Source organism: Lycium barbarum, chromosome 3 (assembly GCF_019175385.1).
Source record: "Lycium barbarum isolate Lr01 chromosome 3, ASM1917538v2, whole genome shotgun sequence".
NCBI classification, from domain to species: Eukaryota; Viridiplantae; Streptophyta; class Magnoliopsida; order Solanales; family Solanaceae; genus Lycium; species Lycium barbarum.
In genome coordinates this window covers 9567529-9639617 of record NC_083339.1, presented here as the reverse complement: position 1 = coordinate 9639617, position 72089 = coordinate 9567529, and the positions used below count along the sequence as shown (strand labels likewise).

General features: G+C 36.1%; 3 protein-coding genes and 1 non-coding gene across 5 annotated transcripts; 1 reads left to right on the top strand and 3 right to left on the bottom strand.

Annotated features, from left to right (window-relative positions):
* Positions 1-21272: 21272 nt before the first annotated feature.
* On the bottom strand, positions 21273-43362 carry LOC132630214 (diaminopimelate epimerase, chloroplastic). Of its 2 annotated transcripts, none has more exons than XM_060345799.1 (9): positions 43049-43362; positions 40740-40907; positions 40110-40180; positions 24427-24484; positions 23981-24160; positions 23439-23523; positions 21918-21977; positions 21735-21808; positions 21273-21604 (listed from the first exon to the last, which is right to left on the bottom strand). In XM_060345799.1, exons 1-9 carry the CDS (start codon positions 43319-43321, stop codon positions 21485-21487), a joined length of 1089 nt encoding a protein of 362 aa, XP_060201782.1. In that variant the 5' UTR covers positions 43322-43362; the 3' UTR covers positions 21273-21484. The 2 variants fall into 2 exon arrangements, with proteins under 2 accessions (XP_060201782.1, XP_060201783.1); XM_060345800.1 differs by having other exon boundaries at positions 21273-21601; positions 43049-43360.
* A 1617-nt stretch (positions 43363-44979) lies between these two features.
* Positions 44980-46827, top strand: LOC132630212 (pentatricopeptide repeat-containing protein At5g42450, mitochondrial). The gene has a single exon (XM_060345796.1). The coding sequence runs from the start codon at positions 45192-45194 to the stop codon at positions 46731-46733; it is 1542 nt and encodes a 513-aa protein (XP_060201779.1). The 5' UTR covers positions 44980-45191; the 3' UTR covers positions 46734-46827.
* Positions 46828-60690: 13863 nt separating this feature from the next.
* Positions 60691-63530, bottom strand: LOC132630213 (large ribosomal subunit protein uL23). The gene is made up of 4 exons (XM_060345797.1): positions 63435-63530; positions 63303-63363; positions 61155-61518; positions 60691-60945 (listed from the first exon to the last, which is right to left on the bottom strand). Exons 2-4 carry the CDS (start codon positions 63313-63315, stop codon positions 60861-60863), a joined length of 462 nt encoding a protein of 153 aa, XP_060201780.1. The 5' UTR covers positions 63316-63363; positions 63435-63530; the 3' UTR covers positions 60691-60860.
* On the bottom strand, positions 61726-61844 carry LOC132634547 (small nucleolar RNA snoR83). The gene has a single exon (XR_009580265.1). It is a non-coding gene; the product is annotated as a small nucleolar RNA snoR83 (small nucleolar RNA).
* Positions 63531-72089: the final 8559 nt, after the last annotated feature.

Below are 72089 nucleotides of genomic sequence, written 5' to 3'. Positions count from 1 at the left end.
TTAGTACCCTAGTTGAGATAGAATAGTAGTCTTTCAGCTATTTATTTCTTTAACGTGAATGAATAAAGAAGTAGAATTTTTCTGGTTCTGTATTTTTTTTCTCTTCTCATTAAAAACAACAACTTTTTTATATTTTGAATCTCCTTAATAAAAATCATGTCCGTCACTAAACCGTAAATTAACAAAATATTAGAGAGAAGCGCCAAAAATTAGGAAATGGCCTATCGGCTCTGTCAACACTCAACAACGAGCTGACAATATAGTATAATAGAATTTGTATTCTTACCTAAAACGGACTTAGTTGTTAATCAAAGACAGAAAAAATGTGGTGTAGATCATTCCATACAGTTGACCTTTCCCCTATTGGCAAATAATTAGAGATGATCACTTTGTGGCAATACACATGGAGTCAAGAAACGTAGGAGTATGACTTATAATATGAGCAATGTTGATCTTCTCTTTTGCATGTCATAGTATTCCACATTCTAATAGTGCTAGTGTTCTCTAACAATTAACGTCTAATTCAACCCCAAAAGATCGCTCATGAAGTGAGGATTATCCAAAATCGTATAATGAGACCAATTTCACATACATCTCACAACCAATGTGGGACATAACTTAACACCTCCGGCACGTCCAAATTGTCAATTGTAGTGTGGAAAATATGATATGAAATTCCAACATGGGATAAATCAAGAATTAGGATTGGTATAACTCGATCCTATATCATGATAAGAATCTCAACCCCAAAAACTAACTCATGAAATGAGCATTGCCCAGAATACTTATAATTATAAGTAAGAACAATTCCACATCCCACAACCGATATGTGGGACAACATAACACATAACAAATGTTGTTTTAGTTATATGGTCCTTATAATACAGGAGATCTTTATGAAGTCATTTTCTTCAATGGGAGATCATTTCTTTCTAAATTTGGGTCCTCTAGAGAAAAGGAAAAAAAGTGAAGAAGCATAAAACTTAATGGATCAAACTGTCCATCTAAAAGTTAGTAACAGATTTATGAAAAGTTAGTTAAGTCCTTAACTATAATTAGGAAGGATGTTAGTTAGTTAATGATAGTTAGACTCTTAATCATTTTGTACTTGTATATATATGAGATAACACATATCTCATTAACTAATGACATAAGATTGAATCATAGAAATTCTCTCTCTACAATGCTTGTGTGTTCTTCTTCTTCTTCTTGTTCAAAATAATCTCATAGTTCTCTTGTTCTTAGTGTAATTCTTCATTCACGTGTGGTAGATTAAATAAATAACATGGTATTAGAGCATACACTGTGATTACACAGTGAATTCGATCGAATTGAGTCAAAGTTACGTTCATATTCCTCTCAAACCAGTACAATCGGGTGAAAAATCTGGAAAAAAAACTTGAAGGTACAGCAATGGCAATTGATGATGCAATGAATAACAATGTCAAAAATACTCAAATCAACAACAATAATACTCAAGGTGATCAGGGAAATGGATCCACTCAAAATGCAACTGGAAACCTAGGTATTGAGATTGATTATAATCATCCTTTATTTTTGGCACCTACTAATCAGAGTGGAATTCACATTATCTCTTTTTAATTAACTGGCATTGAGAATTACTCTATCTGGTATAATTCAATGAGAATTACCTTGTTAGGGAGAAACAAAATTGGTCTAATAGATGGCACATATAGCAAGGATAAGTTTCCAGAAAGTCTGTGGAATAGATGGGAAAGAGTTAATGCCATAGTTCTATCTTGGATTATGGCAGCTGTAGAAAAATGAATGTTAGGAGGAATGATGTATGCAACAAATGCACAATTAGTCAGGGAAGAGTTATATGAAAGATTCAATAAAATTGATGGATCTAGAACTTTTAATGTGCACAAGGAAATTGCAACTCTCACACAAGGCACATCTTTTGTTTCTGCTTTATTCTAAACTGAAGAATTCGTGAGAAGAGTTTGAAGCCTTGATTCCTATACCTAGCTGTAACTGTGACAAATCTAAAGAGTTTGTGATCCACTTACAAAATTTGAAGTTGTTCCAATTCCTAATGGGGCTTAATGAAAGTTATAACCAGGTCAGACGTCAGATTCTATTTATATGTCCTATGCCTAATTTGAACCAAGCTTATTCTATGGTAGCTAGTGATGAGGGTCAGAAGTCTATAGCTGCTGCTTTAGGGTCGCTAGGTCTGAATCCTACCTCAATGGAAAATGTTGATGTAGCTATGTACTCTAGAAACAACTCTGGAAATCAGAAGTTTAAGAGACCTTTTGGACAGCCTCAAAGTCAACCTCAGAATCTGTATTGTGAGTTGCGTAAAATGAGGAATCATGCCACTGAGAAGTGCTTCAAAATAGTGGGGTATCCTGCTGACTATAAACCCAAGAGAAGGCAGTACAACAATCTCACAAGCAACTATGAAGGTGGTTCTAACTTTAACTCTAGAAGACCTGCTGGTTATAATGTTGTGACTGAGACTGATGGACAAGTAAGTCAGCTAAATTCAAGTCAGGGGATGCAAAGTGGTAGTAGCTCATCTCAACATCCAGGAGGAGCAGGAAGTAGCCAAGAGTATGAAGAGTAGCAGATAGGACCATATGGCTTTTCTAAAGGACAATATGAACACATTGTGAGCCTACTCAAAAGCAAAGGTGAAGGTGACACTGCTTTCTCAGCAGTAGCAGGTATGCATACTGCTTTATATACTTCTAAGAACTATGCATTAGCACTAATTGGTGATAAAAGTCTTAGAGACTGGATAATTGACACTGGTGCTACTAATCATATGATAGCTGATAAAAAGTTGCTAGACCATGATACAGTGACACAAACTAATGAACCTAAAAAGGTAGACCTCCCAAATGGAGATGTGTCACTAGTAACTGATACAGGTGCTAGTACCATATCTGAAAGAAGCACCATCAATAATGTGTTCCATATACCTCAGTTTCAGTATAATTTGATGTCTGTATCTCAGATTACAAGAGAGTTAATGTGCTCAGTTAATTTCTTTTCTCATTTTTGTGTGTTACAAGATCTCTTCACTGGGAAGGTGAGGGAGATTGGTAAGCTAGAAAATGGACTCTATATCCTAGTAAATCAGTCCTTCATACAAAACAAGAAGGTTGCTCTCTTTGCTGGAAACACCAGAAATGGAAATAAGTGGATAACCAATGCTGTTGATATAGATTTGTGGCATAAGAGGTTGGGACATATGTCAGCAGTTTCTTTAAATAAAATGCCGAATGTTAGCATAAACACCATTGCAAAGCATATTGATTCTTGCACTACTTGTCCTTGTACAAAACAAGTTAGACAAAAATTTCCTAACAGTTGTATCAAGACTATTACTGCTTTTGATCTTATACATATGGATGTATGGGGTCCTTATAAAACAGCTATATTTGATGGCCACAAATATTTCTTAACAGCAGTAGATGACTTTACTAAAATGACTTGGGTGTTTTTGCTAAGACTGAAGTCTGATGTATGTGTGATCTTACAGAATTTCCTGAATTATGTTAGTACACAGTATGGCACAACTATCAAGTGTGTTAGAACTGATAATGGAACTGAGTTCCTGAACACTACTTGTAGTAAAATGCTTCCAAATAGAGGTATAATTCATCAAACTAGTTGTGTATACACTCCTCAACAAAATGGAGTGGCTGAGAGGAAACATAGACATATTTTAGAGGTTACAAGGGCTATCATATTTCAAGGACAATTCAATTATGGGGAATTTGTGTGCAAACTATTGTGTACCTGATAAACAGGATGCCAAGCAGTATATTAACAAACAAATCTCCCTATGAAAGACTATACAACAAACTACCAATGCTCAGCCATCTAAGAGTGATAGGCTGTTTGTGTTTTGCTAAAAATCTGCAGGTATATGACAAACTTATGTCTAGATCTAAAGTTGTTGCGCTTATGGGCTACTCTGCAACTCAAAAAGGTTACATTTTATATGACCTTCATGCTAAGACACTATTTGTGAGTAGAGATGTACAGTTTTAGGAATGAGTGTTTCCATTTGAGTCTATGACTTCCAACACCCCTAGGTTGATGCCTAACACAACCTCAAATGCATATTTGTTTGACATTGAGTATTCCTCTTATATGATACCTACTCAACCTGAAACAATCAGACTTGTTGATGGAGATATGAATAGTGCACCTGTTGGTACTAATATAGAGCATGGCATAACTCATAGTGAAATTCATAATCAATCCTCTAGTATGGAATCACCAGATGTAACTCCCACATCATTACCACCACTTGCCACTTCCAGTGTTCCCTTACAACCTTCCACAACTACATCACTTCGTGAAAGGAGGTCCTCTAGGACCAAAGTTACACCTAGTTGGATGAAGGATTTTGTGTCTCTAAATATCCATCAAGATGTTTCTTATCCCCTAACTCACAGTATCTCATATAAGAAACTTAGTCCTGCATATCAAGCTTATGTTGCTAAGATGTCAACTAGTACTGAACCTAGAAACTATGCAGAAGCAATGAAAGATCCAAAGTGGATAGATGCTATGAAATGTGAGATAGATGCTTTGGAAAGCAATAACACTTGGAAAATAATTAAACTGCCTCAAGGTAAAATCCCTATAGGCTGTAAATGAATTTATAAGATAACGTACAAAGCAAATGGAGAGATTGAAAGATATAAATCTAGGCTTGTGGCCAAGGGCTACAGCCAAAAAGAAGGCATTGATTATCAAGAAACTTTTTCTTCAGTAGTAAAAATGAAAACAGTCAGAATGGTACTATCTCTTGTTTCTATGAATCAATGGCATGTCCACCAAATGGATGTCTATAATGCCTTTCTACAAGGTGATCTTTATGATGAAATTTACATGGAATTGCCCCAAGGATTCAAGAGCTAGGGGAGATGAAAGTATGTAGACTCATTAAATCCTTGTATGGGCTTAAACAAGCTCCAAGACAATGGAATGCAAAGCTTACTGAGGCCCTAACAAAGGCACAGTTCAAGCAAAGTCAATTTGATCACTCCTTGTTCATTAAGAAAGAAAGTAGAGGAATTACAATAGTATTAGTATATGTTGATGATATGCTAATCACATGTAGCAATTTGCAACTAATCAAAGAAACAAAAGAATCACTTCAGAAAGCTTTCAAGATTAAAGATCTTGGTGAGTTGAAATACTTCCTTGGCATTGAATTTGCCAGATCTAGCAGAGGCATATTGATGCACCAAAGAAAGTATGTACTAGAGTTACTTTATGAAACTGGCTTAACTGCAGCTAAACCAGCCAGTACTCCAAGTGACATAAATGTCAAACTTACCACTAGGGAGTATGATGAGTACATTAGGAAACAAGCTAAGGCTGAGAGCCTACAACAAGGAGAAAAAGAGAAATACTTGGAGTATTTAGCTCAAGATAAATCGACAGATCAAGGTCTATATCAGAGGATCATTGGTAAATTATTATACCTTACCATGACTAGACTAGACATAGCATTTAGTGTCTAAACACTAAGTCAGTTCTTGCAAGAACCTAAGCAGTCACATATGGATGCAACCATGAGAATTATAAGATATTTAAAGAAACAGCCTGGACAAGGCATACTTCTATCAAGTAACAAGAACACAGAATTGACTGCATTCAATGATGCAGACTGGGCATCATGCCCTTTAACCAAGAGATCAGTAACAGGCTATGTTGTAAAGTTAGGAGACTTTGTGCTCACTTGGAAATCAAAAAATAAACTACTGTATCCAAGAGCTCAGCAGAGTCTGAATATAGAAGCATTGCAGCCACAACTTCTGAGATTATTTGGCTATTGGGTATATTGAAGGAACTTGATATTCATTTTACAAAATCTGTTGAGATTCATACTGACAGTAAAGTTGCTATACAAATTGCAGTCAATCCTATATATCATGAAAGAACCAAACATATTGAAATTGATAGCCACTTTATAAGGGAAAAAATAGTTCAAGGTATGTATTTGTGTCAACCAAATACATACCTACATTAGAACAACCTGCTGACATATTGACCAAAGGGTTAACAAGAGTGCAACATCAATATCTAAGCTCCAAACTAGGTATGATAAACATTTTTGAAGCATCTCCTACCTAGTTTGAGGGAGAGTGAAGAAGCATAAAACTTAATGGACCAAACTGTCCATCTAAAAGTTAGTAACAGATTTATAAAAAGTTAGTTAAGTCCTTAACTATAATTAGGAAGGCTGTTAGTTAGTTAATGATAGTTAGACTCTTAATCATTTTGTACTTGTATCTATATGAGATAACACATATCTCATTAACTAATGAAATAAGAATGAATCATAGAAATTCTCTCTCTACAATGCTTGTGTGTTCTTCTTCTTCTTGTTCAAGATAATCTCATAGTTCTCTTGTTCTTAGTGTAATTCTTCATTCACGTGTGGTAGATTAAATAAATAACAAAAAGAATATGTGTCCTGTAAAATTCAATGCTCCGTTTGATCCATGCCATATGTCTAATGAATACTAGATAGCTTGGATTCATTCAGAGATTCATAGTTACCAACAGGGATTAAATATAAAAAGAAAAAGAGCAAGAATATGATGGGGATTAGCTGTATTCTGTGACTTAATTAACCGGAAGACACTTGCCAAGGTTACTTAATTATGTTAAACGTCAATTTAATTAGTTTGAAAAGTGCGATGAATTCAGAGTAAAATTGGACCGAGTACGTAGTATTCAAGTTAAACACGTAATTAAAATTGAAAAAACTAAAATTTTCAGGTTGTTTGATTTACCATCTGAATATTTAACGTCGCAACTATATGGAACTAAACGCACCTTTGAATCTTAATCAGGATAAATTTAACTATTAAAAGAGCTAGCAGTGACTAAGCTAATGACAAATACATTGGCTTGATAAAATTAGTAATATGCAACTTTTTTCTACAATCGATTGGGCAACTGTCAAGACATTATTGTTTTTCTTTAGTACTTCTTTCTTTCATTTTTAGGTATAACGTCTTTAATTTAGTACTTTTTTTTAGAGTTCTCATAAACTAATCCATGTGATATCAACTTGTCCATGTGTTAGATTTTGAAATGTTTTGCTGGATTTAGAGCAGATTCATTTCAATTTCCACCGTCTCTGGGTTCCTTAAAGGATACATTTATGTCATGTCTCATACACCTAACAGAAAATAAATTTATCCAAAAAGAAAAGAAAGCGACAATCTAAAATGACTTAGGGTGTGTTCGGTACGGAGAAAAACATTTTCCGGAAAATGTTTTTCAATTTTCTCATGTTCGTTTGGTCAAAAATTTTGAAAAACATTTCCCTTAGGAAAACAAGTTCCTTAAAAATGTGAAAATGACTTCTCTAATCAAAGTAGGGAAAACAATTCCACAAGTGGCATTTCACCAATCACCCAACCCCCCAACTACCAAACCCCAACCACTCCCGCAATTCATGCACCGCCCCAACCCCAACTCCTTACCCCCCCCCCCCCCAAAAAAAATAAAAAAATCTTCTGGGTTTTCTACACCACCACATCCCTCCTCACCCCACACCCCACCGCCCCGCCCCCACCCCCTGCAAAAAAAAACTTTAAATTTGTTTTCTGGGTTTTCTACACCACCATATCCCTCCCCCCCCCACCCCCCACCCCTCCCGACACTCCACCACCCCCTCCAAAAAAATTAATTTTTTTTTTAAGTTTTCCTTTTTGATTCTCTACACCCACCCCCTCCAGAATTTTCTACTTCATATTTAATTTTACCTTTATAAAAAAAAATTGAAAGTTTTCGGGGTGAAAAATTAAAATTTATGGAGGAGGTGGTGGGGTGTCGGGTGGGGGGTCGTGGGGGGTGGGGGGTGTAAAAATCCAAAAAAAAGTAACTTTAAAACTTTTTTTAAGAATTTTTTTTTGGGGTGTGTGTGTGTGTGGTGGGGGGGGGGGGGGAATGTGGTAAAAATCCAGGAAAAAAAAATTAAAAACTTTGAAGAAAACAAAATTTGGGGGGGAGGGGGTGGGTGTGAGTAGGTGTGGGGGTTGGGGTGGAGTTGGTGAGGCTTGGGTGGGTATTTTCCGGAAAATGTTTTCTACCAACCAAACGAACATGAAAAAATAAGTAAGAAATTCACTTATTTTCCACTACCCAAACGAACATGAGAAAATAAGTAGAAATTCACTTATTTTCCAAGAACACATTTTCCTCCATACCGAACACACCCTTATTTCAATGAAATTTTAACTAAAAGCGACAATCTAAAATGACTTATTTCAATGACATTTTAACTACGTATGATTTTTTTATTTTTTTATTTTTGCTTAAATTTGGCTAGGGATGAAGGAAACTCAACTCAAGATAAGAAATGAATCTTGGATCTAATTTAATTCAAAAAGTTAGCTTAAAAGGTGAGTATTGTCCAAGATCACATAAAGAGACAAATGACCTAAGCCGCAATGGATGTGAGACTCGATACCTCTCACACGTCTACGACTGGACATATGGAGCGTGGATAATATAAGATAGGGTAACATCGGGTAAATTATGAATTAACTAACTTTAATACCATGATAAGAAATGATCCTTGGGACTACCTCCACTACAAAGCTAGATCAAAAAGAAAGCGGGACGTGGCGGTTGACGGCAACGTTAGCAAGTCCAAAGACGTCGGCGGTACCCTCGGGAAGAGTTATCTTTTTTGTTTAATAGCCTACCCACCCTGAAAACGGCTCAGCCCCACATAGGCCGCGACATATGCTAGCCATGGTGATCTTGGTTGTGGTGGGTCAGTATTAGCGGTGTGCGCTTTCATGTTGGAGGTGGACATACAACGCCTCCATGCGAAGAGACAAATAATCCAAGCCCAACCAATATGGAACTCAACAACTCGACATGATTATTGTATTTGAACTTGGAACGTTGTGATTCAAATAACAGACATTTTTACCACTAAATTATCATCACGGAGAGATCACACATATAAATTGTTAAATATGTCAAATAATATAGAACTGTCACGGTTGGAAACATAATTAAATAAATAAAATTTTAATTTGTTCTATATATAGATTTAATAGTTTAAACTTTTAAATGAGATGATTACGTACTTCAATATATGTAATTTTTCTTGATTTCATTGATTTCATTTCATGGAGAATATAATCTTTATAACTCGTAGAATCGTAGTAAACTGTGTAGTTCAACGATATCTTGTGCAGCTTGAAGGAAAATTAAATAAAATGGGATTGTCTTACATGGTGAAATTAAATGAAAGACACTTGTAGTATTGAATAAACTAGCTGCAGGGTAGAGGCCAATTGGGGTTTTGACTTTAAGACTTTTATTATTAGTATACATTCAGAATTCAGATTAAGGATGAGATTGAAGACAACAACAGCAATTAGCAAATGACTTGTTCCCAGTGAGATGACAATTTATTTTTATTTTTCAAATGAGCTGACGCCTGACGATATACGAATTCCTAGTAAATGTTACCTAAAATGAATTGTGGTTTTAAGTCAAAAGATAGGAAACATGTGGTCTAACTCATTCTAAATAGTACTCCACTATTTAGAACTAAGCCTGTCAAGTGGGCTGGGCCAGCCCGAACCCGGCCTGATAAACCTGGCCCACCACCGGCCCGGCCCAGACCCACTAAGAGGTGTAAGGGGCTGAGCTAGGTGAGATTTATTAGGGGGCTGGGCCGGACAAGGTGGACAGCCCACCAGCCCGGTCCACCAGTAGCCCGGGTGATGGCCCACCGGGGCACCGGCCCGGCCCACTTCAAATTAAAAAAAAAAAAGGAGATAAGTACTACATTTATTACTAATAATAAGTATTTTAAAAACATTGTATCCCAACAAATTAGGAGTCTCTTTTTACGGAGCACTTTAGTTTTTTTTTAAATTGTATTTTAAAGCTAGACAATCTTGTTTTCTCAACAAATATACCTTTGATACATTTTCAGTATATAGTATATATTAGATTGTGATAGTTTTATATAAAAGTAAAATTTCATTATCATGTCATATATACTGTGAATACGTAGATTATATCAAATATAATAATCCCTCCGTTTCAATTTACGTGAACCTATTTCTTTATTAGTCCATGATAAAAAGAATGACCCCTTTCTATATTTGGATACAATTTACCTTTATGCAATAATTTATAGCCACACAAAATATATGTGACTCATTGAACACTACAAGTTTGAAAGTCTATTCTTTTTTCTTAAACTTCGTGTCCAGTCAAATAGACATATCAACATCTACATAAATAATTTAAAATAAAACTTAAAACTTAAATTGATAACATAGCAAATTCAAAACATACAAACTTGAACGGCGAAATATTGCAAATCAAAAGTTCAAAACATACAAATTAAACAGCTAACATCGATGGACAAATTTAAAGAAGAGATAAACTTCAAAGTTCAATTTCATGCCTTTTCACAAGTGTCTACGCAACACACCGGTACCCCCCTCCACCCCTCACCCCCCCCCCCCCCCCAATAGGCTAATACCCGACGCTCAGGACTTGTGGAGATATATGTCACCACAATGTTGACATTTAACATGTTCCTCATTTACTCGCTCAAAATGCATCCACACCGCACTTGAAGTTGATCTTCGAACTCGAGGAGAAGGTGGAGGTGAAGTAATGTACACTAGTTGAATAGCAAATTTAGATAAAGAGAGAATTGTGGAAGAATTGTGTGAGAATGAAGAAGAATGGAGTGGTATTTATAATTTGAAAATATGACCAAAGTGCAGTTATTCATAAATTTAGGGGTTCAACTAAAATTAGCAACGACTAGTTTTTTAAATTTACAACGGCTAGCTTTTTGAATTTGACGACGACTAAACTTTTTTTAATTTAGCAATTTTATCATTAGTTGTAAATGTTAATTTTATTATTAGTAGTAAACGTAAATGTCTATTTTTGTATTAGAACTTTAAAAAAAAAAAAAAAAAAGGCCCGCCCACTAACTATAACCCGGCCCGGTTAGCCCGAGGTGTAGCCCCTATCCGAGTAGGGCTGGGCCGGACACCCTTTTCCCTCTCCAAGCTCGGCCCCTTAACTTACGGCCCGGCCCCGAACCAGCCCCTTGTGGCCCACGTTAAATGGCCTGGCCCGGCCACTTGACAGCCATATTTAGAACTAGTTGACCTTTCCTCTAGTGGCAATTGGCAAATTATTGGAGACAATCACTATGGCGATCTTAATACATAGAGTCAAAAACATTGACTTTAATTTATTATATCAACTCAATATTGATCATTTGCATGTACGTCCTAGTAGTTCGGAATTAAGCATGCTTAGGACAAACTAGTTAACAAGTAGAATGCGTACAGCACAACCGACGGGTGTGGATTGCGGTGAAATGGTTGAGATTTCTCAATCCAAGTTTTGAGTTCGAACTTTAAAAAAAAAAAAAAAAAAAAAAATGGTAGTCATTTTATCCCTCAATAAGCCTACTCGATGCAAATTTGCAGTAATCAGATCAGTTTTTTTTTTTTTTTTGCCTTGCCTTAAAGGATATCATACTACAAAACCATTAAAGCATTACCAAAATGTTCAAAAAGAACAAATAATTGCAACCACAGTAAACTGGTAGCGACAACAACTTTGCTGATAAAGGAAAGAAAAATTTCTTGCCTTAAAGGAGATCATACTCCATCCATTAAAGCATTACCAAAATCTTCACCACTCCCAAAAGTCTCATGGCATATTGATAGAAATCAAACAACTTAAAACAGAAGTTTTAAGTTTTTCTAGATTTGGACAGTTGAGCTCCAGGGCTAAGTACTGAAATTTCAAAACTTTCGAGTAACAGCAATTTCAAATCTCTTGACAACTAGAAAAACCCCCAACCGCCCTCCCCCCGCACAAAAAAAAAAAAAAGGTCAGGTGAAAAATTAAGTGCTAGTTTAAAAGAAATGGCAGGATAATGAAATACAGAGATTAAAAAGATGTATGCACTTCAAAATTTCCTAATTCGTCCATGTATAACCTCATGAAGACTAGTTAATAAAATAATCGTTATGCTTTTCCTTTTTTCTCTATTGTAATATGTTAGCTCTTTTCTTTTTTCTTTTTTTCATTTGCTTGGGTTATGATTTGTGTTGTGGAATTATTTGATACGTTACAAGTCCTTTGAAGATTCAAGGAGAAGTATTTTATGATTTAGGTAAATATAACACAGTTTAATTTTTTTTTTTTTAAAAAAAAAATCTATATCTAGCCATTAAATAAAAAACTACTTGAAAGTTCTGAACATCCTTGACGATAATTCTGGCTCCGCCACTGTGTTGAACTAACTCCGTCAACACATTCAAAGAGTTATGCTTCATCTCCACCTAGAGGCAGGCCATTATTAATTCTGCATGACTTTCTGGAGGAAGAAACACCACGAATTTCCCATCTTGTGGGAGGCCAACCAAAATGGGAACTACTGCAAGTTGGGTGTCATGATGCAGTTCGGGATATTGATCTAAAAATTGATCATAGAGACATTGTGATTGAACCATCTGCTATAGCCTTGACATCATAAGCATACAAGTACATGTCCAAGGTGAACCAATAGAATGTATTGTTAGTGAACACTGCAGGTACATTCATGGTAACCATTCTAGTTCAGTATCAACGAAGTTCCAATATTTTCCGTCTATATCATAAATTTCACCACCTTTGTTCCGAAGAAGATCAGGTTTCAACTTAGTTAATTAAATCGAGATAGCTAGTTATACGAAGCAAGAATTCAGAAAGTTTTTATAATTTCAGTTACAAGGGATAGTACCAGGAAACACCAAATTTAGGTTAAGCTAAAAAAATAGCTTCAAAAAAGTCGAACAATTCTGCCACTCTTGATCTGAAAATATATATATTTTATTTGAGTACTATTATTTGCTTTGCCAAACTGGAGCTAGAGAGAATTAACAAAGCCGAGATTGGTCAAATTAAAGCCCTTAAACGCATGTAATGATTTCAACTTCTTAACAAAGTAAAATTGGTAGTTCAATATTATTACTCCCTCCGTCCCATATTACTTGGCACATTATTAAAAATATATGTCCCAAAATTATTTGGTCATTTACAAAACCAAGATAAAATTAATTAAATCTTTCTCATCTTATCTTTAGTAGTAAGTGTTCTTGAGAATAGTCAATATTGATTAGAATGTATCTATTGGAGAGAGATGGGGGTAAGATAGTAAAATACCTCTTTTATTTATGACTAGTAAATCTAATCGCGCGAAGTCACGAAATATCTTATTAACTTGACAAACTAATTTACTATATTCGAAAATTGTAAGTAGTCTAAAATATTCTTTTTAGTCCTCCAAATCTAAATAGATTATATTTTAAGTTCTAATCCGTTTTTTATTAGCACTTTTCTTAAACTATATTTCTCTAACTTTTATCACCTAGCTAAGACTTGTTCCTTTAGGTAATTATATCAGGAAACACTTGATTCCATTTTGGCCCTTGTTCGTCCATGACAACTCCCATTTCTATATAATAGAATATTATACTATTATTAGATAAATATAATTTTTTTGACCATACAAATCGAGATGTATATATTTTAAACAACCGATGGTCTCCCTCGGTTTACATTGACGGAGTCCATCCTTTTTTTCTTCTGAACCATTACTTTTCGATATTGTTAAGTTCGCCGGTTTTTATTCGGTTTTGCCTTATCACCCATTCGTCGGTTTTGACCCTAAGTTTTTGACTTATTTTAAGTAGTGATACGAGATTTGATAATCTTGAATATAAAATAAATTATATGATATAACAGGTAAATATGATCTAATAGCATAAAACTTCTTATACTAACAGAAAATATAACTTCAAATTTGAACCCTAAAAAGGGGGAAAAAAATATCAAGGGAAAAAGTGATACCCTCTCTTTCCATGGCTGCATGGCTGCAAAAAAACCACCAATGAAGCTGCAAAAATATGGAGAAGATGGTGTTGTTTTTTGGAGTAAGATCATAAGAATGTATGTAAGTCAAGATATGAAAACAAAAGAAAGTTTGAAATATGTTAGTGATACATATAGTTTAGTGCGAGGTGCTAAGGGCTGCTATAAAACTCATTAATGGTGGTTTAAACGCTGGTAAGACCCCTTTGCAGGATACTTGGGGACAACTTCTGAGAAGGGAGAATAGGGAGAAAGAAACGAACCCAAGATATTTTGCAAAAAGTAACAAAATTGTTAAATAAACATGGAATATAAAAGAGTAAAAGAGAGATAAGTCAGAGAGTCAGGGTAAAACAGCAACTAGAATACCCATTTAATTTGAAGAGACGACCATTGAGTTTCTGAATTTTATTTTGTCATGAAATTAACTCATATGTTACAACCCTTCAAGACCTCCTATAGAATAACTGATACAATACGTTGCATCTTTTAGTTGATTCAAATTAATGACCAAATAACGTAATTAATGAGGCAAATCTTTTATTATTCTGCAATTGTTTTGGGGTGAAAAATTGGAGAAAAGCCAAAAAAAAAACACAAAAAAGATAAATGTGAATGTTGGCCATAGAGAGGTACCACATCATCTAACTTTATATATATATATATATATATATATATATATATATATATATATATATATATCGATAGATAGATATAGATATAGATTTCTTAAGAGGCGTACAAAAGAGAAAGTGGTCAAGTAATATGGAATGGAGGGAGTATATTCATTAGGTTAGAAAAAGGACCCTTGATTTTCAAAAAAAAAAAAAAAAAAAAAGGCCCCTTGAGCCGAGGATTTATTGGAAACAGCCTCCCTACCTACCTAAGTAGAGTAAGTTTTGCGTACATATTATCCTCTCAATACCCCACTTGTGAGATTACAGTGGGTATGTTGTTATTGTAAGTTAGATAAATGACACAAATAGATAGAAAAATAATTAATTAGCACGCATGGCCTATAATTTTTTCTTTTTTGGTAAATATATGGCCTATATATAAACTAAAGAATAAATTCGCGCGAACTAAATGAATTCTTCTTTGGAAAGATTAGAGCCCCTGAAAATGAGGATAGCATCTACAAATTATTTATCATTAGTGAAGTGGGAGCTACAATATTCAATATTAACGTTTTTTTACGTAATTTATAAAATAGTAAATCAAGAAATACATTTGTCAACAATATTAAAATTTTTTGTGATATTTTAGAAAGGTGAGAAATATAATATAAGTGATAATTATCTACATCTCCAAACACGTGACAACTTAAATAATCACTGAATGATTGAATTTTCGCTTGTCCACAAAATTTATTAGTTTAATGGACATATATTTGGAATAACAAATTGAAGCGGAACCAATTACTTGTTCCTCTATCTTAATTACAACTTAAGGGAAAATACATAACCCCCCCCCCCCCCCCAACATATAGTCAGATTAATTATGACGCACCCAACTGTTGCCACGTCACTGACACTTTTCCTTTTTTTTTCATTTGATTTTTCGTTTATTAATTATATTTACACTAATTAACCTCTAATTAACCATTAATTTTGTCTTCATCATCACTAAACTATTCTTCTTCATCACTAAACCCTTCTTCTTCTTCTTCATTTCAAGAAATCCATTAACCCATGTTCTTCCTCCATTAGCACACACACATTCAACCCATTTTCTTCCTCCATTAACACACACACACACATTCAACCCATTTTCTTCCTCCATTAACAACACACATTCATCCCATTTTCTTCCTCCATTAACACACACACATTCAACCTATTTTCTTCCTCCATTAACACACACAAATTCAACCCATTTTCTTCCTCCATTAACACACACATTCAATTTAATCATCAATCATAAAGAGCTTATTTTCAAGAAACATTCAACCCATTTTCTTCAAACCATTTTCTTCCTCCATTAAAACCCATTTTCTTCAACCCATTTTCTTCCTCCATTAACACACACACACACACATTCAACCCATTTTCTTCCTCCATTAACACACACATTCATTTGAAGGCAAATCAAACACCAAAATATCTCCTCCACTGAAATGGCATTATGTTTTAATAGGTCAGACCCATTTTCATATTGGTGTTGTTGCTGCTGCTGCGGCGGTGTGGCGGCGGCGGCGTTGGTTGAGGAGAAAGAAGAAGAAGAAAGAGAAAAAGGAGAAAGAAGAAGAAAGAGAAAAATAAATTGCATTTAACAATTGAAATGTGGAAGAAAGGGAGGGTGGGGGTGGGTGAGAGGATGTAAATTTTTAAAAATTAATTTTTATTGAAATATAAAAAAAAAATTTACTGCTTTCACTCGCCATAATTTTTTTTTTGCCACGTCAGTCGAAAATGGTACTAAAATACTGAAAAATTAAGACTGGGGGGTAATAGGTCGCCCGCAAAGGTTTGGTGCGTCATAATTAATCTGGCTATACGTTGTGAGGGGGGGGGGGGGGGGGGGGGTTATGTATTTTCCCACAACTTAACAAAATTTCCACGAAATAGTATATACAATCCTCCTCGTTGATCTCTATGATTGTATACAAAATAAATACAAAAGAGACAAAAATTGCAACATTACAACATCGGCTAAAGTAGATTTATTTGTAACTATAAAAAGGAACGAAAAGAATCTATACATTTCTTTATTTTTCTTTACGCAATAAATGTTTCACTATATAATTTTTCATGTTTCTACTTGTTCAAAATCATAATTTAATGTCGCTATCAATAAATAAAACCAGCAAATTACATAAAATAAAATAAAATTACAAATATATAATTGCAGTACATGTCACGACACATATATAAGGTGAAAAATAATTAAAGTGAATCTGAATTAATCACAAATATTATATATTCATATCATATTACCAAAAAACGTCATCGAAGAATGTTATGAGATGGTTCTTCCATATTTAGCTAAAGATCTTGAATTTGAGCCTCGAGAATTAACGAAGAAATTCCTCATAGAAGGCCATGTTGGATAATCCCAGTGATCCCATGAGTTAATTTTGTTACCAACCTCTTTATTATACAAGTTTTCTACCTAGTGCATAAAAGTTATTTGTAGTAAAATTACTGACAAAAAATAGGAATAAGAAAGTACTCAACCATTAAAAAATATATAAGATGTAGAAACATGAGACACATTAAATCCTCATTAGTTATCCAAGTAAATTAGAATAAGAATAAGAATCCGAACAGAATATAAGAAATAAACTGATTAATTAAAGGATAAATTGTTGGGAATATAATAAGAACCAAGCCATCGTTATAAATTAATTATATATTATAATTTTATCATCATAAAATGTAATACAGTACTAAATGTTAGGGGAAAAGAAAGAAACAATATTGAATAAAATAACATACAAATAACACGAAGAGCTAGAAAGGATAGTGGAATCATATTTTTGGGACCTGAATCACACAGGGAAAAACAAAAATACTTACAAATAGAACTGTAGTTAGATCCAAATATTACAAGAAATGACAATAAAAGAAAATGAAAAAGCAAAATCGCATTTTAATTGATATCATCAAATTAACTTCTAAAGGTCTATAATAAAAGCATGCTTATTCAATGTATAATATGCTAGAACACGTATGAGAATCAACTCCAAAAATATTATATATGGTATTCATTGAAAAGATATATACAAACATTAGATGAAGTAGATGATGAGCCTGAATATGATCAATGATGCCAAATGTTGCCACTGCACTCTTTCACCTATTCATGTGAAGATACGAATTATGGAGAAAGACATGTTTTATGAAGTTAGATTAATTTTTTTTAAGATTAACCAAATTTTAAGAAGACAAATTTGCTATGTCAGGACTTTTTTAACAAAACACATGGATGGGTAATTTAATCATCATTATCAGACCTCAAAAGAAAAATAAAAACCTCTCACAAAATATGCAAAAGTTCAATATTATGCTAGTGAGAAATTTAAATAACACTAATGAAATGCATTATTACCCGTTCAAGAACATCTGGAGGAAGAAAAATAAGGGCCAAGAGGAGGACATTCTTAGTTGGTTGGCTGTTGAAGAAGCCGCATATTTCTACGTTGTAATATTGTTTTATTGCATAATTAATCACTAAATTAATGACATTGACTTTTCAGCTTTCTAAACTGAAAAGACATGGTAAATAAGAGAATTAATGTGATTAAAAATTTACTTCTAGGTTTTATAATATAGAATATAAGTAGAAAAAATTAAGAAAAATGCCAAAGAAATGAGAAAAAAGATAAATGTGATCCTTGGCCAAAGAGAGGTGTCACATCACTCTTCTCTTGCCTAGCTTTATATTATATATAGATATAGATGTTACTGTAATAATTAAGAGCAAGTGAAGAAGGTACTATTATATTTCTACTCCATTTGTTCTTTTTGTTAATTAAAGTGATCATTATTCTTCTAGTTGGCCACCTTCCAAGCATTCGTGCTCATGCACACATGATACAAAGGCATTAATTTTATTTTTTTCCAATATAGATTTGCTTAAGAACTCGTTTAAGCAGCTGCATATCCAATAATCATTAGAACTATATTGGAGTTTATGATTGAATAATTATGTGCCTTAATCATGTATATACAGTTAGGACTTAGGCCCCAGATAAAGGGAGGAATGTCTTTAAATTAAGTACATACCCCACTTCCAGTATAATTTAAATGTAAAGTGCACCCGCACTGCTAAATCAATTTTTAATTTTAAACTATTTTTTCAAGGGTCTTTCAACTTCGCAATAGTTATTTGGTTTACTGAGATTTTTTTCTTTTTTCCAATGATCTTGGTCTTAAAATCTGTCTTCGTTGAAAGTCGTATATATTTTCACCCTACTTTTAAAGCCCCATGCATGTCATTGCCACTATAAATAGAAAGCATAAGCATGAAAAGTTCCCTCTCTTTTTTTGTTTGATCTGTCAACTTTACATATTCCAATGGAAAATTGAAAGGATTAGCTAAACAATGACGCTCATAGCTCATTAGCTACTAGTAAATTAATTCCTTTTTATTCCTCAAGTATGTAGTATGAAACTATGTCCCATGCGATCAAGCTACAATTTTGTGGTTTAATGGCGAAGTGTATTTGTTAAAAATTTGGTACATGTCATGCTTTGACTGTAACTCAACTTTAACAGAACTACTAAAAACTTAAAAGATTGTCACACTCCAAATGACGTCTAGAGTTTGAGTTCAGAAAATCGGGGTCCAAATAAACTGTCTCCGTTATGATTTTAAATAGTCGAGATGCATGTAAGTTAACTTAAACGGCACCATATTTTCTAAATTAGGAAGCTGTTTCCGTTGATCCGACAAGACGATATCAGAATCTTGAATATGCTTTTGTTTTCTTTATTCGTTTAAAGGAGAAAAAATCTTGAATCTACTATAAATGATTCATAAAGTATACTGATATATTTAACCTCCAAAAGAGGACCGATGCATGTGATCCAGTGTGGTCTTAGCTTACTTTTTAGCATGAGCGGGAAGCAGTCAAAAAATTCTATTGTTTTTAATGCGAAAAATAAGTACTTTATCATATTCAATATGGTTTGCTCTTATTAACCAATTCAAAGTTGAAACCTAAATTGGTTGATGCACAATCGGTAAGTTTTACTGAGACCTATAATGACTTATTTCAAAAAGGACTGAGCTAAAAACTCCAAATGAAAAGATTAATCGCGACTCTGAAGTGAACCATCATTTGAATTAAAGTTCTTCACCAATTATTTATTTGAGTATCACAATTTTAAGAGAGCTTTCGTAAGTTACTAGAATGTTTACTCTTCTTGAATTTGAAATATACGTTTAGTATGTTCGCTTTTACGTTCTTTTGCATTTGATTTTAAGTTAAAACTTATAATTACAGACGGTGCAAAGAAATTTCCAGTGCAAGTATAATAGGTCAATTGCCATATTGTTAAAATTACCAATCGACACTTACTATTAACCAGTTATCTGTAATTGGTTTTTAAGTGATCTAATAATGTATGATTCTTTCCCAGTCCTGGGTTATGATTCTTTCCCAGTCAAGAACCCAGGACTTAGTTCAAGCAGCAAAGATTGAGGAACTTATGACTTAGATCACAGGGTGTTCAAACGGCAAAGATTCAGGAATTTATGACTTAGATCACAGGGTGTTCTACACCGTACAAACTAAGCCTGGTATTTAAGTGGAGAATGTAGAAGAGCAAACTCATTTTCCTTAGTTTTAAAAGCTGCAATTGGTCCTAAAAGTTGAGCCAAAAGGATTTCTCGATCCAAAAAAAAAAAAAAAAAAAAGGTACACTGTTATATATAAAAGTAAAACTCTTGGACCTAAAGCTGAAACGTTAGATGTGCATATTATCTAAAATGAAAAACGATGCTATATCAGCTAGAAAAAATTTCGTTCTCTGCTTTTAAGTGACAGGAAATGGAATGTCCCGATATCACAAACGGGAAATACTTCAGAAATATAGAGGCAATAACTAATACGTATCTAGTTGCCTCTGAGATCAATGACATGTTGATATGTCAGTTTTCTGATTAAAATGCACATTCTAAAAAAAAATATGGATGACACAGCTTTGAAACGAGTATTGCTTCTTTCAAGTCTGTATTTTCATTTTTCAGAAGAACATTTGCCTTTGAGCTTCATTTGAAACTCTCACTTTTACCTCAAAAATGAAATACCACCACAACCAAAATTTAAAGCTCTTATTTAGTCCCTGAACATATGCTGATAAGGTTCTGGATTTAGCTAGTTAAGTATATGTGAAGGATTATTGACACTTTTCGCAAGTCAGACATGGGGTTAAACAAGTTACATTTTACTTTTACGAATAGAATAAAAAAACTGTACTAGGAAGAGAATGTGTAATGTGGCTGAAATTTCAACAAAAAAGCTAAAGGGATATATCTTTCCATCAAATGTAATCTATGTGCCCTGTGGAACACAAGGCAATTACACAAATATAAAAAAAAAACCTATAATTTCAACTAATTGCTTTAGACATTAGCATTTTGCTTGTTGTCACAAACTAGGTTTGACAATGGCCCGATTTGATCTTAAACACATGTACAGGTCTCTGTCTAACGTAATTTGTCTAAAGCTCAACACAGCCCATTAATTTTATGAGTGCCATGAGAAAAACGACCTCCTCCATTCATAGATGATAATTATACAACGTCTAGGAGCCAATGTGAAACTAATGCACTTTCTCCACCTCCTTGAAATGGCTAAACAGGTAAAAGTAAAAGTTCGCAGCTTTGAGAAATCACAGCAAAAGAATATGCTGAGAAGAATAAGTTCAATTTGAGGCAACAATGAAAGTAATCTGGTTTATCCAAGATCCATTCTTCTGCTTTTCTTTCATTTTCCAACAAAACTTGGCGAACATTTGGAGCAAATTTATGAATTCTAAAAGATTCAAATAGCTTACAGAAAGGATGAAGTACAAATAAACTTACATCTAGGGGCTTAAAGAGGAACTGACCCATAGAAAACTACCTCTGCTGGCCCCGTCATGTATATATGGTTGTCTTTCTCACTCCACTCAATGTCCAGTGGCCCACCAGGCAAATCAACTGTACAGCGCTGCTTTAGGAACGGGGAAGAGCAATGAATCAAAGGAGCAGTCAGTAACAAATAAATGGAAAGACAGTCACACATACATGACATGATTTTCGTATTTTCCAGCATTAAAACCCGAAAGTAATCAACTCCTTACCCTTGCAGCAAGACCCTCGAGCACTGCTGCAACGACTACGGCACAAGCTCCTGTCCCACAGGCTAGTGTCTCACCTATACTCAAAAGGATAAATTCAACGTTATATTTAGCAAGTAACTCGGCCAATCTAATACATCAAATTATTAGTAGGGTAGAGGTTTCTTTTTTGTTCTAAAAACAAACCTGCGCCACGTTCCCAGACGCGCATTTTAAGGTGCGTTGGGGAGAAGACTTGTACAAATTCTGCAAATCAAACAACTAATTTCAATCTTAACCTAAATATTAAGGAAAGGAGCTGATCAAATGGTCACAAGAAAGAAGTGAAACAACATGAGCATAAGCATCCATATATTTATATTTCTTAATCCGAACCAATGGCAAGGAGTGCAAGAAACTACAGAAAGTGTGTGCATCCCCAATAAGCAAGCTACATTTTGAACATAAATGACAACCTTGAAGACCCTGCCCCCCAACCTATAATGATGTTGAAACTGCACCTAAAGCCCATTAGTTCCACTTTCTACAAATTGCTACTGGATAATGCATGCCAAATACCAAGCACTTGGTCACGTAACTTTAATAGGAAATGTTAATCCGGGTCAATAACCATGAACGGCTTGCCAAAAGTAGAGTACAGATAACCAAGCTGATTAACCAAAAAACAGAATCTCAAAATGCTCCCTCCCTCCACAGAGAGTCACAAAGGAAAAAACAGTTTCGAATTTTGGTGTGTAATCAACAATTCCAAGGTTCTGTTGCCCCGGAGTAATATCCAAATGGGTGGTTCTAAAACATGTCAAACGAAAAACTTTTCTATTCCTGGAGAAGTACAGCAGTTAGAATCCGCTTCGGTCACAAAAGTTATTGAACACAGCCAGCAATGAGGAACTGATGGAGATAAAGAAATCGGATAAAAGATGGCAATATATTATTGAATTAAAAGGCAAGCCCAATGAAATCATTAGACACTTGGAAAAGATTGGACTGTAATCAAAGCAGGTAGATAACTTATTCCGGCGGGCAGCAAGAGGAGTGCTGGGATGAAACTGGTTTGTACACACTTGTTTCAGAGCATGCAGGAGAAAGAAGGAAAAGAGTAACTGCTGGTATCAACCTGCGCTCTCTTCAATTCGCTCCTAATATTAGTCTCAGACTGGATTAAGCAAGAACTTGCTTAGACAGCTACAAGAAGATCTACCTTTCGTCCCCCTAAAAATGACTCTTATCAGTAAGCATCTTCATATTTTACACAAAGATCTACCCTTCGTCCCCCTAAAAATGACTCTTATCAGTCAGCATCTTCATATTTTGTTTTTTGAAATAACAGAAGCTAAAATATTTTGTGCTTACACCAGTCTTCACTTCTTTCAAAACCACATTATACAACGTAAACCAGTTCTGCTACTTTTAGTCCATTTCCAAATACTGAAATCGCATTTTCATTGTAAAAACCCAAAGAAAAGAACAATAATGTGAAACAAAAGGGATCTGTGAGACAAAAGCCCTGGATTTGGCAGATTTTCAAATGAAAATCATGCTAATGTAACATAGGCAGAGGATGAGATAGAGGCATCAAATATCTTGGTATTAGATTCAATTTTTTAAAAGAAAAGAAAAAAGAACATAACAAGGATGACCTTAAGATCATACTCATGCATCATTAGAGATAGTAAAATTTCGAAACACTGACAGATTTAAACTGACCTGTGTTAGTGCGAGCAGGAAACATAACATGATGCTCAAACTTTGGTCCAATTTCTGCTAAATTTAATTCATCTACTTGCAAATCCTGTTGCATAATAAGCAGAAAAGAGAAAGCAATCAAGACCCAGTAAATGGGAGAGACACACAAGCTCCCAGTGATATGTTTTGTTTCCTATTTTTGTACAAGCAGAAGCTTACTGTTAAGTAGTGAAATAATAAACAGATAACCACTAAATCCTTGTAATAGTAAACGGAATGACTAGCTTTTCATGAGGAAAAAGATGAAATTAATACCCTAAGAGATACTTTACTCCGGTTCTCTAAAGAACATAATAGTGATTGACTTGAATTCTTAAATAAAAGATAAGATGTTTAAGAGGCTGATTTACAGAGTGAACAGCTTGGTACAATGTTCAGCATAACAATCTTTGGTTATTATTTTCATACAATAGCATGCTGAACCGTTCTAATCAATTGTAGCACTATCTTCCTATGATTCCACTAGAAGTAGTATCAAATAGCACTAATCCAAAGAAAAGTACCTGGCTTTGTTCTGTACCAAAAGTGACACAATGAGGATTCCCCATGCTAACACACGTTACGTTCCATGCTCTTCCGTCTACATCTAGTCTTGATTTAACAGCAGATTGATCTCTATTAGGGGGAAGTTTAGTGGGCACATCTGATGCCTTCAGAATGGGTTCACCCATATCAACCCTAACCTGAAATTAGAAACAACAAATAAATTTGAACAGCAAAGCAAATCGGTGAGTGCTTTCCTATTAATTCAAAATGATCAGACATCAAACTTCAAAGGAAGAATATTTTCAGTGTTGAATGGATACAGCAAACAATATTCCTTCAATCAATCAATCAACAAAGTCAGTCCCAAACTAGTAGAGAGGCTATATGATCTCCAGTATCCATTCCGCTCTATTCATGCAATAGCTTTTTAATCTAGCAAATAGCTGAGAAAAATAGAATTTACCTTTCCATCATCTTGAATCTCGGGAACAATTAGTCCAGCCCCAGTGTGTATGGTGAAACTACAAGATTTAAAAGAAATGACACCAATCAAAATCCAGCATAAGAAACCATATTCGTCTGATGCAATCAAATGCTATTATTGAATTTAACAATATATCAAGACAGGTGAGCCGCAAAATTAATGTTGATAGTTAATTCAATTAATTAATCATATCTTTTACCAGAATCAGATTAAGCATACAGAATAATAAGGTGCAACCAATGATTCTTATCACTGTTTACTTTATCGAGAAACTTCTTTGGACCCCATGGTCATACTCTATGCAATTGCTAAAATTACAGCTTCCCAGAGATATATTTATATTCTGAATAGGGATAGATTAACATGAACCTTCCGAGCCAGTAGAATATGTTCATTTATATAGTCAATGAGACATTAACAAAATACCATCTAGTGTTTAGGAGCTTTCTGTACAGCTTTTCATGATACCACATTCAAAAGACAAGTCGAGCAAATACTATATAAGAAAAAACCTTAAACAATGTGTTTTATTCTATGTTGCTCGGGCTCGGGTGCGGGTGTCGGATACGGATCTAGAGGTCGGACTCGGAATGATCTAAATTTTAAGATTCGTGGGTACGGATCCGGGTGCGGGGATTCGGCAAAAAATAATTCAAAATTCTAATAATATAGCTACAAGAATATGCCTAGATTATGAGAGCTTTTTGTGGAGGCACTTACATATAGTTTGTACCGGACATGTGATTCAATCTTCCATTCTATTAGAGTGCTAGACTGCGTGCTCCGAGATGGACAATATTTCATCCTTTCTCCTACAATTTACACAACAAAGTAGCAAACTAAATATTGAAAACATATTAAAGTATAACAAAGATAATTAAAAGAATTTAACATAAAGCATAAGAAAACTTATCTTTTCAAGAGTTGCACAACTCTTGATCTTGCTCCACATCTTTGCCTCTTCAGTAATCAAGAGTTCCTTTTTGTTTTTTCAGCCATAGATGAAGAATTTTGAAAAGGATTGAAAAAAAAAAAAAGAACCAGTGAAGAGTTGCTCTTAGCATGTACCACCGAAAGATGCTTAGAAGAGGAAGAAGAAAAGTCTTCCGTCTTTGGAGGGAAAACAAAAATTTTGGGAAGTGTGGACAAGAAATGAGCATATACTAGTAGCCTTGTGGCTACCTCTGATGTTTGCCAACTTTGGACTAAAATGACGGTGTAGAGTACCTTTTTTGGACTACAGCATTAAGAGCCTGTTTGGATGGGCTTATGCGTATAAGCTGCAAACAGCTTATAAGCTAGAAAAAATAAGTTGGGGTAGTCTAACTTATTTTTTTTTGGCTTATAAGCTGTTTTCAGCTTATAAGCTGCTTTAGATAAGCTAAGTCAAATGGGCCCAATTATTTTTTTGAGTTTATTTTAAGCACAAAATGACTTTAAGCTAGCCAGCCAAACACTCAAAAAAGCTGAAAACAGCTTATAAGCCAATCCAAACGGGCTCTAAATGAGATTGGATATGTCATATGTGTTTAGTATATTATTTTATTACTTTAATTTATAGAGATTTGACATTTAAGTTCTTATGAATAATTACATTACAGGCCTTTAATATTCTTTAATTAAGTTTAGTTGATTAATGTGATTTATTTGAAAGTTATATAATCATAATTATTAATTATGTAATGTTAGGGGTCGTTTGGTAGCTATTTAGAGTTATGCAAGTATTAGTTATATATGAATTAGTTATGAAGAAATTTATGTTTTTATTTATGTAGGTATTAGTTATGCAGGGTTTATTTATTCACGTATTAGTTATTCCAACATTTACCATGCATAAAGTAATACATAGATTTCTTCATAACTTATATATGTATTAGTTATACGGGTTTCTAAACTGTAGATCAAACATCGTATTAATTTTATACATGAATAACTTACCTCCTAACTAGGTAAATTAATACGATGTTTGATCTACAGTTTAGAAACCCGTATAACTAATACATATATAAGTTGTGAAGAAATCTATGTATTACTTTATGCATGGTAAATGTTGGAATAACTAATACGTGAATAAATAAACCCTGCATAACTAATACCTACATAAATAAAAACATAAATTTCTTCATAACTAATTCATATATAACTAATACTTGCATAACTCTAAATAGCTACCAAACGACCCCTAACATTACATAATTAATAATTATGATTATATAACTTTCAAATAAATCACATTAATCAACTAAACTTAATTAAAGAATATTAAAGGCCTGTAATGTAATTATTCATAAGAACTTAAATGTCAAATCTCTATAAATTAAAGTAATAAAACAATATACTAAACACATATGACATATCCAATCTCATTTAGAGCCCGTTTGGATTGGCTTATAAGTTGCTTATAAGCTGTTTTCAGCTTTTTTGAGTATTTGGCTGGTCAGCTTAAAGTCATTTTGTGCTTAAAATAAACTCAAAAAAATAATTGGGCCCATTTGACTTAGCTTATCCAAAAAAAATAAGTTAGACTACCCCAACTTATTTTTTCTAGCTTATAAGCTGTTTGCAGCTTATACGCATAAGCCCATCCAAACAGGCTCTTAATGCTGTAGTCCAAAAAAGGTACTCTACACCGTCATTTTAGTCCAAAGTTGGCAAACATCAGAGGTAGCCACAAGGCTACTAGTATATGCTCATTTCTTGTCCACACTTCCCAAAATTTTTGTTTTCCCTCCAAAGACGGAAGACTTTTCTTCTTCCTCTTCTAAGCATCTTTCGGTGGTACAGGCTAAGAGCAACTCTTCACTGGTTCTTTTTTTTTTTTTCAATCCTTTTCAAAATTCTTCATCTATGGCTGAAAAAACAAAAAGGAACTCTTGATTACTGAAGAGGCAAAGATGTGGAGCAAGATCAAGAGTTGTGCAACTCTTGAAAAGATAAGTTTTCTTATGCTTTATGTTAAATTCTTTTAATTATCTTTGTTATACTTTAATATGTTTTCAATATTTAGTTTGCTACTTTGTTGTGTAAATTGTAGGAGAAAGGATGAAATATTGTCCATCTCGGAGCAGCAGTCTAGCACTCTAATAGAATGGAAGATTGAATCACATGTCCGGTACAAACTACATGTAAGTGCCTCCACAAAAAGCTCTCATAATCTAGGCATATTCTTGAAGCTATATTATTAGAATTTTGAATTATTTTTTGCCGAATCCCTGCACCCGTATCCGTACCCGGATCCGTACCCACGAATCTTAAAATTTAGATCATGCCGAGTCCGACCTCTAGATCCGTACCCGTATCTGACACCCGCACCCGAGTCCGAGCAACATAGTAAGAGATACAATCATATTGAGAAGCTGGAATCTAGCGGCACTATCTTGGAAACTTATAAGGGATGAGATCCTAAGTTTCTATGAAGCACTTTATTCAGTCTCTGGCCAATGGAGACCATCTTGTTCTATGGACAATTTACTAGCCAATTCCGAAAAGGAGGGACGGTGACTGCAAAGACCCTTCGATGAGGAAGAGATCTTGGGGGCAACTAAGGAGTGTAATGGGGACAAAGCTCCGGGTCCGGATGGTTTTAATATGGAATTCTACAAAAGATGTTGGAATTTTATCAAGATTGATTTGATCATGGCAATAAATTTCTTTCATTCTCACGAGAGATTTGAGAAAAGATTCAGTGCTTCATATATTGCTCTACTCCCAAGAAAGCTGTTGCAAAGGAACTAAAGGATTATAGGTCGATAAGTCTAATCGGCAGTTTCTACAAAGTGCTGTCCAAATTATTGGCTAACAGACTCAAATCTGTTAAGTGCAAGCTGATCTCCCCTTCTCAGATGGCTTTTGTAATTGGTAGACGGATTGTAGATGCCTCACTCATTGCAAATGAATGTAAACACTCCAGATTGAGGCAAAAAACAGGCTGGTATTTTGTGTAACCTAGATATCGAAAAAGCTTTTGACAATGTGCACTGGGAATTCTTGATCAACTTATTAAAGTGGATGGGCTTTGGGGAAAATGGGTCAGATTGATCCATTTCTGTGTTTCCACTGTCAAGCTGTTCATTATCATCAAATGGATCACCCAAAGGTTTCTTTACTTCACGAAAAGGTCTAAGGCAAGGAGACCCTTTCTCCCCTTTTCTTTTCACCTTGGTTATGGAAGGCCTAAGTAGAATGTTTGGAGCGGCAGAAGTCCAGGGGTGGATTAAAGGGTTCAACCCAAGTTTGAGGAACGAGGGAGAGAAGCATTCACCCACCTTTGTATGCAGACGATTCCCTTACTTTTTGTGATGCAGAAAGGGAACAAATCTTTTATCTGCGCATGGTTCTTTTGTTCTTTGAAGCAGTTTTGGGACTTCATATTAATTACTCCAATAGCGTTATTTACCCGGTTAATAATGTTATTTCAGGAACTTTGGGATGTACAGTAGGTTCTTTTCCTGCAAAATACATGGGACTCCATTCGGGGACAAAATCTAAATCCCTAGCAATTTGAGATGACATCTTGGAGAAGCGTGAAATGAATATCTCTTGCTGGATCTTTCTCTTGGGGGAAGGTTAGTGCTCATCAAGAGTGTACTAGATTCATTACCCACCTATACTATGTCGTCGTTCCCTTTGCCAATAGCAATGGTGCATAAAATAGACAAAATACGCAGAGACTTTCAGTGGCAGGGTAACAGAGAAAATGCGACCTTTAATTTGGTTAGATGGAGTGTATCTACAGACAGGAAGTCAGGAGATTTGGGTACTAAAGACTTAAATATTCAAAGTAAAAGTTTGCAGCTTAAGTGGCTTTGGAGGTTCAACAAGTGGAGAGATGTCACTGTGACAAAATATGGATTTCTCAATCCATGGATAACCAAACAACCATATCTCTCCAACACATGTGACATGTGGTATATGGAAGCATCTGAGAACTTACTGGGACATCTTTCAAACGCTTCCTTCAGTAGAAATCGGTAATGGTACAAAAGTAGGATTCTGGACAGACACTTGGCTGGGCTCTTCACCTTTAAAGGATCAATACCCTTTCCTATATACAGTGGCACAGAATTCTGAAACATTATTATCAGAATAGTGGTCTAACTCTGGCTGGGATATTAATTCAGACATAATATGAACAATTGGGAACTGGGAAGTGGACAACTTTTGCTCTTTGTTGTCTCAACTACACAGTTTGCCTCCCCTTTCTGTCCAGAGACGACTCTTTAAGCTGGAAGTGTGATGCTAAGGGATGTTTCTCTGTTATATCATGCTACAAGCAGTTAAGTCCTCCCCAAACTGAAAATTGGCCTTGGAAGTGTATTTGGAAAAAACAAAGCTCCTATGAAAGTGGAGCGTTGCACGGTTAGTGGCGAGAGGAGCTTGTCTCACACACGAAAACCTTCAGAGCAGATGTTTGCTTTGCAACAATGAAGCTGAAGATATCAACCATTTATTTCCTCATTGTAAATTCACATCTCAGATATGGAGTCTCTTTCTCAGTTTACAGGGAATTAAATGGGTAATGCCAAGAACAACAAAGGAACTATGCACTACAATGCTGACACTTGAAAGATCTTGGCAATGTGAAAAGGAAAACTTGGACTACCATCCCTGTGGTGATATGGCGGACTATATGGAAAAAAAGGAATGCGAGAGTTTTTGAGAGCAAACATGAATCTGTAACAGTTATGGGAAAACAGATGGGTAGGGGGGGAATATGGTTGGACTCTATAGGAAGTAGTGGAGTGATTATTGTGCTGTGGGATAAAAGAACATGGAAAGGGGAATATGTGGAGAGTGGGGATCAAATGCTCACTTGCAAATTCACTGGGATCAACCAGAATTTTTCCTGCCATCTTACTGCTGTTTATGCTGATTGCGCGAGAGTGGTAAGGAGGGAGTTATGGTGGGAGTTAGGAGCTATCAGAGGGTTATGTGAGGGTCCCTGGGTGGTTTGTGGAGATTATAATGTGACCAGATTCCCTTCTGAGAGAATAGATTGCAACAGAATTACCGGAGCTATGGCTGAGTTTTCAGATTGCATCAATGATCTGGAACTAATTGATCCTCCTTTATTTGGGGGATCTTTTACATGGAGGAGGGGTGTTAATCATAGATATGCTTCCAGGATTGACAGATTTCTTTTATCATCACTTTGGGATGAAAAGTTCTTGCAGATTAATCAAAGTCTACTTCCAAAAGTAGGATCTGATCACAATCCCATTATGCTTACTTGTCGAGATATGAACTTCAAGAAGACATATTTTAAGTTTGAAAATGGGCGGCTCAATGTGGAGGGTTTAGGAGTAAAGTGCAAGATTGGTGGAATTCTTTCAGTGTGAGAGGAAGACCAGATTTTGTGTTAGCCTCCAAGCTTAGTATGCTAAAAGACAAGCTTAAGGAGTGGAGCAAAGCTAACAAAAGTACTTGGAAGGAGAAGAAGGACCATATTTTGACTCAAATTAACAGCTTGGAAATCATCCAAGATCAAAGGCCTTTAATTGATGATGAGCTGGTGCATAAAGCAAATCTATCCTTGGAGTTTGAGGATGTAGCAACGAATGAAGAAATTGCTTGGAGACAAAGATCAAGAGTCCAATGGATTAAACATGGAGACAAAAACACTAAGTTTTTCACAGAGTGCCACTTCACATAAAAGATCCAACACAATTGAGACTCTGAAGATTGATGGAGAAGAAGCTACTGACCTTCAGGCCATTAAAAATTCCATCATGGAATTTTATCAGCAGCTGTACAAGGAATCCGAAGCTTGGAAGCCAGATTTTGTTTTACAAGGAAATCCTCATATTTCCTTCGAAGACCAACAGTTGATGGAGAGACAGTTCGAGGAGGAAGAAATCCTTGAAGGTATCAGACTATGTGCTGCCAATAAAGCTCCTGGACCTGATGGTTTTCCTATGGCTTTTTATCAAGGTTTTTGGGATATGCTGAAGGAGAACATAATTCTCACCCTTCAAAATTCCCATGCTCAACAGTTCTTTGAAAAAAGTTTCAATGCTACTTTTGTGGCTCTGGTCCCCAAGAAAGTAGGAGCCGTTGAACTTAGGGATTTCAGAACCATTAGTTTGATATCAGGTATGTATAAGATCATCTCAAAAGTGTTGGCTGAAAGGCTAAAAAGGGTGGTGAGCAGACTGGTTAACAAACATCAAATGGCATTCATAAGGGGAGACAAATTATGGATGCTGCTTTGATAGCTAGTGAATGAATTGATACCAGGATGTGAGGGGAGGTACCACGGGTCATGTGCAAATTGGACATTGAGAAAGCCTATGATCATCTCAATTGGAACTTCCTTATAAGTGTGCTTAGACAGATGGGCTTTGGCAATAGATGGCTGAAATGGATTGAATTCTGCATAAAAACTACCAGTTCTCTGTGCTTGTCAATGGAGAACCAGTTGGTTTTTTTCCAGCAGAAAGGGGACTCAGACAGGGTGATCCTATGTCCCCTTTCCTTTTCATCATTGCTATGGAGGGCCTTAACAGAATGTTGAGGATTGCTAATCACAACAGATGGTTGAGGGGATTCATAGTAGGGAACAGAGCTGGAGAGGTGTTGGAGATCTGACATCTTCTTTATGCAGATGACACAATTATTTTTTGTGATGCTACATGTCACAAAATCAGTTGTGACGTTAATTTTATTAGTTTTTCCAGAATATGTTTAGTCCTTCTAGGTTTAAATGGCATTTTACTTATTGTCACTTTAGTCCTAGTACTATTTCTAGTTTCTTTGCATAAAGGACACGTGTATTTAGAGAATTAGCTGGATTTTGGGTATTATATACCCGTTGTATAGAATTGAGCTCATCATCAATTGAAAAGAAATATCTGCTTCCTCTCTATTTTCTTTTCTCTCCTTCCCTTTTCTCTACTTCTCCATTGATGAGCTCATCGGAGCTCTTCATTTCGTCACAAATGAACAAGAGTGCTTCTCTCTTGTTCAAATGGAATCAGAACCGACGATACTCGGCCTCGATTCTGCTGCAATGTCCAATTACTATTACAATCATCCACCCCAAGTATCAGATATCTCAACCATATCTACTGCCCATTTGCACGATTCAACCGTTCCAAATTTCTATCCAGAGTCCTATAGGGTTGAGCTCACTACCGATTCATATGCTTATCACCAATCTCACTCTCATCAGCACTGTCCAGATTCCTTTGGAGTTGGCCTCATACCATCAGAAAACACGATTGGGTTTGACAACTTGCTCAACTTTACTGAGCAATTGGAGAAAACGGTAATTTCTCCTATCACTGTTGATTACACACATATTTGCCCTAATTTTGATGATGGAACACTATTAGAAAACAGTGTCGTAGAAGCTAACGAAAAATCCGCTAACGAATATGAAACGCTTGACCAAATTCTTCTAATGTATGGAATCCATGTGACTAATTTGCAATGGGATGATTGTGAAGAAGATGAGCCTATGGAGCTTGAAGGTGATGAACTTTCAGAAAACAATGTAGGCTATAAGTTCGATAAAAGTTTTTAAAGAAATTAACAACTCCTCTTTGAAGGAGAAGTTCAGAATGAAAGAGAGGACTCGGATGACGTTGGTTATACCAACATAGACAAATTAGAGAAATCAAGCCAGCCGCTCTTAGCAATGGTCAGTTCTGAGGAAATAGAGGACCAAAGAGAAATGGAGATCGAAGGTACAAAGGCTGGTACAACTGCTACTCCTTCTAACGGTAACATGTCGAGTGTAGATGCTTATGATTTAGCTTGTCTGCCGGAAGGGTATGTGAATTATTCTGATTGTCAATTTGTGCATTCTATTCATTTTCTTGCTTTGAAAATGGGGTTTGAATTGGCTGAGGTGTTTCGGAAGAATTCTCTGGCAAGTAGATATCCCAAATGTGGAGTGAATTGGCTTGTTTCCAAACTTTTCAATAAAAGTCGTGAAAGGGAACTAATCCACGTTAAAAATGTAGAGGTAACAACTGTGGAATTTTGGGAGAGCTGGTTGCTTTGTCATGTGGTTTTTAGACAGCTGTCTGAAAATGCATGTCGGCCTTACATTTTGTGGGTCAAAATTGCGGTTCTTTCGACACCTTTGCACTTTTAGCAAGTTCCATAGAGCCATCTGTATGTTTAGGTCCAAGCTATTTTCGCCCATCAAATCGTAAGGTGAAAATATTGGCATCAAGGAATAAAGACCATAAGATGAAGCCTCACAAAATGCATTTTGATTGTACAAGAAAGTTGATAAGAAATTCAGGACCAATTCCACAGTTGCAAATGGAAAGCTTGTTAGAAGGAGCATATCCATATTTTGGTTACCCAAAGAAAGCTATATTGCCAATTGGAAAGATGGAAAAAAATGAGCAGTTATCAACCGGTTCTGTTGTTTCTCTTCTCAATCGTTATGTATTAGTTCAAGAAAGAACAGTGTGTTGGGTTGTCCAAAAGGTTCTAAAAGGGATCTGTGCTCTTCTATTTGTTAAGGGGGAATGTAAAGCAATAAAAGCTTTTGAACTTATTAGAGCCAGAGCATTGTTAGCGGAGATAGTGGCAAATGATGTGTGGTCAAAGGCTGTGGAGAATGCGTTTGGAGCTTATACCCCATGTGGAACAAACACTCTAGTTATCTGTGTTTCTCATCTAGTCCTTTTGGCCTTGTGCTTAAACCGAGTATGGAAAATGACGAAAGATCTCTCAGTCCAAGGGTTCCGCTTGAGGTCAAATTACTATAACTACATGTTGGGTCTTTTAGCTGCTTATTGCACTGCTGTGACCTTGTTTAGATTGGTCATGAGAGTGTCAGCCTTGAACGTAGATGGACAACTTGGTCTTGCCCCATATGAGATAATCTCTTCGACTATCGAGATTCTTGCTTGGTTTTCTATGCTAGCAATGATTGTTCTCGAGACAAAGGTATATATCTGTGAGGCCAGGTGGTCTGTTCGGTTTGGAGTAATATACAGTTTGGTGGGGGACGTGGTGATGCTTAATCTTATCCTGACTGTGAGAGAGTACTCTAATGAATCAATACTATATTTATACATCAGTGAGGTTGCTGTCCAGGTATTGTCTGGATTGCTGTTGCTGTGGTCTGTTCGGTTTGGAGTAATATACAGTTTGGTGGGGGACGTGGTGATGCTTAATCTTATCCTGACTGTGAGAGAGTACTCTAATGAATCAATACTATATTTATACATCAGTGAGGTTGCTGTCCAGGTATTGTCTGGATTGCTGTTGCTGTTTTATATTCCTAATATGGAACCTTATCCCGACTACTCTCCAATTCGAAGTAAATGTTTCAACAACACTGTGTATGAAGAACTTCCTGAAGCAGAGCAGATTTGTCCTGAGAGGAATGCGAACATATTTTCCAAATTTACTTTTTCATGGATGAATCCTTTTTTGAAAATGATTGCATGGATGAATCCTCTTATGCAACTTGGTTATAAAAGACCATTAACATATAAGGATGTGTGGGAACTGGATATTTGGGATCGGACTAAAACTCTAAACAACTAGTTTCAAAAAAATTAGGCAGAGGAGTCTCAAATACCTAAACCATGGCTTTTAAGAGCTTTAAATCATAGTCTTGGAGGAACCTTTTTTTTTTTTTTTTATTTGAGATGGTGACAGTTAGTCTATATATCCACAGGTTTACTACATCCAAAAGTGTAGTCCCCCTCCAAAAGTGTTACAACTTACATTGCCCTGACTATTACATTATATCATAACCAATCTAATGCTGTGTAAATATCTACTGTCTAATCTATCATTTCCTGCTTACACCAAAAGTAGTATAATCCTAGGCAATTTAACTTCAATCTCTGCATGCTACTCTGTTTGTCTTCAAAGCATCTCTGATTTCTCTCCTTCCAAACTTTCCACCATATACTTGCTGGGACAATCTTCCATCTCTCCTCCTTCTTTGCTGCATTTCCATCTCTGTTCCAACACTTCATCACCTCTTTTATGTTACCTGGTTTCACCCATTTAATTTTCCTCATCTTGACAAAGATCTGCCAAAGCTGGTCTGTCCACTTGCCATGTAAAAAAAGATGGTTGACTGTCTCTGCTTGTTCTCCACATAGGTAACACCTAGAACATAGTTGGAAGCCTCGCTTGTTCAAATTCTCATGAGTCAGAACTGCCTCCTTTGCTAATAGCCATGAGAAACAGTTTACCTTGTAAGGTACTTTTGTTCTCCAAATCATCCTCCAAGGCCACCGTTCCACCTGAGTATTTGTTGAGTTCAAGTCTTTGTATGCAGATTTGACAGTGAAGCACCCTTTGCTGTCAAGTCTCCATACCAAAGTATCACTCTCCTCTGTTAAGTTGTTAAAGTGGGCAACTGTGTTGTAGAAGTCTGCTATCCTTGGCATTTCCCAGTCATTCAAAATATCTTCTAAATTGTAAATTCCAACCCTGACCTGTCCACATTTCAGCCACTGTAGCCTGTTGAGCTTGGCTTAAGGTGTAGAGATCTGGATATAGCTGCTTCAGAGATTCTTGACCACACCACTGGTCATTCCAAAAGGACACCTTCAGTCCATTCCCAATTTTAAAGTTTGATCTGGTCAAAACCAATGGCCAGAGATTTCTAATGGATCTCCATATACTGCATCCATATGGAGTATTCACCATCTCTGTCATCCATTTATCTTCCATCCCATATTTTGCAATGATCACCTCCTTCCACAGTAAGTTTTCATTTGTTGCAAACTTCCATAGCCATTTCATCAATAGGCTCTTGTTCTGCTTAGCCAAATCTCTGATGCCCACCTCTCCTTCTTTCTTACTGATTGTCATTTCTTCCCAGTTGACAAAGTGGAATTTCTTCTTGTCCTCATTTCCTTGCCAGAAAAAGTCCCTTCTCAATCTATCTATCTTTTTGACCATATTCACAGGAACTGGAAACACAGACATCATATAGGATGGCAGTGCATCTAGTACACTGTTCACCATGGTCAGTCTCCAAAAGATACTGACTTTTCCAGTTTGTCAGTTTCTTTTCACACTTCTCAATCACCCCATTCCATATTTCCTTAGATTTGCTTTTTGCCCCCAGGGGCATACCCAAATAAATTGTGGGTAATTCACCCACTTTTCCTCCCAGTGGGGAGACTTCTAGAAGGTTGGCAATGGTGCTTCCCAGTTCATTGGAGCACTTATTCCAAACCGACTCTTACACTCTATGCAACAAGGTGATCCACCATGGATAGGCTACGTCTATGCATCCACGAGTTTTGTTGGAGTGGCGTTTGGTGTTCTCTGTGAAGCTCAGTATTTTCAGAATGTCATGTGTGTTGGATTTCGCCTGAGGACTACTTTGGTTGCAGAAGTTCTCCGGAAGTCTTTGAGTTTAACCCATGAAAGTCGGAAAAGTTTTGCATCAGGAAAGATAACCAACTTGATGACAACAGATTCTGAAGCATTTCAGCAAATATGTCAGTCACTGCATACTATTTGGTCAGCTTCCCTTCAGATTAGTAATGCATTGGTTCTTCTTTACCAGCTATTGGGGGTTGCAGCACTTCTTGGTGCACTTATGTTGGTTCTTGTGTTTTTGGTACAAACATTTGTAATAAGCAAGATACAGAAATTGACGAAAGAAGGATTACAACGTACATACAAGAGAATTGGTCTCGTGAATGAAGTATTGTCTGCAATGGACACAGTCAAATCGTATGCACGGGAAAATAGTTTTCAATCCAAGGTTCAGGGTGTTCGGAATGAGGAGCTGAGTTGGTATAGGAAAGAACAATTACTAGCAGCGTTGAATAGTTTCATTTTGAACAATATTCCTGTTGTGGTGATTGTGATCTCATTTGGCGTATTCTTCCTAATTGGAGGAGATCTAACACCAGCAAAGGCATTAACATCTCTATCCTTGTTCGCGGTGTTACATTTTCCACTCTTCATGCTTCCAAATATAATAAAACAGGTTGTTATTGCAAACGTATCGTTAAAACATGTAGAAGGCTTCTCCTAGCTGAAGAGAGAATACTTCTTCCCAATCCGCCTCTTGAGCCTGGACTTCCAGCAATTTCAATCAAGAATGGATGCTTTTTATGGGAATCAAAGGCCGAGACACCAACATTGTCAAACATCAATTTGGATATCCCAATTGGTAGCTTAGCAGCTGTTGTTGCGGGCACTGGAGAAGGAAAGACATCGCTAATATCAGCAATGCTTGGAAAGGTGCTTTGGATGTTGATGTGGGCAGTTCATCAGTTCTCAGTTTCCAGGCTTTGATGATCCTCGAGGACAAGGCTAATTTAGAGAGGGATGGATTGTCACAAAATCAGTTGTGACATTAATTTTATTAGTTTTTCCAGAATATGTTTAGTCCTTCCAGGTTTAAATGGTATTTTACTTATTGTCACTATAGTCCTAGTAATATTTCTAGTTTCTTTGCATATTTAGTCCTTATTTATGTTATGGGAAAGGACACGTGTATTTAGAGAATTAGCTGGATTTTGGGTATTATATACCCGTTGTATTGAATTGAGCTCATCATCAATTAAAAAGACATATCTGCTTCCTCTCTATTTTCTTTTCTCTCCTTCCCTTTTCTCTACTTCTCCATTGATGAGCTCATCAGAGCTCTTCATTTCGTCACAAATGAACAAGAGCGCTTCTCTCTTGTTACACTACACCAGAACAAATTAGCTTCCTTCGAATGATACTGGTGATATTTGAAGCCACATCAGGATTGAAGGTAAATTGGAATAAAAGCAATATTTTCCAGTCAAGTATTGCAAATACAGGTCTTGGCAAATATCTTGGTATGCCATTGGGGTCAAAACACAAAGCTTTGGAGATATGGGATGGAATCATTGAAAAAACAGAAAAAGAAGTTAGCTTTGTGGAAGTCTCAGTATCTTTATCTGGAAGGGAGACTCATTTTGATAAAATTCTATGTTGGATGCTCTCCCAAAATATGTAATATCTTTGTTTCCTATACCAAGCAAGGTAATTGACATCTTAGATAGATTGAGGAGAAATTTCTAATGGAATGGTAATAAGGAGGGCAGGAGTTTTCATTTGTGAAGTGGGAGACAGTTCAGAAGAATAGAGACCAAGGAGGTATGGGGGTCAAGAATTAGAAGCTGCAAAACAATAGCCTACTTATGAAATGGCTATGGAGGTACAATGAGGAGCAACAAGCTCTCTGGAAGGAAGTTGTCCAGCAAAATTTGGCGAAGAAGGACACTGGAGTACACATCCTGTCACAAACACTTATGGAGTGGGGGTGTGGCGATCTCTTAGATCTTTATGGCCTGATCTCAAGAGAAACTCTTGTTACAAGGTGGGAAATGGCAGCAGGATTTTATTCTGGAAAGATAATTGGTTTTGCAATGGAACACTAAAGGAGCTGTTCCCTGTGCTGTTCTCTATTTCCATTAATCCTGAAATAACCAGTGTGGCTGAACTTTTGACTCAGGTGGGAAATTTTTTGGGCACAAATACTGAAGCAGATACAATCAGATGGAAGCATCATATTGATGGAGTTTTTTCAGTAGGCAGGGCTTACAAAAGGGGAGTGTTTGAACTGGCAGAAGTTTCAACTGGCCCATGGAAGCTTGTGTGGAAGAACGTGGCACCAACCAAGGTGAAATGTTTTTCTTGGTTGGTGGCAAGGAGAGCTTGTCCCACACATGAAATTTTACAGAAAAGAAGAATTCAAATAGCATCTAGATGCTCTATGTGTCAGAAACAAACAACCATTTGTTCCTTCACTGTAAAGTTACAACTCAAGTTTGGGCCTTTTTTATCAGTTTATCCGAGGAAAGTTGGACCATGCCAGAAAACACAGCAGATCTTTTAAGCTGCTATACCAGAAGGGGGGTAGCAAAAGTCAGAAGATATGGTGGAGAACAATTCCAGCTTGTATATGGTGGAACATATGGAAGGAGAGAAATGACAGAATTTTTTAAGGCAGATCCAATTCCATTCAGAAGATCAAATGGAATTGTATTAGTTCTTTATGTTTTTGGTGTAAAGAAAATAGTATAAAGGATGCATTACAAGTAGTGGATTTCATAGGACTTCTATAATTATTACCACCATGTAGCTCTCTTTTTGGAGGTGGCCAGCATATCCCTTAATGCTGAGGAATACAAAGTTACTAGTTTCAAAACCAAAAAAAAAAAAAAAAAAAAAGAGAGAATCAACTACAGATGTATATCTTCTCTTTTTTCTGTGTGTGCAACAGGTCTATTGCAAACGACTTAGATGCCATAATTGACTTCCAGAGCTCATTACACAATTTGTAATGTAGCCTCCTTTTGTACTTATTTTACAGCATTCTCTTATTGCTGAAGTTGATATTTTAACTTTAACAACTAAAAAAAAAAAAAAAACAGAAGAAGAAGTGAAAAAGGAAAAGCAAGCAGTGTTGCTTGGCAGTCCAATTCTAGGTATGATCAAGTTACGGAAGCACTATTATGTTCCATGATGGTTCATGATATTTGATAATCTTAGATACGTCAACTCATCAAGGAAATTCAAACTGTACCTCTTCAGATACCAAATATGTAAGTTTTAAGAAGCTCCATAATCCCAAGAAGGTCAACATAAAGAAACAAGTAATAAAATAAAATAATTTCAAAAAACGTAAATATATAAGGCAGATATATGAGGCTCTATAAAGAGAATGTAAACACCTTCTCTTTCCATGTGAGTTCTCAAGCTCAGCTATAAATTTGGCAAGGCATCGAATTCCATTACCACACATCTGTGTATAGAGAAAGGATTTATTCGTTAACAATCACGAACTTCAACTTCAAATAGGAGGATAAATGACAAGGCATTTCTGGTCACTCAGTAGATGCAGAGAGAAATTTTCAGACTTCCATTCATTCTATATCCGGAGAAGGAAAAGAAAAGGAAGATAACAAGAAGGAAGACCTAGTTACATACTAATAGAGCAATTCTGTACTTCGTGAAACTAAAAATGATGCATGTTCTGCTATTTATTCCATTCGAAGGGGGCATATTTTGCTGCAAACACGATTCTTCAGATCTTCTAAAATCTGTTTTTTTTTTTTTTTTGGACTGAAAAGGGAAAGCAATGGCATGCATAACAGATAATTGACACAAACAAAAAATAAGAAACCAAGAAGATAAAGATAGACCGAACGAAAGCAAGAGGGTTTCCACCACAATTCAGCCCTTTCTTCTATCATAGATATACAGACACAAAGACCCAACTTTTAGAGGTAAAAATAAGCCAAATTACCCTTCCTGAGACAGAGATGCAATCAATTCTAAATTTGAGGACTGTGTAATATTACCTCTGGCTCACTTCCGTCTGAATTGAAGATCCTCATGGTGTAATCAGTCCCATTGACACCCGGCATTGCAAATATCACACCATCAGCACCAATCCCAAAGTTTCTATCACATAGTTTCGCAGCTTTATCAGGAGTGACCTTAGGTTCTGTTGTATCTCTATTGTCAACCTGCTCAGGACAAGCATAGAGAAGATAAGAATCTAATCAAACACCCAACTAGAGAAGAAAAACAACAAAGTACTAGAAGAACCATGCCTCTTTTCCCCTCATATATTTAATGTGTACTTCCCCAAATATCAAATGCCAGTCATGGACTGCTAGTCGTGATTCACAAACACAGGATTTTTGTGTCCGAACCTTAAATTGTGAGCTTGATCAAATAGATAACATAATGAAGTTTCGACATTTAGAACTGTCAGTTGTTAACTCTTTTTTTTTTTTTTTTTTTTTTTGAAAAGGTAACACTTGTATATTTATCCAAAAATCAGACCTGCCACAAACAGTTACAGGTCTCATAGTTACAAAAGAGTATTCAGAAGATCTTCAATCCTATAACAAAAACTTATATAGAACCTAAGACATCCATAAATGATTCTAGATCTTCCATATACTCCTGTTTACACCAAAAGTAGAATAAAGCAAGACAGTTCATTTTCATCTTCTGTAAAGAATTACACTTATTTTCAAAACATCTAAGGTTCCTTTCACTCCACACAGACCACCAGATGCAAGCTGGTATAATTCTCCATCTCTCTTTGTGGCCAGAAAGGTTGGCATAACTATTCCACATCTCCAGGATTTGAACGATTTTCTCAGGCATTATCCATGTTAACCCTTTCAAATTGATGAATAAACTCCATATCTAAAAGGTAATCTTGCAGTGAATAAAGAGGTGACTAACAGTCTCTGCTTCTTCACCACAAAAGAAACACCTTGGACTAAAGTTAAAACCCCATTTCATGAGATTTTCCTGAGTTAGTACTGCCTATTGAGGCAATTTTCCAGAACCTAAACCTTTCAGTGCCAAACCAGTATAGCATTTACAAACCATAGTAGAGGGATTAAAATCTCTGTGAGTCTTCTTCCGAAAAAGGTCGATCTTTAAACAGGCCGCCACTAAGGTAAAAATTCATCCTTTTCACTTTCTTTCTTTTTTTTTTTGAAACTGAACCATCCTTTTCACATTTTATTGAACAAGGAAGCAGCTTTTAGCATATTGGGACGACATGAAAAGAGAACCGCAAGATGAATGAGGTAATTCAAGAAAGAGTATAAACAAGAAACAGAAAGCTCCAAGGATATACTAAATTAGAATAAGATAACTTCAGCATATTTAAAGTCAAAAACACGGGAAAGATAATAAAGTACTCCTTTTGTTCCAACTTATATAGAACTCTTTCGCATTCTGGATGTCTCAAAGTGTTTTACACCATTCTAATATTATTATTCTATACAATGCTCTCTGTATCAGACAAATTTTTCAAACAGAAACTAACTTCTCAACTGAATTCAATTATTTTCTTCCACCACCAGTCTTCTATCATACACAAGGAAAAATAACATCTTAAACTTTGTATTACGTCAAACACCATCATATAAGATAGAAATGACTCATTACCAAAAGATTTCATTAGACAAACTGTGAATTTGATCATTAGTGGAACTAGTATTTAAATGGAAAAACAAAATCAGTAAAACGTGAAAAAAACGATAGATTTACATCAAAAAATAGACATTGACCGAGATAACTGGAAACGAATGCAGCAAGTTTCATCTTTTACTTTTTTACAGCATACTTCCAAAATTCCTCATAAATTAGAAAAGCAATATCCAGTATTGAGCATTGCATATATATGTATAGTGTATGTATTACCAATATGAAGTCGTTAGTGAAACTAGCATTTACAAAGAAAGAACAAAATTAGTAAAACGTGAAGAAAACCATAGCTTTACATCAGAAAATAGATGCAGTTGACCAATATAAAGGGAAATAAATGTGGCTAAGTTTTACTCCCCTGTTGTATTTTTTCATCATATTAATATGAGAAGAATTGCAACTTATAATATTTTTTTCATATAATTTTCAAACATCTAAAACGTAATTTTAAAATATTGATTTAATCTCATTCAATGTAGATTAGTCAAATTGACTCTCGAGAACATACACATGACAAGTAAAAGTGAACGGAGAGACTATCTTTACGTTCACACCATACTTCCGAATTCAAGGGAATTAGAAAGAGAGAAAAAAAACAATTTTCATTATTGGGCATTGCAAATATATATATATACATATATATGTGTATTACCAAAATGAAGTCGTTGCCGAGACCGTGGTACTTGACAAAGTGAACAAATCCGGTTTCTTTACGATCCAGGAATGAAGTATTTTGCGGAGCTTCGACTTTCATTGAAGATGCTGCAGATATGCTGAACTTAGGGCATTGTTTGGCGAATTTGAGATTTTTTGATTGTGGAGTTATGGGAGAAGAGAATCGAATGGGATTCGCGGAAATTGAAGAAAGAGAAGGGCGGCGAGTTGGAGTTGTCAGAGGTACTGTAATGGCGGCTGCTATCGCCATTGCTCAGTTAGGAGTTCGACAAAGTGAAATGTTTTTCACCCTTTTATAAAACAACCGATTTAGTGTGATCATCTGTTACCTTTTTTTTCACTTGCCTTTACTTATTTTTTAATAAACATGTGCTGTTTTTTATCCTATATTTTAAACTAATAACTCTACTAATATTCTACCTTCTTTTTTTGTAATATGGTAAATTTATTCTACCTTATTCTTCAAATCATTGGTATATGATATTATGAGACGTCAAAAAATAAAAATATAATTTATTAAACTGTTATAGTTATCAAAATAGTACAGTACATTATAATATAATACAGTATTATTAAATGATACATAACAACCATTCAAACAATTAGCGTCTTTGCTACCTCCCCACTATATTACTAGTTGATAGTCAACAAAAAGTATATTGGTTTGAGTTGGATTCGAAGATCTTTTATTAGTCTTGGGTGTTATTGATCATTTTATATCGAAATTTTAATATTTTTTATATATTTACGTAGAGTATCCACCAGTTAATGGGTGCTCGAGCACAAAACAATAATACATGGGTCCGCCCCTGAAATTAGTCTCGCGTTTCTCCTTCAAAATACATCTAATACTACTAGTGTCACTTGGTCCGTGCTAAGCCCGAGCCCAAACCGACATTAAAAATTCAGTTTGTAGATATTTTTTCTGCTCTTGGTTGTTTATTCTTGTAACATTAGTTTGACATTTTCGAAAGACTTCTAAAGTGTTACTCGTAAAGTATAAAAAACGTATGTTAAAGGAAAACATTTATCTTAGTTTATATATTAGATTTTTTTAGGAAAAAAAATCAATAATTGAAAGCTCCTCTAATTTAATTTTTTGAGATTAAGTCACGATAATCCAAATTGAGCTTTCCATATGTTAAAGTAATTTCATTTGAGTTCTTTGAATTGAACTCATATTGGCTAACTTATTTTTTACCAAAACATATTTTGCAAAATACCGGATAATTAATATGTTATATAATTTAGGACAAAATAGTTAAGTTTAACATGAAAAAAATTATTACTCCTAAATTATATAAAATGTATTATCCGATTTTTTACAAAATATTTTAATAGTAAAAAAAAGTAAAAAATATATTTTTTGCAATTGTCTAGTATTATTACTGTATCGAGATCAAATTAGATTTCTTTAAATACAATGTTTTTTCAAACATTTTTAGAATATATATATATATATAATATCTCATAGTTCCTCTTTTAATATAGTAATTTATTAGATAATTTTATGTTAAAAGTGCGCGCACATAAAATTTGATCAATTAACACCATATTTCGGAATTCATTTTTCAATTGAGACGGAAGAGCTATTATTTACATTTTTGATAAAATTTAAAAGTATTTAACAATGATATATTGAAACTAGTTTAATACTATTTTCACATTAAAAACTTCAAATACGTACGAGTATGCTTTGTGGGGCCACTATAACATTTTTCATGACATCATCTTTTTTAGTGACATAAAAAAAAAATTAAAAACTCTTAAAATTTACCAAAAATGTATGATAATTTATAAAGTCATAAGAATTTCAAGTAGAAATAAAGAAGGATAAAAAAAATTCATGTGAACTACAAAAAAAATAGAGATTCTTCCTTATATATAGTAGTAGTAATTTAATGTGAATGATTATTCTTTGTGAATTTTCATAATATATAGGTGTCAATTCCACTGTACTAGGTGAAGGAACTACCTGCTCCAAGACATAGATTAAAAGGACCACAATTGTGAGCTTGTGCATTATGTAACAGTCCAGTAATTCATTTCTCACAAAATGCATATTATTAGCTCATTGACCATTTGTTGTTCCAATTTCTAAACTAGTTGAAATCACTTATATGAATTCTTTGTACCCATTCCTTCATACTAGATTATCTTTATTATATCTGCCAGTATATATAAGAGCCCAAAAATCAACTTTTACATGCCTTAGCCAAACCCCAAAATCTTGTGTACATTTGCTCAATAATGCAGATCAACTGTTCGATGAATTGCCTAAACGAAATGTAGGATCTGCTACATCTTTAATTAGCCACTTTTCTAAACTGAATCAACACAAGAAAGCAATAACTATCTTCTCAAGAATGTTTGAGTTGAATATTAAACCCAATGAATTCACATTTGGCAATGTAATTCACTCATCAGTTGTTCTCAAAGATCCCAATTTAGGAAAGCAATTTCATGGCATTTCGATAAAACTTGGGCTTAACTCAAATGTTTATGTAGGTAGTTCACTTTTGGATCTTTATGTAAAGCTAAGTGGAATTGAGGAAGGTCATCGTGTTTTTAACGATACACATGAACCAAATGTGGTTTCTTACACGACTTTATTATGTGGTTATCTTAAAGAACAGAGGTTTAATGAAGCTATGGACATCTTTAGGATAATCCCGGAGAGAAATGTCGTTTCTTGGAATGCTATGATTAGTGGGTATAGCCAGAAAGGACGTAACGAAGAGGCTGTTAATCTTTTTATCGAGATGTTGAGACAAGGAGTTGTACCTGATCAATCGACGTTCCCTTCTTTGTTTAGTGCAGCTGCAAATATGGCAGCATTGGGAAGGGGGAAAAGTTTTCATGCTTGTGCTGTGAAGTATTTGGGTGGTGAGTTTGGTGTTTTTGCAGGCAATTCGCTTGTTAGCTTTTACGCGAAATGCGGGAGCTTAGAAGAGAGTTTTTTGGTCTTTAATCGACTTCCTGAAAGAAATGTTGTGACTTGGAATGCTCTAATATGTGCTCATGCTCAAAATGGGAGAGGGAAAGTAGCAATCGAATTGTTTCAGAGAATGAAAGATATGGGAATTAAGCCGAATAGTGTTACTTTTCTTGGTTTGTTATTGGTATGTAGCCATGTTGGTCTTGTTGATGAGGCTTATTCATATTTCGAGCAGGCACGAACTCAGGATGCTAATTTGCTGAAACCCGAGCACTACGCGTGTATGGTTGATCTGTTATCGCGTTCAGGGAGGTTTCGAGATGCTGAGAAATTTATTCATGATTTGCCTTTTGATCCAGGTATAGGCTTTTGGAAGGCATTGTTAGGAGGTTGCCAGATTCACTCGAACATGAAGCTAGCGGAACATGCAGCCAGAAAGGTATTGGCTTTGGAGCCCGGAGATGTTTCATCATATGTGATGCTCTCGAATGCACATTCTGCTGCTGGAAGATGGCAGAGTGTGTCTATCATAAGGAATGAAATGAGGGGAAAAGGGTTGAAGACGGTCCCTGGGTGTAGTTGGGTTGAAATCAAATGCAAAATTCATGTGTTTGTTACTGGAGACAAGAGACATGCCCACAAGCCTGAGATTTATGAAGTTCTTGGGTACTTCCTCGAGCATGCAATGAAGAGCCAAGAAACTGATCTTCTTCAAGAATTTTAATACACAGCTCCACGTTTCAATTGCCGTCCACCTTGTAATTCTTGATGTACTGCTGCATAGTTATCAATGAACTGTAAAAATAAGTTTGAAGCTATACTTAGCCAACTTTCTCGAGACAATGAGGTAAGATGAGCTACGATAAGTTAAATGGGGAGAAAGACGTATTATGGTCTTGATGAATGATTATGCCACAGGCACACGGTTGCTTCAGTGCCATGAAAAATGTTGTCAGCTATAGCCAATCTAATAGGCTGAAATAATGCAATTAGACTCATATATTGTGGCATCTGAACAAAGATCAAAACTCAGCCTCAAAAGGAACTGCAAAGTGTTGTGAGCTGCTCAAAGTGGCATGCCTGTTGTAAATGCGGCTCAGCAGCCTGCACAGGTTTTGTGTTCACAACTAGTCACAAGCAGTTGTTCATTAGCTTCTTTGCTTCCTGTTTTCGCCTTGAACTTATTTTTTTAATGATTTGCATGAGCCCCGGGAATTGAGCCTTTAAAGGAGATCTTGCCATTGACATACTCTAGTATCTTCAGTCTATAGTGTACATTATACAATTATAGAAATGACAGTAATGAACAATTGTACAAAGAGTATTATTAATTGTACTATAGAACTTGGGCCTATCTCATTGGCAAACGAATTTCTTAGCTTTCTACTGTGAACACGTACGTGTAGAACACTACTGTTTAGCAAGCAACGTGGACTCTTCATTTTCCCCCAAATGGACCAAGCTGCTTTCCCTTTGTTCTGTCCCTTTTCTCTTCATTTGGAGGAAAGCCTTTGGGAAAGTGCCCTCTGCCCTTGCCTTCCTGCCAAATTCGAATTATTCATCGTGATCTAATCCCGGCGAATATATTGTTGATCGTAGTTTTGTCAGTAAAATTGGTGGCGTTGGCTTCTCAACCAGGATAAATTATGATACAGGTCATGTGGGAACACTTTTCTGCACAGACTCTGAGTACCAAAGGTCTGGATTGGTCTCTCTAAAATCTAACATTTATGCATTTGGGATGATTCTCTGAATTATGCTTGTTTTTCTTATGTTCCTTCATGGTGAGTGGTGACCATGTAAGTGGTCGATTCTACTTCTTTAGAGATTATTCATTAAGAATTCATTCTGCCTCTGAAGTTCTCTTTCATTTGTGCTTTAATATCTTTTTATTTTAGTTCAGTATTGATGATTTTGGGTATTTGATTTATGCAAATGTGGTCCTTTCTTTCTTGGTTGATTCTGAACATGTATGTGGTTATTTGTTCAACGGAAAAGGGCCTAAAATACCCTCAAACTATTAGAATTGGTACAAAAATACCCTCCATCCACCTTTGAGCCCCCAAATACCCCTGTCATCCACCTATAGGGTCTAATATACCCTGCCGTCCACCTATGTGGTCTAATATACCCTTATTTCGAACAGTCCCATCTAATTTATGACGTGTCGTGACAAAATTTAATTGGTTACCCCACATAATTAACTAATGTAATTAATTTTAAACTATGTTGACCGGATCCCAGCCCACCTACTTGACAAACCCGACCTGGCCTAGGTATACCATAATTAAGTATTTCCTGGTAAGTGCGAAAGGAAATGGTTACCCATCACTTATGGCATACTGGTTTTATTTATTTTTTTGTTTATTTTAACTATTTTTTCCTTTTCTTTTGGTTTTTGTTAAATTATATGAGGGTTATTAGCTGGATGAGAATAACTGAGTGAACAGTGGATAAACCATGCAGCTTGGTATTAGTGCTTGAACTAAGCATTAGCGTACCGCAATTTTTATTGTTTCCAGCATAAATAAGTGATAATTTGATAAAATTGCTTCGTTTTTAGCCTTATTTAATTTGGGGCAGGTCAGGTTTGTCGGGTAGGTGGGTTGGGATTCGGTCAACATAGTTTAAAATTAATTACATTAGTTAATTATATGGGGTGACCAATTAAATGCTGAAATGTCATAAATGAGACGGGGCTGTTAGAAATAAGGGTATATTAGACACCATAGGTGGACGGCAGGGGTATATTAGACCCCATAGGTGGAAGGCAGGGGTATATTAGACCCCATAGGTGGACGTCAGGGGTATTTGATGGAGGGTATTTTTGTACCAATTCTAATAGTTCGAGGGTATTTTAGGCCCTTTTCCGTTTGTTCAAATGCCAATATGAAAATTTGGTGCACAAAGTGCTACATCACTAAGCATACCGGAATTTCACCTGAAGCAAAACTAGTACTTTCTAAAAAAGGGAAGAACTTTAATGCAACCAAGATATTATGAAAACCTTGTGAGTTTTCCTTATAGTCCATTAAACCAGCGCGAGGCTGTTGATCATTCCACATTAAAATTTTCATATCGAGGATGCTGCATGAGTCAGCTTGGGCTAAATTGAGCTGGGAAGAAACAAAGACTGCTATTGTTTCTTTATTTTCATTCTTTCTTTGACTCTTTTGTTGTGTGGAGATTCTAATGCTAATTTTGATGATGTTCAATTTGAAATTCCAAGTAGAAGGTGGTTTAATGTCCAAAGAGATTTAAATGTTCAGGTCGGGAATTTACGCATATGCAATCTTCAAGGGTTGTTTAATCTTTGACCTATGAAACTGCGATCCGAGAAATTATGGTGACTCCACATCAAATGCTTCTCCAACTGTGTTTACTACTTTCTTGTGACTGAAGGTGCTGATTTCACCCTGATGTTTTTGTATCTGGAGTTCCAAATGTAAGTTACTATGGCATGGAGATAAATTGTGATATTCTCGCCATAAGTTAGCTAGCATTGATTTTTAAATACTTGTTAGTTGGTTCTATGTCTGATCTGCTATTTAGTACAAATGAGTTGTGTCAATTTTTCTATGAGGCTCGAAGGTATCTATAGCTATTCTCCCTATTGTTTCAGAGCAAGTATTTAAAGGTCTCTCAATTATTCCTTTAATTATTGTATTAACGGATAAAGCTAGGCTCACATTCAGGTATAAATTTATGAATACTGCTAAATCTGAAAGAAAGATGAATACTGCTAACAAAGTCTTTTGCCTGCACAGTCTATGAGAGCTATACATTCTCTTAGCTGGGAGTTTCACTCTTTTGCTCAAGGATACTGATCTGTTGACAATATTAGCACCATTTATGATTATTGGAGTTATGAAACCTTCGAGCAACTATTTACTATGGATTGTATCCTGGAATCTGCTATTTTAGCAAAATATAGAGTCATTATTTTGTATTTGCACTCTAGGAAGTATGGAATCAAAACAAGATGCCCGAAAGCCTATCATTTCGCAATTAAGGGAAACTGATTATATTCCTAATAATGATGACATTGTAGCTTATTAGAAAGAAATAAAGATATGGCAATGCAAAAGTGAAAGAATTCTATGCATTTTATAGTAGTTATAGTTGTTACCATTACTATTTAGCGCTTAATTTAACTTCCTTCTTGCGGATGACATAAGTCAATAACCAAAGGGACTTTGTTTTTCTTTTTGCAGTTAAAACATGAAGTAATTCCAGCAAAATGTGAGTGGTGCTTACGAATGAGCTAAAATTAAAGAGGTAGTGCCTCATAGATCCCTGTTTACCATGGTATTTCTAGAACAAATGAAAATGAACCATTTTACATATTACTTTTTCCAATAATTCTGAGTCAGCTTTCCTGAAGTAGAGTTAATATTCAAGTCAACATGGTCCATGTATGAGACTAAATTGGGTACTTGAAGGACACTATAATGCTTTGGCAGGATATGCCAAGTGGAGGAAAAATACTTGCTGAGAATTTATTAGGAGGTCAGTGTTTCCAGGCTACACCTGGTTTATCTCCAATTATTTCCTCTTATTGCCTGCTGTTGGCCTCAATAATACTGAAAGATTGAAAGACTGTTAAAATGTTGATATATGATCATGCTGTAGAGTAAAATGTTGATATATGAACATGCTGTAGAGTCCACTTCTTAGAAGGATCTTTGGAAAAATACTTAAAATTGCTTATTCTAGCAACAGGTCAAGGTCTTGGAAGGGAAACTTTACCTTTTTGTTGTTCCAAAAAAAGGTCTTGCAAGGAGAACAAAACAATCCAAAGAAATTGTAAGTTAGCTTATGTTTCTTGGCAGTAGTTGCTGCTTTGTTTACTTTGGACATTGAAATTTATGATGTCTGTGGTTCAGTTTTCTTTTGTAAAGGAGGTGGAATTAGTATTGACAAGTAATTTTCATTCCCACTAATTTTTAGGATAGAAGTGGGTTACTCTGCTTGGCATCCCTGCTTGCTCGGAGTTGACAGGCTGTTGTCTTTTGAAATATATTGTACCCTTGTGACTGTCAATTCAAGCTATATCTAGAAAAAGATTTCTTGGGTCATTTTGTACTTAGCAACCTTACAATCACCCATATAGACTTTATCGTTTTGCTCTGCTACTTTCAGTTTTCCTCTGGAATTGCTGATGAGATGTGCCGCCTTTGCGCTCTATCCATTTAGTATAGTTCATTTTCTATGTAGCAGCAGCACGGCTAGGTCTTCCTTCAAGGAAAGGAAGGGGTCCAGACGTCACTGACTTTAGCAGAATGTGCAATACCAACCTACAAGATAAGACCATTGAATAACAAGCGCTATTGAGCAACTATAGAGTTCAACAGAATGCAGATAAGGGGACAAGCTTACACCATTCTTTTGTCCCCTTTGGCACACACATATTGTAGAGAAGAACCATATTAAATCCATACCATGTTGTATCATAAACACTTTTGATTACGGTAATCTATTGACTATGTTATATGGGCACTGCTTTCATTGTAATTGGAAAAAAAAAACTAGATGCCTAACATGTCGGGCCCGTGCTGTGCACGGGCGTTCTCCCTCTAGTCATTTCTATAACCTGCAGTACAGCTATAAAATGGTATACCTCATTTCTATAAGCTGCAGTACAGCTATAAAGATGGTATCATAATCATTCTTTGACTTTTAAAGCTTCAGAAAAAGAGCTCAGAAGACATTTTAGTGTGTACCAAAAGGTTAATAGTGATAAAAAGAAAAAGGGGGAAATGGAGCATAGCTATGTGTTTTTTGATCCTTAGAATTTCAATAAGGTTGCTCTTTTGAAGTCCAAGGACTTCTGTTTGGTTGGAGATGAGTTAAAGTGTGGCATTCGGGTTCAACTCCCAACAGAGACAAAAAACACTAGGCAATTTCTTCTCATCTACCTAAGCCTTGGTGGACAGAGTCAGGGGCGGAGCTAGGTAGGCTCCAGGGGGGTCATCCGAACCCTGATAGTAACCAGAAGTAGAGAACCGAAGAAATAGAACAGAGAAAGTAGTTTTACTGGAAATAGTTTGTGCAAGAATCTTAAACACAATTACACCAATAAAGTTGTCCGTATGGAGAGGACAAGACTCCAGAATAAAGTAGTTTTTGTTCTGAAAATTACCTACCCAAATAACTAATACTAATTACATATTTATAGAGAACATAATAGGATAAGACTTGCACCATGACTACAGATTAGGAATAATAACTGCTAGACCAACTGCTGGAGAAAATCAAGGGAACAGGTGCTAGACAACTGCTGTAGAAGTTATGTCTGTCCAAAACTCTTTAACTCTTTATCCTTTCATTGATATTTTCTTCTGAAGTATGTCTTGAGAGGTGGGTCGGTATCAGTGGAGCCCCCCCCCCCCCCCTGAGATGCCTTGTCCTCAAGGCAGAAAAAGGGAACTGGACAGCAAGCAAGTCATAGTCTCCCCAACTAGCCTCTTCAACAGGTCGACGACGCCATTGAATAAGTCATTCCAGAGTTGGCACTCCCGATTCTTTCACCCAACGATGCGATAAAACTTTTTCTGGTTCCACCATGAATTCCAATTCCCCCGATAGTGGTAAGGGGGGAGGGGAAGCAATATCAGAACAACCACGAGCAGGACGAAGCAGCGAGACATGAAAAATAGGATGTACCTTGGATGTCTGAGTCAGCTGCAATTCATAAGCAACAGGACCAACTTTGCGAACAATTTTATATGGGCCAAAAAATCGAGGAGATAGCTTCTCATTAGGACGTTTAGCTAAACTCTTCTGCCGATAACGTTGCAAACGAAGGAAGACAGCATCACCCACATTAAAAGATAAGTCACGCCGCTTGGAATCAGCTTGAGACTTCATTCTGGATTGAGCCTTCATGAGATTGGAACGTAGTACTGTTAACATTTGATCTCGTTCCACGAGCTGCTGTTCAAGTTCAGCAATTTTAGTTCCTCCATGAACAAAGGGATGCAAGAGTGGTGGTTCCCTCCCATACACAATCTGGAAAGGAGTCATATTGGCTGAAGAATGGTAGCCACTGTTGAAAGAGTATTCAGCCCAAGGTAGGTACTGAAGCCATGATTTTGGCTTGTCATGAGCAAAACAACGCAAGTAAGTGTCAAGGCATTGATTGACCACCTCCGTTTGACCGTCAGATTGGGGATGATATGAGGTACCCATACGAAGAGGAGTGCAACTGAGGCGGAAAAGTTCCTGCCAAAATGCACTTGTGAAAACAACATCACTATCTGAAAGAATGGAGCGAGGAAAACCATGCAACCTGACAATTTCTTTGCAGAAAACACCAGCCACTGTTTTAGCAGTAAAGGGATAAGATAAAGCAAGAAAATGGCTGTATTTGCTAAACCTGTCCACCACCACAAGAATAGTATCAAAGCCATTAGAAGGAGGAAGTCCAACAATGAAGTCTAGGGAGATGTCCTCCCAAACTCTATTAGGAACGGGCAAAGGCTGTAAGAGACCAGCTGTAGCTAACGTTTCGTACTTATGTTGCTGGCATATCAAACAATTCTGGACAAACAATTTAACATCATGCTTCAAACAAGGCCAGAAAAAAATTGCACATACCCTTTTGAGAGTTTTCAAGTAACCTCCGTGCTCTCCTGTTGGAGAATCATGTGACTCTGCTAAAATCTTGGCTTTGAGCTCAGGATAATCAGGAATAACCAGCCGAGATTTGTAGTAAAGATGGTTAGTAGACAATGAGAAATTTGGATGAGCCGACGGATCATAGGAAAGTTGATCCCGAATCTGCTTAGTATGTGGATCATCTTCAATTGCTTCTCTCAAATCACTGAAATATAATGGAATAGGCATCACCAAAGTAAAAAAATCAGCATGTTGAGGGCGACGAGATAAGGCATCAGCTCCTTTGTTTTCACTTCCTGACTTATAGACAATAGTGAAATCAAAAGGCAATAATTTAAACAACAAGCGTTGCTGTTCAGCAGTAGTCACCCGCTGACTCAAGAGGTACTTTAGGCTGCAATGATCAGTAGTGACAATAAAATGCGGACCCAAAATATAGTGCTTCATTTTTGCGGTGCAAGGACCAAAGCCAGCAATTCACGGTCATAAGTAGATTTAATGCGATTAGAAAAGGAAAATCCCTTACTAATTGGATGGCTCTGTTGCAGTAAAATAGCCCCTACTTCATCAGATGAAGCATCACACTCAACTGTAAACTGTTGAGTAAAGTCGGGAAGACGAAGCACCGGTACTGATGTCAAGGTCCTCTTAAGATTTTGGAAAACCTCTTCTACTTGTGCATTCCAGAGAAAAGCATCTTTCTTGGTCAATTCCGTTAAAGGGCGAGCTATTATCCCATAGTTCTTAACAAAGCGCGGGTAATAACCCAAGAAACCTCGAAGTTCCTTGACATTCTTTGGAACAGGCCATTCCAACACTGCAGATATTTTTTCTGAATCCACGGCTACTCCATCTCGGGAAATCACATGACCCAAAAAACCAACTTTGTGTTGTCCAAACAAACACTTTTTTGGATTAGCAAAAAATGAATTAACTTAAAGAAGATGAGCTGTTTGAAGGTGTTGTTGGTGTGTTTATGGGTCAGGGCTATAGATCAGAATGTCATCAAAGAACACTAGGATGAATTTTCTAAGGTATGGCCTGAAAAGATCATTCATGGCGGCTTGAAATGTGGATGGTGCATTGGTGAGCCCAAAAGGCATTACGAGAAACTCATAGTGGCCTGAATGAGTACGGAAGGCAGTTTTATAAACATCACCAGGTTGGACACGGATTTGATGGTACCCTGAACGAAGATCAATTTTGGAGAAAATAGTGGATCCATGTAACTCATCCAGTAACTCATCAATATTGGGTATGGGATGTTTGTCAGGTACAGTGATTTTGTTAAGGCTATGGTAATCCACACAAAACCTCCAAGAATTATCTTTCTTTTTCACTAGCAAAACCGGGCTAGCAAAGGGACTTGAACTGGGACGAATGAAACCAGATTCTAATAAAGCAGCAACTTGGTTCTCAATTTCAGTCTTTTGGCCATGTGGATAACGATAAGGTCTGATGTTTGGAGGTTTTGAATTTGGTAACAGAGGAATAGCATGGGAATGTGCTCTAAATGGTGGAAGAGCTGTTGGTTCAGAAAACACCAACTGAAATTCATCTAGAAGTGTTTGGATTGGATTACCTAGTGTATCTGATAACATGTTAAAAGACTGGAGGGAAGCCGTGGCGGAATTTGTGGATCTCACCCCTTGCAGTTTGTAACGTTTCCCTTCCCAATTGATAATTATGAACATATCCGTCCAGTTAGCTTGAATAGTATTGAGAGAAGCTAACCATTTGATACCAAAAACCAAATCAGCCCCTCCAATTGCAAAAGGGTAGTAATCCTGATTGATGGTAAAACTCGGCAATTGAATCTGAAGATTCCGGCAAACTTTATTGCAGCGTATGATGTCCCCATTCCCTATTTGCACACCGAATGTCGGAACTATCTCTACTGTAAGTTTATGCTCCTCTACAATGGATTCAGCCACAAAATTATGTGTGGAACCACTATCGACAAGTATTAAAATCTTTTGATGGTTGATTTCACCCTGAAGCTTCATTGTAGCACCAACTGACTGTCCCAAAATGGCATGGAAAGAAATTTCAGCAATGTCAGTTTCTTGAGGGTCACCAATGACTGTTGCATTGACCTCGTCAACATCTTCCAATTGATCTCCTGTAAGTTCCATGAGAGATAGTTTCGGAGATTTTCATCTATGGTTGGGTGCAAATTTCTCATGGCAACGATAACAAAAGTCCCTGTGCCATAAGATTTCTCCTCTCGGAATCCCATGTTCGCGTTTGAAGAGGTTGGGAACCGGTTGGGTTGGAAGAAAAATTGCTGCGTGAATTTTGATGTGGAGAAGAAGAAGCAGCGTTGTTCTGAATGTTTTTAACAGAGGGCAATGGGTTTTGTATAGTTGGTCTGTTGGTTGGTGTCCAATTGGGCCCTCTATTGTTGCGAATTGGACCTAACTTATTCTCAAATTCAAGTGCCAAACTCATAGCCCTGTAAACTGTTCTAGGCTTGTGAATCCTAACATCAGATTTAAGTTCTTCCTTTAGCCCATTCAAAAATACCCCTAAGAGACAGTGATCTGGCCAGTTTGTGACCCTAGATGAACGCTTTGCAAATTCTTGATGATACTCTTGTATAGAACCTGTTTGCTGAATGCTACAAAGATGCTCGTTTGGATTTTGGAACTCCACAGGACCATAATTTTCCTGAAATGCTTTAACAAGCTCTTCCCAATAAAGCAAAGTTCTCTCACGATTTATCCAAGAGAAGAGGTCAAGAGCATCGCCATCCAGATACATCGCTGCAATGTCAACTTTGTGTTCCTCTGGAGTTTGATAGTAGCAAAAATATTTTTCTGCTTTCAAAATCCATCCTCTGGGATCACCTCTTTCAAATCTGCGGAATTTCATCTTTGTGTGTGGCCTCCGGAAGAATTTTTAGGCCACGTATGTTGCTCAGACCCTTCACTTTCGGTGCTGCACCCGTGTCGACACGACATGGGTGTGGGTTTGGGTGTGGGATCCGTACCCGATCTAGCCAACCAATTTTGGATACTTTTATCAATTAGAAATTCTGGACAGATTCAATGATTTCTTTAATCAAACCTAAAGCTAAGGTGAAATTGAAGAAAATGGAATACCTTGTATATAAAAATTTCTATGTCACTTTGTTTCCTTTTATCTCCTTCGTGGACTCTCCTCTTGTTGTTTCCTTTTATCTCCTTCGTGGATTCTCCTCTTGATCAATATTTTTTCCTCAAGTTTTCGACATAATATTCCATAATTTAGGTTTTATAACTCTATTTTTAGATATTCGAATTTTTTTAGCCAAATCCCCGCACCCGTATCCATAATTGGATCCGTATCCCCGAATCTTAAAATTTAGATCATGAAGGATCCGACATCTAGATTTGCACCCGTATCGGACACCTGCACCAGAGTCTGAGTAACTTAGGCCACGCTGGACTGTCAATGTCTTCTTCCACTTCCTGCCAAGCAGATTTTCCTCCATTGTGGGTGTGGTGATTGGTTTCCTCTTGTTGGGTGCGGCCAGTCTGGGCTTTTAATGTAGCAACTTCTGCTGCCAGCGAATCAATCGTATGTAACTTTGATGCTATGGCAGATAATTGCTGGGCAAGAGATTCAACATTGGGACCGTCTTCTTGAGAATTAGAAGATCTGGTATTAACCATGTTGGATCGATCTGCTCTGATACCAAAACTGATAGTAACTAGAAGTAGAGAACAGAAGAAATAGAACAGAGAAAGTAGTTTTACTGGAAATAGCTTGTGCAAGAATCTTAAACACAATTACACCAATAAAGTTGTCCGTATGGAGAGGACAAGACTCCAGAATAAAGTAGTTTTTGTTCTGAAAATTACCTACTCAAATAACTAATACTAATTACATATTTATAGAGAACATAATAGGATAAGACTTGCACCATAACTACAGATTAGGAATAATAATTGCTAGACCAACTGCTGGAGAAAATCAAGGGAACAGTTGCTAGACAACTGCTGTAGAAGTTATGTCTGTCCAAAACTCTTCAACTCTTTACCCTTTCGTTGATATTTTCTTCTGAAGTATTTCTTGAGTGGTGGGTCGGTATCAAACCCCCTCGGCGAAAAATTACAGTGTATATATAAGGTTAAAATTATTTTCTTATGTATATATAGTAGATGTTGAACCCCCTTGGCTTTTTCATGTATTTACTTCTTCATATTTTTTAACCCCCTAGGTGAAAATCCTAGCTCCGCCATTGGACAGAGTTACTCGATGGAATAGTCTAGGTGCGGTCAAGATGGATTGGGCACCGCTGTTATCAAAAAAGAAAAAAAGTTAGGTGTGGGCATTGTTCCGTCAGATGTGCCGCATTTTGATGATGGGTTAGGTGGTGGCATTTTCTGTCAGATGTGCAGAAAATAATACCCATGCAGGATTCAATAGCTACCCTTAACCAGGGGCGATTTTAGGCACTATTTTTGGAGCACTTGAACACATGATCTCGCCATAAAACTAGGTATTTTATGTATATATTTTCTAAAATTAGTATTACCTAATGGAACACATACTACAAAAGATTAAATGGTGCACTTGGTTGAAAGTTCAGTTATTTACCTAGGGGACTAGGGATCAATTCCCGCTTAATATATTTTTTCCTTCTTTTTTTTAGTGGTGAACCCATGCTCCAGAAATCCTAGATTCGCCTCTGCCCTTAACCATTTTGATTGTTTGTGAATGTTATCTTGAAGTCCTTCTTGTTATGTCTTGACATATTGATTTTGGTTGTTTATTACGTAACACCATAGATTATAAGTGGATCACTTTCTCTTGTTTCCGTTTCTTTTGGAGGGAATTTATGTCTAGATATTGACTTTCGGTTGTTTTATTCCCTAGTATATTGCTTGTTGAAGATTTAAGGATAATACTTTCTTTGGATTATTACCTGATTGTGATCTCTTCTGTTTGTCCTAGTTTGGTGCTAATGTCATGCTGGATGACTGGGAAGAGAATTTGGCTGTGATTACTACAAACAGAACGAAGGATGACAAACTGGTGCTTATTCACTTGGCGGTTCTTTGTGGAAAGAGAGGAGTAATGTATGCCTTATGCCTTGCTTTTCTTTTATATTACTCTCATTCAGTGGATTTCCTTTAATTTGTTGTCTGCTTCTTACATACATTTTCTTTTAAAAAACAATGATCTAGATTGTTGCATCATACATGTGCTATTTAAGAAATTTATTTATGATTTTCTCTTTGATCCAGGTATAGGATTTTGGAAGGCATTGTTGGGAGGCTGCCAGATTCACTTGAACGCAAAGATAGGGGAATATGCTGCTGGAAAGTTATTGGGATTTGCCCTTTGATCCAGGTATAGGATTTTGGAAGGCATTGTTGGGAGGCTGCCAGATTCACTCGAACGCAAAGATAGGGGAATATGCTGCTGGAAAGGTATTGGCTTTAGAGCCCGGAGATGTTTCATCATATGTGATGCTCTCGAATGCGCACTCTGCTGCTGGTAGATGGCAGAGCCTGTCGATTTTAAGGAATGAAATGAGGGGAAAAGGGTTGAAGAGGGTCCCTGGTTGTAATTGGGTTGAAATCAAATGCAAAATTCATGTATTTGTTACTGGAGACGAGACATGACCACAAGCCTGAGATTTATGAAGTTCTTGGGTACTTCCTCGAGCATGCAATGAAGAGCCAAGAAACTGATCTTCTTCAAGAATTTTGATATACAGCTCCACACTTCAATGTCCCGCAGATACAGAAGGGAAAACGAAGCTGTCATTCTTACCACCTTGTAATTCTTTATGTACAGCAGCATAGCTGCATAGGCATCATCAATGAACTGTAAAAATAAGTCTGAGGCTATACCTAGTCAACTTTCTTGAGACAACGAGGTAAGATGAGCTACGATAAGTTAAATGGGGAGAAAGACGTATTATGGTCTTGATGAATGATTATGCCACAGGCACACGGTTGCTTCAGTGCCATGAAAGATGCTGTCAGTTGTAGCCAATCTAATAGGCTCAAATAATGCAGTTAGACTCGTGTGTACTGTGGCATCTGAACAAAGGTCAGAACCCACACTTAAAAAGAATTGCCAAGTGCTGTAAGCTGCAGCACTTTTGCTAAAGATATGATCAACTTCACTTCTTTGCTTACTTCAAAGCACTGGTATTTGCTACACTGCCCAGTGAAGCAGTTATGTACAGGTTCATCACTGAAATGTAATTACAAAATGATGGTTAAATGATTGTCCACCTTGTAATTCTTTATGTACTGCAGCATAGGTATCAATGAACTGTAACAATATGTTAGAAGCTATAATCAGTTAAACGGTTGAGAAAGAGGTTTTTGATAAAATGATTGTCCCATACAGTTGCTTAGTCCCATAAAAAATGTTCACACCAGTAGCCGATATAGTAGGCTCGAATGATGCAGTTACTCATATACTGTGGCATCTGAACAGAGGTCAGAACTCAGCCACAAAAGGAATTGCAAAGTGCTAGAAGCTGCTGCAACAAAGATTTACCAAAACCAGCTTTAAAAAGGTCGACTGCAGTTATGCACATAATGTTAAGATGTGACTTGTGAGGATATCTAGCAATCGGTGAGTACAGATATTATCATCACTTCTTTTCTCACTTCGAAGCAGAGTTAAATGACATTTTAGTCATTACAAAATTATTGGTTAAATGATACTTGTAAGTGCTATACACCATGATACCGCTTCGCAGGCTATATTCTTGTGTTGTACAAAAGCTTGTATGATGATTTTACCAATAATGTTGGGGAAAAAAATTGTACCAATAATGTTGTTTACCAAGGAAATGACCATAGTACTCGCTAATAACCATACAAAGACACTGAAAAGTCCTCAGGTCTTTAGTACATCCGTTATAACTATTCCATCAGCATGTGGTTTAAAAACCAAAAGATAAACACATGAAAATGTGTTCTTTTCATCCAAACAATTACGCAACCCAAAAAGTAAATCAATAAGGCGTAAAGCCAATGCACGGCTGACATTCTTCTTGACCCTTTCGACTCTTGAGATTTAGGATCATAGGAACCTCTTCAGAAAAATTTAAGAAACAAAATTAGAGCATTTCTCTTATAATAGAAATATGGAACAAAACACGTCTCTGAAATGCAAAATTTAGAATTCAAAACACAAGGCACTTCCATTCAAGTGTTTCCAGAAACTCAAATCAAAATATTCTAAATTCTCGTAAAATTCTAAACAGGTAACTAATTTAGATGATCCCGATTTTGTTGGCAACATCCAAAGCATCATAGTCTGGAGTCAACCTAACATATGCCTTCTTAGTACCATCAGGCCTGAAAAGGGAACATAAGAAAGCAGCTTAGAAAGGAATACAATTCAAAGAAATATAATTGTCCTTAAGCTGGTTGACATTCTGCTATCAATTGGCATGATGGTCGATGACAACCAATTTTCATCTCAAAGTATCACATATATGATACACCTTTGAAATTTATCATTTAAGACTGTTATGGAGCGAAGAGCGGTACAACAGGAAACATACCTGATCAAGGTGTTGATTTTCTTTGTCTGAATGTCATACATCTTCTTCACGGCATCCTTGATCTTCTTTTTATCAGCTTTGATGTCCACAATGAAAACAAGGGTGTTGTTGTCTTCAATCTTCTTCATCGCAGACTCGGTGGTAAGAGGATACTTTAGGATAGCATACTGATCAAGTTTGTTCCTTCCAGGTGCGCTAACACGAGGATACTTGGGATTTCTGTCCTTCTTCAAAGTCTTAGGACGGTGGAATGTGACTTTTGTCCTGATCTTTTGTGACTTCTTCTTGAAGGTTGATCCTGACTTGACAGCCTTGGCAGCTTTGACGGCTTGAGCCTTAGGGTCTGACTTTTTGGTCGAATCAGCTGCAATTGCAGTTTAAAATTAGAGTTTAGTATTAAGATTTTATTAGTAAAAGGCAGGAAATAAATCAACCTTCACTCTTCAAATCAATACTAACAAGTACTATTATTGATTTTCCCTCCTAGCATATTTAGAACCCATATTATTATCTACACAGCCCTAACCTCAATGTTTTGTCCTAGTCTTTTTTTATCAAGACAGATAAATTTATGTGTATGGAGAGGTACTATTGAAACACCCCCTGAAAAAATAAAGGTGTTATCAGCGAACTCCCAATATCAATATATGCCTCCCATGAATCAAATAAACAGAGTAGTTTATTTGGGATTATGAAGGCAATATTTTTTTGTCCTAGTCTTAATGAATTACCTCCTGCAGCTCTCAAGCCTTTAGGTAGCCAGATGTTAGAATCTCCCAAATCAGAATATTGACTCTTATACTAACCCTAGTGATTAAATAATTGACAGTATAAAGCAGGCCAAGTAAAATAATTCAAACCTAATAAAGAATATCTTTCTCAAACCAAAAAAGAGAGTCTCAAAATTGCAAAACTATCTACAAGAACTAGTCTCCCATTTCGTCAAACTTCTCGAACCTATTAACGGTCCACTTTCCATAGACAGCAACAATCAAGGCGCTTATTCTATTAGTCTCGAAAAAATCCTGAAATGCACCAATTATACAAAAAGCCCCCTACTTCCACCTCTCTACTCAATTAATCAGGCTTTTTTGCAAATATTAAAGCTCCAGTTGCTACTAAAACCATACGCATGACAGGTTTTCAAATAATTTCAACAAAATGCAGCAACACCATGCAATAAGACTATTCATTTTCCGCCCGATCACCAAAAACAATAAAAAATAGAATAAGGTTTTAACAGCTTCAACCAAGCATTATCTTATTACAAGCTGAAATCCACACAACAGTAAAGCTGCTACTACTACTACTACATCTAACAAACGATACAAATCCTCAGTATATTCGTGCCCTTGCCAGAAATAATAACAGAAAAGCTGAAATCTGTATTCAAAAGTCCAACCAAAGGTAGGGCTAAGGTCTGCGTATACTCTACCCTCCCCACACCCCACTTGTGGGAATACACTGGGTATGTTGCTGTTGTTGTTGTTGTTGTTGTTGTTGCTGTTGTTGTAATATCATAGATTAGAGCTAACTCCAATCATTAGTTATAAAATTGCACAAATAACAGACAACATTTTTTTTTACATCTCCAACAACAAAATAGACATGCTCAGCACATATTCTTTTGGTTGACAAATATAGCCTCGTTGTCAACCAGGTCTTTTTACAAATCCTTAGAATATTCATGCCCTTGCTACAAAATATAACAGAAATAATGAAACCTTTTTATTTCAAATGTGTTACCAACACCAGTTATACAACAAAAAAATATCTAAGTCCAATAGATTAGTCATATCATTGCACACATAAGACAATAACTTTTCATTCCAAGAACATAACAAACATATTCTGCACATCTCAAAGTATATCAAAATCAATTTGACAGATTAGAGCTAAGTCCAATAATGTCATGTTATCACACATAAATACAACAACTTTTCACATTTCCAAAAACATAACAGACATATTCTGCACATACCCTTAAACATATCTCAAAATTAATTTCACAAAGAAAATCACAGATTAGAGCTAAGTCCAATAATTAATAAAACTATTGCACACATAAAGACAACAACTTTTCACATTTCTAAAAGCACAATAACCATACACATCATATATCTTAAATAAATCTCCAAGAAACTGTACCTTTAGGAGCCATTTGATTAGATACAATTCTGAAAGCCTCCAACAAGTTCACCAACCTTACCTACAAATAAATAAATTATTAAGATTTAGGGTTTTATGAAATTCGGGTTTCAGTGTTACTACAGAAAATACCTGAGAGAAAAAGAGCTGCTCAGTTGATTAGGGTTTTGCTTTGGAGAAGTAACAAGCCTTATTTATAACAGGGCTCAGCTTAACGTAATGTTTGAAGCCCAATATTAAGCAAATACACGAGGCCCATATATGGGTGCTTTAACCAAAAGCCCACATAAAATAACAATCCATTTACATGAAGAAATTGCACGGTTTGGCCTTCAAAATGGAATTTATGTTAGGATGCGGGGCATAACTTGTGAGATATTATTATACGAAAATATGTATACTCCCCAAAAAAAGTTATTTGATATGAGGGGAAAGAATTAAAGACCAGCACAAAATAGGGACGTAAGTGCAAATGACCCATTTACAACACAAAACATTGTAAAAATCAGTCTTGATGGCTAGTTTTTCCTTGGAATGCTTGTTAATATTTTGGAGTCTGTTTGGCCAAATCGTAAAACTTGTTTATTTTGAGAAGTATATATAGCTTTTCAGAAAAACACTTTTGGTTAAAAGTAATTTGTGTTTGGTCAAGTCATTTGAGAGTCTCTTTTTTAGTACTCCCTCCATCCTTATTTAATTATTTAAGTTTCTTACTTTCTTTTTTGATTTATCTCAAAAACAGTATCTCTTTCTATATTTAGTAAGTTGACAAATCAAACATCGTATGTAACGACTCGTTCGATCGTTAAGACTTTTTTGACTATTTTACCCTTTGGACCCGTTTCCGAGGTCATCGGACGGGTTTTCGTGTGATTTTTGGCAACTTGAGCCTTTAAGTGAAAATAGTTTGACTCAAAGTTGACTTTTGAGTAAACGGACCTTTTTCGAAATTTCATCAATTCCGAGAGGTCCGGATGATCATTTATGACTTGGTGGTATGTTCGGTTCAGTTCCCAATGCATTTGGTAGCGTTTTGGGATTTGGGTTGGAAAGTTGGCTTTAGGCTATTAGGGGTTGACTTGGTCAAATAGACCTATGTTTGAAATTCCGAGGTCGCAAGTGGATTCGTAGCGCGTTTTTATGTATGTCTGCATATTTGTTTTGTATCTGTGGGGCCTCGGGTGATAGTCGAATTTCGGGTTGGGATTTGTTAAACCATGATATTTTTCCGGTGTCTGGTGCGCGCCGCAGCAGCACCAGAGCAGCCGTAGCGGTTCCGCTATAGCGCCGGACCACCGGCTATAGCGGATTGTGGGAGTTCATAGCGAGCAGCTATAGCGGTTGGCCATCCGCTCCGCTGTAGCGGTAAGGGTACCGCTATAGCGTCCCTTCGATTTTAAGTTGTGACCGCCATGGGGGGCCTTTGGCCGCCACAGCGCATGCGCTGCAGCAATCATCACAGTTATTTTTCCCTTATCTCTAAAGTTAAAACCCTTATCACTTCCTCTCGTTACTTTCTAAGCATATTGGGCCGATTTTGAGAGCTTTTAACCAAATTCTTCATAAAGGTAAGATCCTTGGCCTTAGAATGTCTTACTTTCCCTTCCTAATCATTAATCCATGCTAGAAATCACTAAAATCAAAGAGGAAAAGTTGAGTTTTATGGGAAATTCTTAAAATGGGTTTTAGACTTCATAAGTTGAAATTGTTGATGAAATTGGCTAGTATAACCATAGATTTTGAGTTATTCGTTATTATTAAGCTTGTATCTTCCATTATTAAGGGTCAATTTATGGATTAGAAAGTTAGGGTTAATACCCAAATTTGGGAGTTTTACTTTAAATCGGAATCTAGCTTAATCTTGAGTTAATCTAGCAATTCTTTAATGGGTTTCGATCATTTAGACTTGAATTGCATGTTCCACCTTAGAATTTTCCATTTTACCCTTGTGGACCTGTTTCCCTAATTCCCATAAGTTGAAATTGACCTAATTAGAAGCTTAGCAATATGGGTGTTATTCTTCGTGATTTCTAATCTAGATTATGTTATAACTAGTCTTTGAGTATTTAGAGGCACTAAGGAAAGGCAAGGTCAAGGTTCGACTGTTCGAGGCTCCGATTCGGCATTTCAGGTAGGTTACGACTTACCTTTCTGTTAGATCTTGGTTAGCGAATCATACGTAGTATTAGGAATTGTTGGAGAAATCATGTACACCTTCGGGTATGAAGTTGGGATGGAATTCTTAGATTGGTACTGTTGATTGTGGCTTGTCGCCTGGTTATGTTCTATTTGGTTTTGTGGACTTAGGTGTTCGGGCTTGTGGCCTATTAGTAACTCCAGATAGCGATTACTATATGATTTGGAGGATTCTATGCACTATGAGAGACTAGTTGGAAGGAAAATAAAGTTATGATATTGAGGTTGTTATTGTGTTGTTGTGATATGTGTCCATGTGTGGCACGAGCATTCATTTATCCATGCTGTCATTATTATGCATTTGCTTATTGGTTCTTATATATATAGGGATCGGGTTGCGCGCCGCAACACTTACTTAGATTGGGTTGCACGTACCGCAACACTGACTTGGGTCGGATTGCACGTTCCGCAACACTGACTTTTGGATCGGGCTGTGCGCCACAGCAGGTACATAGAGTTAGCGATCCCCCATGGGTCATGACTATCAGAACGTAGACATCGTCCGCTCGAAGCGTGTGTGTATCACTGCATTGCATTACATTTGCATACGTATCGTCTTATATTATTGTTGTTTGGCATTGATATTGATGGGCTGGTGATATTATGGGATCGATAGTGGTTCTTATGGTTATGCTTCAGACTTGTGATGGATTTGAGCTAAGATGTTGGCTTGGTACTGAAATTGCAATACTTGGACCGTGTTGAGTTATATTTGTTTGTGAGCATGCTTATATTTCAATTCCTTATTACGCATATGTTATCTAACTGTTGTCGGTTTATGATACCTACTCAGTACTGTGGTTTTGTACTGATACTACCTTGTTGTACTTTTTTTATCAGTTCAAAGTACGCAGTTAGAGAGTCGTTCACTCCTCGAGGCTGATCCCGAGGCTTCCTGACAGAGTTTCCAGGGTGAGTATGCTAGATGGATTCCGTCGCCCGGAGATTCCTCTATTTACTTGTCTTTACTACTTCCAAGATAGTATTCCTACGTTGAGATATTGTTGACTATTCCAGACTTGTATTATGATTAGTAGCTCTTGTACTATTCAGACCAGATTTTGGGATTGATGTATCTTCCGCACTTGTAGTATTTATTATCTATACTAGACCTATTATATTATTATTATTGGTTGTTGAATTCATTTATTTGCTATTGGTTGTTGATTAAGGGACATGTTCGCCTACTGAGGTGGGAATTGCTAGGTGCCCGCACGTTCCCTAGTTGGGATGTGACATCGTACATGGCAAGTTTAAGACCATAAGATTCAAATTACATTTTAGTACATTAAAAACATCTTTAATCTATGACCACAAGATTCAGAAGTCTTTTTTATTTCTTAAATTTTGTGCCCAATCAAACTAAGATACTTAAATTGAGACGGAGTGAGCAACTGATAAGTAGATTGTTTTTAGCCAATCTTTTCAAAAAATATTGTCGAGTGTCAAATTACGAAAAAAGACAATTAACATGGTACGTTATACTATTAGGACTATTTACTGAGAAAAATTATGTTAAATGCTTATAACGAAAGCCTATTAAAACTTATATATTCGGCCACACTTATTTTTGTGATGATAATCAAAGCAAAGTAAAATCATTTTTTTTGTGGTTAAAAAAAAAGTGACTTTTGTATACTGAACATAAATATACATGGCCATCCAGGTAACACTCAGGAAAAGATGTGTAGAGTCATATTTGCAAAATTTTTTTAAAAGGGAGACAAAGTTTAAACATAGACATCAGAGGGACATATAATGAACTTCTCTGACATCAACTCATGGCTTTGGTCCATAATTTATGGGTAATGTTTATTTGTAGCGCCTGTTTTTATTAGCTAATAGATACATAATATGTGTTCAATTTGTATATCTTTTCATTAATAATAATTAATTATAATATTTTTTATATCATTAAATTATTTTATGATAATAATTTAATATAATTTGATAAAAGTATTGGGTACGAATAAAATTTTATCATAAATTTATAAATAGATCGTGTGTGTGTGTGAGGTTTCGGATACGGAGCAATATTTTCATAATTTGAAAGATTTAGAAATAGATCAGGACCATTGATCTTAGGATTGATGTTTGTCATCTAAAACTATAATTAAATCAGATGGCTCGTAAGGACTTTGATCGATCTTAATTTTAATGCTTTGACATCTTTAAACTTAATATGTCAATATATTTTATACATATTAATTTATTCGGTATGGTTCTATTTTATTCGGAACAATTATAAATTTAGATAGTAATATTCAATCACATTTGAAAATTTAACAATCGGTTCCGTACGACTCAGTTCAATTGATTCACTAGATATTTAAAAAAAAAATCATTGACACCCCTTACACTTAGGGGTCATTTGGTAATTGGTTAGAGTTATGCATGTATTAGTAATACATGGATTAGTTATGCAAGAATCTTTCAAAATTCGAATTTTCTACTCACACTGTTATACCCTATTTTAACCGGAGTCAAAATAGTTTACAACATCCCGATAATTCCGGGGTTAATTAAAGTTAAGGGAGTCGCCACCTAATTATTTATGGTGAATTAGGGCACGTAAGGTTAATTAGAGTAATTATTAAAGTTAACTCCGTTTTAATGTCTACGAAACCAAAAAGATCTAGGTAAGGGTTCAAACTAATCTAAAGGAAAGGTATTAGACACCCTTTAAAATCCATTAACAATGGTTAACCGACCGGACTTATGTTAATTAAAAAAAGAATAAATTTAAAGTGTAAAGCAACTAAGACACTACTAAAAGGAACCTTAGAGTGTTGGTTTCAAATTGTAAAAAGATCAAATCCTTTGAGTTTGCCAAAAAGTTGATTGAAAGATTAGGTATCAAGTGTAGATATAAATATGAAATCTCACGGTATTTTGAAAATAACTTATAATTAGACATTTTTAATTTGTAAAGCAAACGATATGCTGAAAAGTGACCAAAGGACAAATTGATTTAAAACACGATCTGGACAAGGTTAGGAGCAAGGATCTAGTTAGGACAACGAATATCGACTTATGCGTTATTTCAAGTTGAACATCTTTGAAAATTACTTCTTTTAAAGGAAAAGGCCATTTGAACTTGAAAAGAGAAAACCAAATATTGGGTTGTTGATTTTAATCTCTAAACTTAAGTCACATTCTATATGATAAAGAAAAATTATTACAGCTACTGCCCTCAGGGACGTGTACTGCTATATGTGCTAAAAATTACTCCTTAATTACTAGTTATAGATGGAATTTAGCATGACTAAATCAAACCAATTGTTAGTCTTCTTGTTCAACAAATATCACACAAGCAAATAGAGACAAACAAACCAACAAAACGGAACAAGCTAATGGAACACTCAGCCGAGTGTCAACGTTTCCTGTGCAACTCGAACATGGAGGAAAAAAAAGGCGCTACAGCAGCTTATGGCAAGCAGTAGGCTTAGGCCTTAATTGTGTCAAATGTTTGCCTAAGAGACGCGGCAATTCGTCACAGAGAAAACAACAGCGATAAGCAACACTATCTCGTGAATGTGGCAGCAAGATCGTCGAGCAACTCAAGGATGTTTGGGATTCGAAATTCCCAGTTCATGCAAAGAAAGAAAAGAAAATAAGAGTAAGAAGAGTTTAAACGAAAGTCGTATATCAACACAAACCAGTCTAATATACACCAAGTATATCAAGCTATATAAAAGACATACTTACCGCGTATACTAAAAACAGACAAAATATACATGCGCTTATACGCTTAATGTACTTAATGTATACACAACCTTCATTTAAAGCTATCAAAGGGGACTTATACTTAGTCAAGATAGGCATCAAATATGCACAGAAAAGGGGCAACAAACAGTGGTGCACTAATCTGGTTAGAACAAATGATAACATTATAACAAGTGTCCAGTGGTGAGGTCATGAGCATTTGGTGTAGATTTAAAGTGGTTAAAGCTGAGTTTTTTAAATGCTTAGATTCTTTGAATCTATTCTGAGATTTGACCATATTGAACAATGTAGATATACAAAGACAACTAAACACTTTGAAGCGAACATCGTTTCAACATGACAACTCTATTGACCGAGAACCAGGTATATATCTATACTCAGATGCAACTCTGTAGTACTAAATAACAACTCTGAGTCACATGCAAATCAAGTGAATCATCAAACATGTTTTTTTAAAATATCTAAATATTCTCGGCAATTTCAACTGGACAGTATATCAAGGTTGGCACAACATTTATCAAACTATTCATTCACATAGCTAGACAATTGCCAAATGGGCAGTACTCAAGAGGAAACAGGAAATAATGTGCTCTTCCACACATTTCTGGGTTTATCCAACATATAAATACACACATACTTAACATACATATGCTGAGTTTAATTCATTAACATCACTAAATTAATCAAAACATGCGGGTAAATCCAGATAATTTAGGAAGCAGGGGGTATAAACCACACGTAAGTATCCATCACATGCTATACTTCAATCTTATTTAAACCATGTAACAAGTGTTTAAAGATTAAGCATAGTGTTAAAATGGCATGTAAGTGGACTTATACTTGGCTAAAGATTAACTAATTGACAGGCTAATCCTATATTAACAAAACATATAGTTAGATCCGGACAATGAACTAATCGTCAAAACCCAAAAAAACTAGATTTTTACTACATTATACACTCCACTTAAATAACTTGTACAATAACCAAGTTCAGATTCAAACAAGACACTCATGACCATACTAATATTGTTCAAACAAACAAAAAGAGGACCAGATCATCCACGAAACAGCATATGCATACTAACTTAAATCACACAAGGACTAAACCAACAACCAGCCCTTGATATGATCAAACAGGAATTAAACATGCCTAAACTAATAATTAGACAATTAATCTGACTGCATAGGAAACATAATTAACTCAAACATGCATACGCCAGTAATTCGACACACACAACCCTCAAGTAGGCAAAATACCGAAATAAACTAAAAGAAAGAAAGTCACCTCTTTCGGGTGCAGTGAACAGGGTTTCAGTCTCCGATTTATACTCGACTCCAAAGTAATAGCAGAATTGGTAAGAGTGAACACTTAATACTTCAAAAAATATTTCGAGATACAGTGATTGAAAAATGTATATCTTTCAAAAGGGGGTTTAGGTGGTTGAAAAAGAACTCCCTCAAAATGGGTAACAAAATGAATATTTATAGTAGAAATCCCTAGGGTTTCGTTTGAATTCCAGATTCTTGGCTCCAAACAAAAGTTCATGGAGCCGTTTGAATTCAAAAATTTTAATCTCCAAAGCTGATTTGTTTCAGAAAATTCAGAAAGTACTCTTGGCCATTTGTGTTGACCCGAGCGTTGAAGATAGGGGAGAGGAAGATTGCACGAAAGTGGGGGCAACAGGGATCTGCCATTGTTGTGAGCAACTAAACCTTTGTTAAAAAAAAGAAAGGGATGAGAGAGAGAGGAAAGGGAAAGGAAAGAGGGGTGCGTGGCTGCTTTAGTCCAAAAATGGGGTGGCAAAGTCTGTGAGGGTGAAAGGGGATTAGGTTTTTGCTAAATGGAAGGGAGAGAGAAGAGTGGAGAGAAGGGCTGAGCAGAGGGGTGCGGCGCTTTGTTTTATTAGGGTAGATGATGGTGAAATAGACGACGTGGGCCGGTCGGGTCAGGTAATGGAGTAATGGGCTAGACTGTTGGGCCATTTATTTGGCTGGTCTAAAAGAGTTTTGTGGGCTGGTCATTATCCGAATTTTAGTCCTTTCTTCTAATTAATTAACTCCTAAGTGATATAACTTGTATAATATGTATCATGTGATTAGTGATTAATATGTAAAAAAAAAGTAAAGACTTAATTTAACGAGTCCAAATCCGAAAATGAAATGATGACGAAACAATGTACTGCTAGTAAAAGTAACAATATTAATAGTAGCGAAAATAAAATATTTAGCTTGTTAATAAAGTTATAAGCCCAAAGAAATAAATAGGAATAAAGGAGGGACAAAATTGGGTGTCAACAGATGCCCCTCTTCGACTGGAGACGATGTAAGAGTTTTCGGGCGAAGAAATTGATATAGTAGCCACTTTTGTTCCGACCAACAAATATGAACTCGGAAGAACTTGAGAAAATATGGGTTAGGAGAATTGGTGAAAAATATTATAGGGGTAGAAGGATGGTTGGAAAACATGGCCGAACCCCAGCTTCGAGTTGCCTATATCTTGGGTTCCATGTAGTTCGAAAGAAGTGGGTTGATACCTACGCTACGCCTTTTGCCCCATTGTCGAATTATGGTGAGACAAGATTTGTGAAAAGAGTTGATTAAGTAGGATTTTAGTGGTGGATATGAAAGAAAAAATTTGGATAACCTATGTATCACATTTTTGTGGACATAGGCGGAGTTGAGTTCGAGAGTAGATCCGTGACCCTTGCTTGCGAGTTTGATATTCCTCTTTAGCATATTTTTCCCCAGTTCACTGCATAAGATAAAGTTCCATGTTGCGTTGTGTCCCTGCAGATTGTACTTTCTGTCAAAACTGAAATTCATGTCAGAATCATTAATAAAGTCCGGGTAAAGTTGAAAGTGTAA

What these genes read in the sequence shown, in the direction of transcription:
- LOC132630214 (XM_060345799.1), bottom strand. Translation starts at nt 43,321, where the DNA reads ATGGCGATAGCAGCCGCCATTACAGTACCTCTGACAACTCCAACTCGC. An exon ending in TCGGCAACGACTTCATTTTG is followed by an intron (nt 40,908 to 43,048) that starts GTAATACACATA and finishes TGTCCTGAGCAG; the next exon opens with GTTGACAATAGAGATACAAC. An exon ending in TTGGTACAGAACAAAGCCAG is followed by an intron (nt 23,524 to 23,980) that starts GTACTTTTCTTT and finishes ATTATGCAACAG; the next exon opens with GATTTGCAAGTAGATGAATT.
- LOC132630212 (XM_060345796.1), top strand. Translation starts at nt 45,192, where the DNA reads ATGAATTCTTTGTACCCATTCCTTCATACTAGATTATCTTTATTATAT.
- LOC132630213 (XM_060345797.1), bottom strand. An exon ending in AAAATCAACACCTTGATCAG is followed by an intron (nt 60,946 to 61,154) that starts GTATGTTTCCTG and finishes TTCCCTTTTCAG; the next exon opens with GCCTGATGGTACTAAGAAGG.